This window comes from Neodiprion virginianus, chromosome 2, assembly GCF_021901495.1.
Source record: "Neodiprion virginianus isolate iyNeoVirg1 chromosome 2, iyNeoVirg1.1, whole genome shotgun sequence".
Lineage (NCBI taxonomy): Eukaryota > Metazoa > Arthropoda > Insecta > Hymenoptera > Diprionidae > Neodiprion > Neodiprion virginianus.
This window is the reverse complement of record NC_060878.1, coordinates 23,946,665-24,007,907: the sequence shown is the minus strand read 5'-3', so window position 1 is coordinate 24,007,907 and position 61,243 is coordinate 23,946,665. Positions and strand designations below refer to the sequence as shown.

At 36.3% G+C, this 61,243-nt stretch overlaps 4 protein-coding genes and 1 long non-coding RNA gene across 11 annotated transcripts; 2 read left to right on the top strand and 3 right to left on the bottom strand.

Annotated features, from left to right (window-relative positions):
* Window positions 1–989: 989 nt before the first annotated feature.
* Window positions 990–10,884, top strand: LOC124298785 (histone-lysine N-methyltransferase SMYD3). Of its 5 annotated transcripts, XM_046751269.1 has the most exons (7): window positions 4,464–4,599; window positions 4,715–4,902; window positions 5,257–5,498; window positions 6,290–6,594; window positions 8,226–8,505; window positions 9,520–9,685; window positions 9,819–10,884. In XM_046751269.1, the coding sequence occupies exons 2-7, from the start codon at window positions 4,787–4,789 to the stop codon at window positions 10,027–10,029; spliced, it is 1,320 nt and encodes a 439-aa protein (XP_046607225.1). In that variant the 5' UTR covers window positions 4,464–4,599; window positions 4,715–4,786; the 3' UTR covers window positions 10,030–10,884. The 5 variants fall into 5 exon arrangements, with proteins under 5 accessions (XP_046607223.1, XP_046607226.1, XP_046607225.1 ...); XM_046751267.1 differs by lacking the exons at window positions 4,464–4,599; window positions 4,715–4,902 and adding an exon at window positions 990–1,227; XM_046751270.1 differs by lacking the exons at window positions 4,464–4,599; window positions 4,715–4,902 and adding an exon at window positions 4,055–4,347.
* LOC124298784 (endoplasmic reticulum chaperone BiP) lies at window positions 10,439–14,517 on the bottom strand. The gene is made up of 6 exons (XM_046751266.1): window positions 14,391–14,517; window positions 13,699–13,852; window positions 13,098–13,518; window positions 12,530–12,895; window positions 11,945–12,348; window positions 10,439–11,698 (listed from the first exon to the last, which is right to left on the bottom strand). The coding sequence occupies exons 2-6, from the start codon at window positions 13,824–13,826 to the stop codon at window positions 11,038–11,040; spliced, it is 1,980 nt and encodes a 659-aa protein (XP_046607222.1). The 5' UTR covers window positions 13,827–13,852; window positions 14,391–14,517; the 3' UTR covers window positions 10,439–11,037.
* Window positions 14,518–14,638: 121 nt separating this feature from the next.
* Window positions 14,639–15,375, top strand: LOC124298787 (uncharacterized). The gene is made up of 2 exons (XR_006906882.1): window positions 14,639–15,102; window positions 15,262–15,375. It is a non-coding gene; the product is annotated as an uncharacterized LOC124298787 (long non-coding RNA).
* Window positions 15,376–15,433: 58 nt separating this feature from the next.
* LOC124298786 (probable low affinity copper uptake protein 2) lies at window positions 15,434–27,411 on the bottom strand. 3 transcript variants are annotated; one of them, XR_006906881.1, is made up of 5 exons: window positions 26,709–27,410; window positions 26,313–26,586; window positions 25,509–25,735; window positions 23,044–24,687; window positions 15,434–16,862 (listed from the first exon to the last, which is right to left on the bottom strand). XR_006906881.1 is itself a non-coding variant. In XM_046751274.1 (4 exons), the coding sequence occupies exons 2-4, from the start codon at window positions 26,576–26,578 to the stop codon at window positions 24,596–24,598; spliced, it is 585 nt and encodes a 194-aa protein (XP_046607230.1). In that variant the 5' UTR covers window positions 26,579–26,605; window positions 26,709–27,411; the 3' UTR covers window positions 22,802–24,595. The 3 variants fall into 3 exon arrangements, 2 of the variants coding, with proteins under 2 accessions (XP_046607230.1, XP_046607229.1); XM_046751274.1 differs by lacking the exon at window positions 15,434–16,862 and having other exon boundaries at window positions 22,802–24,687; window positions 26,313–26,605; window positions 26,709–27,411; XM_046751273.1 differs by lacking the exon at window positions 15,434–16,862 and having other exon boundaries at window positions 22,812–24,687.
* Window positions 19,103–20,152, bottom strand: LOC124297786 (uncharacterized). The gene is made up of 3 exons (XM_046749100.1): window positions 20,023–20,152; window positions 19,585–19,956; window positions 19,103–19,500 (listed from the first exon to the last, which is right to left on the bottom strand). Exons 1-3 carry the CDS (start codon window positions 20,150–20,152, stop codon window positions 19,103–19,105), a joined length of 900 nt encoding a protein of 299 aa, XP_046605056.1.
* Window positions 27,412–61,243: the final 33,832 nt, after the last annotated feature.

The window sequence follows — 61,243 nt, the reverse complement described above, 5'->3', positions numbered from 1 at the left end:
ATCGAACGATACGAGCGGGAATTCAAAAATTTAGTATCACGTAACCACAGTTTTGCATAATAGCAACAATGGCAATAATTGACAATAGAGATTGGTTTACTTTCCAAGTAAAAGAACCATGGCCATTTAAACGTTCAGTTGTATAAATTTTGCCTAACTTCAAAATCACTTATTATAGTGAATTTAGAATCCACCAGTATGTATATTATGGCTATGTAATCGCAACTAATAATCGGAATATGATATCAACGTAATGAATTACTGCCTGAAATTATAGCTTAGGTATAAAATTATATCAATTGTTAATATTTTATCTTGTCATTACATTATGAGTATATCAAATTTGAATGTCATTAAGTCTATTAAGCTGCATTCAAATGACTGAATACTCGCGGCAAAGATATAAGGTATAAAAGCTAGGTCGTTTGATCATTTTTTGATCATTTCATGCAATTCATCTACACCATGTAATTGCTAGATCAATACATATGCAGGTATCAAATGCTGTGTATACCAATATAAAAGTCAAGGAATATCACGTGTTCAATTGGAACATGTGTAGTTGTACATCAGTGATCAGCCGAATTATTATATAAGAAATTATACCTCCATGCTCAATCGTCATGCCCTTGAAGATTTTCCGCTGAAAGAAAATCAGGCGAGAGTAAAATTTTTCATTAGACTCATTTGATCTCATTTCCAGGGGAATGAACTACTGTGTGAAATGCTGAGAGGCTTGATTATCCGTAATACGTAACTGTTGCAGAGACGGTATATGCCTGGAAATATATGCAGCATCTATTTCTACAGGTTGAGAACCATGATAAGTCTATTTATAATACCGTGTTAAACTTGGTGTCATCTGAAAAAACCTAGTGGTTAATTTTAGGGTTGCAGTATAGAATGCTGATACACACAAGCTCATTGGATCTAGGTATCTTTATGTGTAACGTGGGACTCAATTTAAAGATTGGCCCAGCGTCGTGAGTAACGCACTCAATTCATAGTTTCAGTTTCTTTTATTACCTCGACGGCAGCAACTGGATGCTAAATCTTTGAAGTTCATCCAACAAAATATAAGTTATATGTGAGAATGAGGTTTACAAATAACGATTACAAAAATAGAGCTAATATCAGTAAAGGAACAAGTCTTCTTAGTGCTAAACCGTTTGTGTATGTCCTCAAGTCACTTTTTCGATGGAACCGATGTGACAATTGTTTCGCGAGGTGAGACAACATTAAATTTATTCTGATTTCAAGTATACCTATATAATTATCGCACAAATGGCAGCCACAAGCATGACGTCAAAACCCTATAGTTCCTAACTAGTAAAACTGCAGTGCCAACTCAATTTATTAATTACTGTTGATTATTATAATAATTGTTATTATAATAATTAACTTGCACTCCAATATATTAAAGTGCATATGATCTTTAGCAATGAAATCAAGCCAGCTATCAACATACAATTTAAATTTCCAACATTTACCGTCGCAGACGATCCACTTTTGAAACCATCCATACAGGAACATTTCGCGTTTTTATAGAAAACAAGCTGATTATGATGAAGATTATAACAAAGGTTCCGAATAGTTTAATTATTTTTTTTAATTTCAACTCTATTGCAGTTTTTTAAATGATTTTCAGTTTTAAAGCTACGAATTCAGGTTACAAATACACAAATTCCAGATATCCCTTATGCCAAACTATTCGTTATAATAGCGATTCCGAGGGCAATTGTAAAATATTTGGATCATCAAATTGAAAACATTGATCTTCCCAGTACACAAAAACGAATTGCGTTCGAATTGGAAACGAATATTCGGAATGACGAATTGAAACATTATCAGTTTCGAACATTTATTATTTCAACGATTGTGACTATTCGTTTCATTGTGTGATTCGGAATTGGACACAAGACAATTCGCATGTCCATATTTATTCGAAATCGAATAAATTTCATCGAATACAATATATTTTGCCAACTAATATTTTAGGGTCCTCATTTATTTTGAAATTTGACGTAACCTGTTGTATCATTATCAATATAACTATTTAATAAAAAATGAAAACGACAAAATCGCATCTTCGATCGATTACCACTCGTAATATCGTGTATAGTGTACACCGTTGTGAAAACGTAAGTTTCGAGAAAAACGCGTCCAAAGTTTAAGGACTAATTTCGCGAGTGAAAACTGTTTGAACTCACTCCTCAACGTGTGCATGAGTTAATATAAAAAAATCATGCAGATTGCATCTGTAGTTTTAAAAATCTTTTTCACCATTTAACACAATGACATTGACAGCAAAATTCAAGGTTTTTAAACTAAAAAGTTGAAATGAAATGTCAAGGTCCTACAAGAGTTAAAGAGGTACACGCTATAGTAAAAGACCAAAAAGTAGGTGATATTCACGAATCTTTTTATTTATTCAAAAAAATTATAATTTAAATGGTTTTTCGACGTACGTAACAAATTTGCAACTGAAATTTGGTTTGATAAAAAAAATGCAGAAGTTGCAGCAGTCCGACGATTGTCTAGAGGATTGCACCTCTTATGTTGTTCAGAAATGAAAAAACAAAAGTTCTACATAATTCAGGAAAGTCCTCTATATAGCTAGAACTAAAATCAATCAGATAACAACGCATGAAATAAAAAATGACTAAAGATAAGTACTTGAAACAATAACAATATGGTCGACTTTGCACAGACATTTCAAACTTTCGTTTGTTATAGAGAATAGAAATTCTGCATGAATTATGTTTTAATATTGCTTTAGACTACAGAAAATTTATGTACGAGTCAAATGAGATTTGAACGTTTTAATTTTGGTCAATTAGTGTAAACATCGTGAGAAAGTTTTCAAGATATGATATTGAGTTCGACAAAAGTAATTTTATGAAATATGCGTTTAAAGGTTTTTCAGGGAATAACAATTGGACGAACAACAGCTGCGAAACCAGATCAATTTTCAACCTGCACTCGCTTGTCTGCAAACCTTCATTACTCCTATATTTTGCATCTCTGCTAAAAAAATCTTTGATTTATAATCCAGTAAGATCATAGAAAAAATCGTATTTGAAAAATTTATTTTTTTATCGATCGTAACATTAGCGAATACCCGCTTAATCCCTTGAAAATCCTATATCCTCACAAAGCAAATATGATTTAATCATTAAACCGAATGTAATAATTTTATTACGTATTTAGTCGGGAAAATGTTTGAAATATTCACTGGCGTAGTTGGTTGATTGTAACAAACATTGTTAAAGACAGTCAGCCTTGGAGTTACCTGAGGGCCGCTTCTGGGAGCATCGGTGAAAGAATTTCCTAACATTATCGACGCAGTCCGGATTAGAAAAGTTCGTTGCTTTGGTTGTTCGCATGTACGGAAATTGATTTTTCTTTATAGCAGGCGTAAAGCAGGATTTTAAGCCTTTTTATTTTTTAAGAATTAAAGCCCGTTTACGCCTACGTAGGACGAAAAATATTGTTCGCACCACGGGCGTAATACTTTACATCCTAGGTACGGAAATAGCTATTATATAACGCCAGCATGTTATACACGGTCCTTCATGCGTACCGTACACAAAGTACCCTTTTTTTTGTCGGTTGAATAAGCTGCGAATGCGCATGCGTGAAGTACTGAAAAGACCACTCCGGCCGTGTTCGACAATCTCACTAATCTCCAGTGGACGGTCTCTTCTTTTTGATGAACCTTTAAAATGATAGGAGCGGACGCGCAGAACGTACTTCCTGCTGCGCGACACCGGCACATGCGCAAATTATTACGATGAAAATATAACCTCAAAACCTGGGTAAATTGGTCAAACCACGTGTCAAACACTGTCGGTATTGTTTTTACTGTCGATTTTTCTTTATACCTATAATAAAAGATGTCTCAGAAGCAAGAAGTTATGGTAAAGCACATAACTTCTTGACACATTTTACCAAGTTTTGAGGTTATATCCTCATTGTAATAATTTGCGCATGTGCCGGTCTCGCGCAGCAGGAAGTACGTTCTGCGCGTGCACTGCTATCATTTTGAAGGAATTCATAAAAAAAAGAGATCGTCGAACACGGCCCTAAGTTCTAAAAAGTTACAAGTGGTCTTTTCTGTACTGCGCGCAAGTGGTGCCGCGAACAAATCTGATATTATGCGACTCTAACCTCAATTTCGTGCTTCGCGAAAACACGCGTAACATCTCTTGTTATGTAAAGAATCGTGTGCAACAAGGAGGCAACCATTTTTTGCCTCGCGTATTTGCGATATTCATCTTCGACCCACCTACGACTTATATTGCAAACGTACGCTCGGCTCGAAAAGACCGCCTAAAGTAAGACCGAGTCGGTACGGCAGAATACTGCAATTTTGTTCCCTGTCCTTCATGAAACCTTACCTTACACCCGTATTCATAGTCCTCCCTTGAGGAACAAGGATACCTTGTTCATGAAACGTGAAATGAGAACCCGTATTCATAGTCCTTCCTTGAGGAACAAGGATTCCTTGTTCATGAAATGTGAAATGAGAACAAGGAATCCTTGTTCCTCAAGGAAGGACTATGAATACGGGTGTTACCCGTGGCAATTATTATAGAGGTCAGTGCACGTGAATCAGACACGCAGCAACACGCAGTCCGTTGCGTCCGATCGGGGTTCATTTGCACTGTATGACTGAAATTCGACTAAAATTATGAATACCGCTAGGTTGTAGGAAAGCAATTCATATTTAAGAATCAGAATTTAGGGGCGATAAGTAGAATGACATTAATTACTGATCATCAATATGAAGGGTGAACATAGTCAAATTCTGAAAGGCTCAGTAATCTCAACTGCGACACCGTTCGCGTTTGTTTTGATGTCCAAATACAGAAATGACAGATGCGACAACTGCTTGCGGAGGTATAATAACAATAGAATTGGCTCGCCAATTATTAACATGTGTACAAATTGGCAGCGATTTCTTCCCCACTTTATCTGTTTGTTTCATCTGTAATTATTCTTCTAATTCAGAGTTTTGCAGATATCACACGATACATTTCTCACTGAAATTAGCTGCATTGATAATTCTTTGACTACTTTACAGCAGGTTGAAAACGTTTAAATTTACTGTTACATTGTATCGCTTTGCATCACAACAATTTTGATACGATTGAATTTCTTATAAATGAATGTATTAACTGAAAGAACATTCTTGTGTAATTGAGAAGCTTTAATAATGAGTTGCTAATACATTCAATGGTATTCACTTTATAGCAGTAAACTACTGAAATGTTCAGCGTGTCAATGTGTATATTACTGCGATCGCCACTGTCAAAAAGAATCATGGGGCATACACAAGTTCGAGTGTACAAATTTGAAGCGAATATCACCAAGAATAATTCCTGACGCAGCTAGATTAATGGCACGAATAGTCATAAAGTTGAACAAAGGTGGAGCAGACGAGCAAGGCTTTTACACAGAGACAAGATTCAGGAAGTTCAAGGATCTTATGTCTCGTAAGTAACAAGAAAAAATGGCAAGTTTCAGAAAAACTACTTTTCGAGCTCGCATTTTGAAGGGTTCAATCTCATAATTAGATTATGGAAAACACCTTATCATTTAATTTATTTGTAGAGATTATTAAAATCAAATGGGATTCAAATATTGTAAAAAGAGACGAAAAAAACATTTAAACAATCTTGAGCAATGTAATTTACAACAATGTTTTCAGCCTCAAAATAAAACGTCATCTTTACTTTGTTAAAAAGATTATTCTGAGATAATTTGAATAACGCCAGCTAAGAAATCAATAATTTGAGAAAAATTTTGATAACCAGACATTCAAAATGAGTAACTCTGATGTTTTTGGGCTTATTTTACTCACCACAGATTTTTTCAAAATGGTGCAACAGATTTTCGTGAAAAATTATATACGCATGTTATAACTATAACGTATGGTAAAATTTCTTGATTGTCTTTCACAATCAGATAATATGTGGGAATTTGGTCAGCAAGCAGTATAGGCACAAAAACATAGGAATCAGATAAATATATACCAGCGTTTAATCAGTTTGAACGTTGTAATTGTAAAATTATCTGTTAAATTGTCGATATCTTAGCTTGTGTTTATTGAATTTTCTCGGATTCATTTTAGTGAAACAGTCAAGTTGTTGTTTCGTTTATGATCATCATCATTCTCATAAACAGTACTGCTAGAGATTTTTTAAACAGTTCCTTCTCTTTCTCTAATTTTCTATCCAGACAGTCCTGCCAAATTATCCTCAAATTCATACATCTCATTTTTCAGATTATTCCGATCTGAAACAAGATGTGAAACGAATGGAACACTTTACGTCTCTATGTGGTGTCTTATTTGAAGTCCTCGGAGAGACGCTTCTACCAAACTCAGCAGAGTTGATGGGAATATATGGTCGCCTGTGCGTCAACTCTTTCAACATATTAGACTCAGAGATGAACAGCATCGGAACTGGGGTTTACCTAGGGCCTTCCGTAATGGATCATAGTTGCAAGCCAAATGCTGTTGCTGTTTTTGAAGGGACTACAATCACCATTAGAGCCCTGGAAGATATACCTCGATTAGATTGGTCAGAGGTATGAAAATACACAAGTTTCAATACTCATTCCACCGTATTAACTCAATCATTCAGAATAATTCAATTGTTTTGCTTTCAATCAAGTTCCAGATCTAAACTGATCTGTTAACCCTTTAAGTCATACATTATTGTGCTGAGTCAACTTTTATAACAAGGTAGTATTCCATGGTTTTCGAGGTTGCTGATTACGTATCGGAAGTCAAATTTAAAAAGTTGAAGATGGTCGATCCAATACGGCGGACGAAAATTTCAAATTTGATCGAATACAGTCAAAAAACTTTATGCAGGGATTTTCGATGTGTTTGATTGGATTTGCCATACTCAATTTTGGAAATCTGATTTTCCCAAAAACCCCTGGACAGAGATTTGTCTTCGGATTCGAGCAAATTCGAAATTTTTGTCCACCATATTAGATCCACCATCTTGAATTTTTAAAATCTGATTCCAGATTCGTAATCAGCAACCCCAAAAACTTAAAATTTAAGTAAAACATGTGTACGTGTAGAGGGGTAACCTTCGCAGAAAAGAAATATTCCATCATTTCTTACATTTTTTTTCAATCAATTTACTTCTAACAATAATAATTTACATTATGTCGCAATAATTTCTCTCGAGTATTGAAAACCTATTAGTGGACTATCAGAAATAGCAAAAAACCGAAATAAAATATATTGAAAAGTTCTCTAAATATATAAAAAATGGATATAAAATAGATGGTAAGAATATTTACTATTATGACTGATAGGGTTAATCAATCTGCGCTCATAATATTATTTACACAAACTCGTATTTCCAGGCTTTTACTAAACTTGTATCATTTCCTTACAGAGTTTATTTTCTTCGTATTATGACACCATAGTTTGCCTATTTGTTGTATCGTATTAAATAGTGCTGGAATTGAGCTTGATTGCCAAGAAACATTTTCCTTCTGCAATTGTACGAAAAGCTATAAAATGCTCAATTTCTTTTACTACATACAGATAATGCTGATCGTTACTTGTTGCTGTTAGTAATTGCAGCTTGCAGTTGCTTCGCATAAAATATGGGTGCTTACATCATATAGTAGTTACTTGTTGTTTTGTCCAAAGTGTTGCTCATCCGTTTGTTTGTTTGTTCATCATTGTTGATATTTCATTATATAAACACGCAGTCCACATTATGTTGCATTTTTTGAACCATGTGCTGATTTTCCCTGTGTTTCATAATATATGCATAGTACTTTGCGCAGGTGTGTAAATTTAATGAATAAATACAACATAAATATCTAACTTGCTGTCAACAAAGCATGATTTTTGGATAACAGATAGAAATCCACTTGTTCTCAAGTATTTTCAACTCAAATTAATAATACAAATACCGAGATATTTCACTTTCAGCGATACTAACTCAATTCTGCATGCATTATTAAAGTGAGTTACAAAAGCAATCGAAGTCATATGTCATGATAAGAAGTATAATACTTTATTGCATCCTTATTTTATCCATGATTTTGCGAAATTGTGATTTTACTATAAAACATAGATAATTTTCGGCTTACAAAGCAATGTTTCAATATTACACTATATTGATTAACTAATGAAAAGTACTAAATTTAGTTTGGTTCCATCTTTCTCACCGACAATAAATCAGATCAGAATATCATACATCGACCTGCTCAATTCCACGGAAGAAAGACAAACTGAATTACAAGCTGGTTATTATTTTCGATGCAACTGTGAACGATGCACGTCACCTGAGCCGTTTGTGATGGCTGCTGCTTGTCCGAGTCCGTCATGCGATGCTCCATGCTTTCCGTCTGAGGAAAGTTGTTCAGAATGTGGAGAAAAACTACCCGAAACACTGAGCGATTTGTTTGAAGAAGTTACAGAATTTACTCTACATCATTTACAAAGCATGAAGACTGTCGCATGTATCCTTGTCGAAACACCGGAGTAATGAAATACGATGTGACATAATATCTCTTATATTGTCGACTTGTAATGGTTGGTGGGATTCACCAACTTTCGGCCGGCTTTTTAAGGTAAAAATTTTAATCTGGCTGCAGTTTCATTGCTATAACATACTGTATAAGAAGATATAAAAATCCATCCACCCTTGACAAAAAAGACGTTGCTAAATTTTTTCACATTTATGTATTGAACTTTTGTCTTCGAATTTCTAACAGTTCCTGTGGTCGGAAAAAAAATGTAACCTAATCTGTGATTTTTGTAAAAAATCTGTTATTTCCAAAGATCATATCCATTTTGATGGATCCTTTGAAACTGCCAACAAACACGTTTTTCCGTCACTTTTAGACATGTGTATGTGAACGAGTCAACCCTTTGAAGCATACATTTTTCCTTGCAGTCAAATTCTTTGAACCTTATATTTTCAGTCCACTGTATTGGATCCGCTATCTTGAATCTTATATTTTCAGTCCGTCGTATTGGATCCACTGTCTTGAATTTTTAAATTCTGACGTCAGATTCATTTTTAGCGACTCCAAAAATCCAATATTACGAAGTTCCACTTTTCTAGTCCCCATAACCTTCCCACAGTTAAATTTATTCTTTAAAAATAGGCGTTTTCAACACTTTGTTTATTTATAGCGCTCACTATATTCTCGGAATCATCATAAACCCTTTAAAACATCCACATTGACATCTTAGTAGACCAGTTATGCAAAAAAATTACAGCGATATTTCAAAAATTTAATATAAATTTTCAATAGCCAATTCAAAAAAGGTGTCTCATGTGTGAGATGCTGTACCACAAAGGGTTAAACATGAATTTCTTTTTATTTTTTTCGTTACGAAAAGTAGACATGCGGATCTTTGTTTACAATATAACGTATCCAAATTGCAGCAAAATTGAAATGTTTACCTTAAAAAACTGGCGAAACGTTAGGGTATCAGGCTGTAAGCAACTTAACTCAAATCTTCAGATCTCGATGTTAGTAAAATATGCCTAAAGAAGCAGGAAGGCGTATTACATTCCCTCAACTTGCAGCATGTACGAACGCTCGACGCTGCTTTTGAAGCGGCAGTCAATTTGGGCACTTGTTGGGAAGATGCTGAACATTATGGAACTAAACTCATACCTGGATATCTGTAAGTGCTCTGATTTCCTGTGCATGGCTCAATTTGTTATTACATCCACAATAATTAGTCATGTATCACTTATCTACTTCTTCTTCTAGCAATATCAGTTTTACTTACTGTACATTGCATTTACCATTTTCAGATTATATTATGGCGCCATGCACCCATTAACAGGATTACTCTATCTGAAATTAGGAAAGATACAATTGTATTTAGGGAAATCGAGCAGAGCAGTTGACACACTCAAAAAGGCTGCAGCAGTTTTAACTGTAACACATGGCGATCAACACTCTCTTGTTAGAGAGCAGCTCAGACCATTGACTTATCAAGCTATTTCCCAATATTCTAATTAAATAAGGCCAATTTTCACTTACAGAAATATATTTTTAGATTTTGTATAAACACTGTTCACCGAATTATCGAGATATTATACTGCCGCAGTACACGATAACGACGAGAATGAAAAATAATTGTATGAGCAAACTGTAGCAAAAATTACATTATTGAACTCTGACGATGGGTTGTAATTACCAAAGCTTAATGAAATTCTGGCAAGTTTTAGAATCACTTTTACGATGCATTTATTAGATGGACAATGGGAAAGATAAGTATGTAAATTATTAAATTTATTTAGATACGTTCTACATGTTAGGCTGGTTATAAAAATGGTGCGTTTCTAGAATCACGTGGAACCAAACTTTTTTACCATAAATTTATGGAAAATCAATAACAAGGGAGTTCGTTATAAAATTTGGACGATGATTACTTTACTGAAAAAATGTTTATTTTGTGATACTGATAGGATACATCTTGCATTCACGCACTCATACAATATTATTGTATATGCTACACATATACCACAATAACAATAAGAAACTACACTGGCATTCACGCATCAGACACGCTTTTGTCTCTTCACTCCCAGTCTCACAAATATTTTCAAATGTATTCGATTACTATATTAATGGAACATATAAAATAATCAAAATAAATTAACAACACAGTGAAGTCTTACACAGGAATTGACGTTCAACTCCTTCATAGACAATATTCCGAAAAAGGAAATATTGCTGCTTCGTGTCTCATTTTTTTTCCTTCAGGGGTATGGAGGTGGAATTATTTTACAGCAAATATGCTTCAAAGATTGATACAACGATTCGACGATTTACGTCTAGCTTCTTTCTCTTCTAAACTCGCGTTATTTTCTACTTGGCTAGCGAAAAAAAAAACTTTTTGCCATCACGAATCCAGCTGCGTATTTATGTACAGTGTACAAGTCGGTATCGTCGTATAATAATATCTGAAGTATTTGCTTAAAGGATGATTTTTTCAGTCTATAGAACGCAAAGGGCTCTCTGCAATTAAAGTTCATCCTTAAGATCATCATCTTCATCAGGGGAACCACCTGTTGGTGGAACACCACCTGCGCCTTGGTAAAGCTTGGCGATAATAGGCTGAACTATTTCCTCCAATTCCTTCTTTTGCTTCTTGTATTCTTCCGGTTCAGTGTCTTGATTGTCTTCGAGCCACTTGATCTTCTCTTCAATGGCTTCCTCCATTTTCGATTTATCAGAGTCGCTGACCTTGGCACCGAGCTTTTCCTTATCAGACAATTGATTCTTCAGCGAGTACGCGTATGATTCGAGTTCGTTTCGCGCCTCCACTCGCTCCTTCAGTTTCTTGTCATCATCGGCAAACTTCTCAGCGTCTTTGATCATCCTTTCAATGTCATCTGGTGTCAACCGATTCTGATCGTTGGTGATGACGATTTTTTCACGGTTACCAGTTCCCTTGTCCTCAGCAGATACTTGCAATATACCGTTCGCGTCGATTTCGAAAGTCACTTCAATTTGAGGGATTCCTCGTGGCGCCGGTGGGATGCCAGTCAGATCAAACTTGCCCAGCAAGTGATTGTCCTTGGTCATCGGTCTCTCACCTTCGTAAACCTGAATCGTTACTGTGTGCTGATTGTCCGATGCTGTAGAGAATATTTGCGATTTTTTCGTCGGGATTACAGTGTTTCTGTAAACGGAAAGAGAAACTTAATTAACCTTCAAATTAAGCATTTGGTAAATATCGAATAAATGTTACAAGACTTTGATGATATTTCAAAATCCATTTTTTTTGCCAGTATTAGAATCTAACGGCTAATTCTCAGAGTATTCTAATAATAATTAATTTGGAGATCATTTATTTTCGTTGATAAAAAATGTACTTTACCTATCAAAATATGTTGATGTATTACCAAATCATAATAATAATAATTACCTTGGGATAAGCTTGGTCATAACTCCTCCAACAGTTTCAATACCCATGGTCAGAGGGTTAACATCCAAAAGGACAATTGCGTCGGTGTCTTGTTCCCCAGAAAGTACACCAGCCTGTACCGCAGCTCCGTACGCTACAGCTTCATCAGGATTGATGCCCCTTGATGGCTCCTTGCCGCCAAAGAATTCTTTCACAAGTTGCTGGACCTTCGGTATCCTTGTGGATCCACCAACGAGAACAATCTCATCTACGTCTTTTTTGCTCATGTCGGCATCCTCCAAAACTTTCTGTACAGGCTTCATCGTACTGCGGAAGAGATCCATGTTCAGCTCTTCGAATTTGGCTCGTGTCAGCGTCTCAGAGAAGTCTTCACCCTCGAAGAAGGATTCAATCTCAATCCTGACCTGAAAATTTCATAAAACATGTAAATCTTGTTCTGACTTTCGTTTCGGTTTTCGGTACGAAGTTGAACTTTGATAATTCAAATCTGAATCTTGCGATCAAAAGGTTTTGCTGAACTTTTGGTGATTTTCGTGCTGCTGAATTTTTTTTTCAAGTGTTAATAGACATTTAAATCATATTTACCTGGTGACTGGCGCTTAGTGCTCTCTTCGCCTTCTCAACTTCTCTTCGGAGTTTCTGCACGGCTCTGTTATCTTTGCGGATGTCTTTGCCCTTCTTCTTCTTGTAGAGTTTGATGAAGTGGTCCATAACTCTCTGGTCAAAGTCTTCACCTCCCAAATGGGTGTCACCGTTTGTAGACACAACTTCGAACACACCGTTGTCAATAGTCAAGAGACTGACGTCAAAAGTACCACCACCCAGATCGAATACTAAGACATTCTTCTCTCCATCCTTCTTGTCAAGACCGTAAGCAATTGCAGCAGCCGTTGGCTCGTTTATGATTCTCATAACATTCAGACCAGAAATAGTTCCAGCATCTTTGGTTGCCTGTTTTACAGAAAATTTATAATATATTTTCAAGACCTACCAATATTCAAGCAAATTTTGATGCCGAAAAGAGACATAGTGCTGGGAATCTTTGGGTAATTATCGAACATAGTAAACAATGATGGTAAAAACTAGGAATATTCAGTGAGTTGATGCACTCTTGCACAAAAGGTATTGAACATCTTACTGTCAATTATCTTACCTGTCTTTGAGCGTCATTGAAGTACGCAGGTACAGTGACTACAGCATGTGTGACTTTCTTGCCCAAGTAGGCCTCTGCAGTTTCCTTCATTTTATTAAGAACCATGGCAGATATTTCCTCAGGTGCGAATACCTTGTCTCCCTGACTAGTGGAAACTTTGATATGGGGTTTACTGTTTTTCTCAATAACAGTGAACGGGAAGAACTTGACATCCTGCTGAACAGTGCTGTCTGACCATTCTCGACCAATCAAACGCTTTGCGTCAAATACTGTGTTTTCAGGATTTGTCGTCAGCTGGTTCTTGGCTGCGTCACCGATCAGTCTTTCACCATCCGGCGTGAACGCAACATAAGACGGTGTGATACGGTTTCCTTGATCGTTGGCGATAATTTCCACACGACCATTCTTGTAAACGCCGACACTGTATAAAAAAATGTCCAAATTAGTAAAACGAAAATGTTTTTTCAAACCCCAGTCAGCCGGAAATATTAAATTCAGTACTTCAGTCTCAAGAGGTTTGTGGAATAGGGAATTTCAAATGCAGGTTTATCAAGACTGGAAATAGATGGTTAATAATTCAATTTTTATTTGTAATTATTACCATGAATATGTTGTTCCCAAATCAATTCCTATCACCGTTCCAATGTCCTCTTTGTCTTTTTTCTCATCTTTGGCACTTGCCAAGGCTGCGACCAGCCCTAACAGTAAAAGGGCAACTGCTCCCTTCATTTTCACGTATCCAAATATATATTCACCTGAAAAATTGTTGAAAAAATTTGCAGTCAGATACTGATTTAAGCAAATCTGGTCGAAGCTGCCGGACAATTCGGGTACAACTGCAATAGTAGTGTAAAAAAAATTGCTAACATTGTTCAAGTGTCTGCTAAAATCGCAGTTTGCGTTGACAGAAGTTCTATAACTATGAATTTACGATACAATTGACTTTCACAGATGCAATGAAAACACGAAGACTACGAGTTGTAAAATTTCTAGCAGCAGCTGTACCCGGCTATCTCAATAATGCCGGAAAGCCGCGAATTCGGCATGCGTGGAGTTGTCGGTAAAGGCTGCGAAATAATTATTGAACGAGTGACCGATCAACCCTTATTGCTTCGACTGATACTGTAATCGTTAATCCAAAATTATACGGATAGTGGACGGATATGGCTCCTCTTAACGACGTGGCTCGCCGGATAGAAGACTGTTTTATTCCGAAATTAGTTCATTCGAGGAGTGAGAAATATAATATGCACGGTATATCGATTGGCAGTTATTAAACCGATTAATAATTACCAGTAAAATTTCTATTTTGATCCCAGTTCGTTGAGAAGATCACACGAGTTGACACAATTCTATACTGAAACACCTTCCTTCACTTGGGACGTCTGTTAAATGACTGACTAGCGAGCGCATTCATCGCCGGAGATATTAACGGGAAAATTTCGTCGTGTCTTCCTTTGATTGGTCCGAATCTCCACGTTATAGAAGAAACTCGCGCTTTGATTGGACCGCGTCTCTATAGTTGGCCTCCGTTTATTGGCCCACGTCGCGACTCTCGCTTGTTCTAGAAGTTTCGGGGACGAACAAGATTGGACGTGCCTCTCGTAGACTCCGAATGACACACATCAGTGATGAATGCGTTGAGTATATCTCACTGCCCTCGTGTCGAGAATTTTATCGAGCTACGGATTTATATTTTGATGTAATTGCGATAATGACTCTATTACATTTATTTTTTCGTAGTATTAGCGTAAATATCTGATGAATTCTCGCGATACCCGACGACAACGGTTTCGTCAATTGAGAATCCCTCTCCGCAATCTCGATTTTCCGAAGACAGTACGATCTGAATTATGGTCTTCAGTATAATAGAAGCGAAGGGCGAAAAATGAGAGATGCTCCATTTTCAGAAATATCTCAGTTTCTTTACGACTGAATTAAACTCAGGTTCCGTCCTGATAGATCCCTGAACGGACGTTCCTGGCGACGTAGCATGTATAATTGCGTACGTATATACAACGTGGAATATTTAAAAATAACGGGAAGATGAAACGGGATGATGCAAATAACAGCACATCTATTTCACGATATCGTGTCTGGAAAAGAAAAATTACGTCGGACGCGAGTTTAGTTGTAAAAGAACTGAATTCTCTTTCTTTCGCAGATATCGGCAAATTGTTGTTCAGTTGTAACACGACACGGCGCGACGGGCAAAACCCGGCAATGACCTAGAACACCAAAATTGTAAATAGCTCATTTGACAGGTCTTTCATAATTCCCAAAAAAAGCACCTTCGATGCAAAGACCTTTCGCCAAGTACATTAAAAATCTGTTCATTACACACAAAAATATCTTCTTTAATCAAAAATATATGCATATAATCATCTCGTACAAAAAAAGATTCAAATTACATACTACTGCTAAGTACATGTCTGTTAATTCACAATAAAAGCATGACGACTGCTGTCAGTGGTATCAGACTGGCGATAAACTTATCCAACTACAAATAATAATTAAGTATGAATAAAAAATAAAATAACTCGTACATTGATGAAAATCCAATTCGCAATTCACCAATCCTATTTAGAGTAGTGTAATAATTATGACTAGTTTGTTGTATATTTTTTACTTAGTTCTGAACCTATGACTATGAAACACAGTGACCTCACTTTTTTTCATTATATTATACGAGTTAAATCAGTGTCCAAAAAATGAAATTAGCACTACGACCAGTTATATTGTTTATATTGTATCCAAACAGTTCTTTTCTTGAAACTTATAAATTATATATTTCTGCTGGGATTCATATTACTGGCTTCTCTTGTTCGAAGCTTTATGTGTCTTATATCCCGGAAGGTCAGTTACAATTGGCAAGATATACTTTGCTAGTTCAAATTTACTCATCTGACTATGTTCGATACACTGAGCACTCAGTGCTACATATATCGCATCATATATTTGAAACTTCGATCAATCATGTTTATTTGCAGAGTATCAGGCTACCCAAGTTTCCATAATTATTCAGACATTTATCATATAATCCCTATAGCAACACCGAATTGAGTTTTTGTTTAAAATTCATCAATTGGAACTCCAAGTAAATCTCGTTTCTGAATCAGGCACTAAAAATAAAATAAAAGGTGAACAAATGTCAAATTGCTCAAGTCTTGATCGTTGAAAGTTACACAACATCAATAGTAAAAAATTACCTTCAGTATTGTGAAGTTTTACTTCAGAGTGACCAACATTTAATTACATGGAAATCAACACACACGAAACTTTGCTGTTAAATTGGTATCACTATAATTTTGTGGAAAGACTAGACTTCAAATTCTGAATGTGCAAAGTGTCAAATCTTTCTAAAGCGGTATTATAAAACTACTTTTGATGCACTTTAAAGTTATACAAAGAAATCTATGAACAGATTTTACGGTGATGGTCAAAGGGGCCACTCGCTTTAAAATCATCAACGATTCAGAATTAATTCCCTCATGATGTCCAATATTAAAAATTAGTTTGAATTTCAATATTCTTCAAGTGGTTCCTAAAAGTTTGGAGATGTTTGGTATATTACTAATTTCAAAGTGATTGTCAATATTAAATTACATCTTGAATCCCAGTGATTTCCAGTGATTTTTAATTAATTTCTCAAGTGAATGGTTCCTCGATGCTGGTGTTTGATCCTGCGTTCGGTCGGTCATATTTAATAACTAGCTATCCATGCGCATGTCACACCAATTTTGCTTCAGTTGGAGCTTTTAATTTCTAAAATATAGAAAGAATGTTTTAATGTTGATGTTACAGAAGAATAGGTTACGTAAAACAGTCCAGAAAATGCTTGAGAAAATTATTAATGGCTCGTAAGACTCACCACAAGATTACACAGCTACTTCAGATATTGTTTACAGCAAAGAAGGAAGAAAGTTTTTAACCAAAATCTACGACAGTTTCAATTTTAAGAATTTTGAACAACTGGTAAGGAGTGGATGCACATATGTATATTGTTAATGCCTTTCATTGCGATGGGATAGAAGCTACAAAAATATTCTTATACACTGTCTTTAAGCATGGTCAACCTACGTTTCAACTCTAAATAATCGCTATATGAGTTGTTTCGATACCGTTAAAAAATGTACTTGCAAATATATTCGCTTTCTCTACTCTATTCCTTCCTTAAGTCTTACAGGTGTAAAAATATAAAAGTAAAACACAATAAAAAAATAATATGAAACTAGTGTGATAATGACAATTGGTGTATTGCACCTGGAAGCTGCCGTCCATGATTTTATAATAGCGTTTTTGGTGTATTACCCAATGATATATGTGCCTGTCTTGTGTATTATCTAATAGATAAGTAAATAGGTATAAAATGCTGACGACTGATGTTGATCAATCGTAGAAAATTATTTAAAACAAAACATGTTTGGGTGTTTGACATTGATTTTAGTGAACTTGCTGTTAAATAGCAGATTTAATTGCTGACGTATTATACAGTGCATTATAATTATACAAAATCCTTGTAGGAACATGTGGTATATGTACAAATGATACTTACCCTGGTAAAAATGATTTCTCTGATTTTCTACGAATTTTCAGAGAAATAGGAACATTTCGAATAATTCTATGCAAAAAATTGTAATACGCATAGTTTCTCATAAAAAATGGTCAATTTTCATGAAAATTTGTATTTTTTCAGTAAGAAATTTATAAGACACTACAACTTTCAAAGAAAACTAACAATTTTTCATGAAAATCCGTACACATTCACAATTTTGTACGGAATAACACGAAATATTCCAATTTCTGTAAAAATTCTTAGTAGTAAAAATTTTCACCAGGGTATCTGTATGAAAATACAAAATTTCTATTTTCCGCGCTTTTGTTTGTATAATAACCGAAGTTTCATAGTTCTTGTCGATTTTTTAACGTAAGTAAATAATCGTCATAGTGACCACCTGTTATGATGTTCATAGCATGTAGACAGTGTACATATAAGTATAAGATTATCTCCATTGTATAAAATAATGTAAGATTACCTACATTGTGTAAAATAAATAACTTGTTTAAGTGCCTATACACCTCACGATAAGTGTTTATTATAACGATTATTTATTTACTCACGACAGATTTAAAAAAAAACGATCAAGTACCGTCAAAATTCGTATACTATGCATGCAGAAGCGCGGACAGCTTGCCGCTCATATCACTTGCACAGCGAGAGAAAGGGAGAGAGAGCGAAAGAGACAGAGAGAGATTGATTCATGTTTATTAACTTTCTCAGCTATTTGTTTTACATAATGTTACATATTATTGCACTTATTTAATTTCACTTACAATGAATGCTTTTAACATACTCTTGTATTGAACTAATTTTACACAGCCTGTAAACTCTTCTGGCAGTGCGTTATACATTTTCACTCCTTCGCAAAACATACTCTATTGAGCACTTTCCGTTTTCCTGAATTGGATTACAATATTTTTAGCCTGACGTGTTACCCGACCCGCTCTCGATTTTACAACTTGTAATTTACTTGCCAATTCTTTTGGTAACAATTTGTTTACAGCCTTGAACGTAACTATAAACACATTATAAAACTGAACCGCTTGCAATATATCGTCCACCTTCGTATACCGATTGCATCGCAGTATTACTCGCATTGCTCTATTCTGCACTGTCTGCAGTTTATTTAACACAGTTTCACTCATACCCACTAGCAGTGTTACACAAAACTCAAAGTCCGGCAAAGTAATTTTTTTCCCTATATTTTTCAACATATACTCACAATGGTCTTTAAATCGCAGCTTATCGTCTATCATAACACCTAGTATTTTATTACCTCCACTCGCTCTAACTCTGTTTCGTCCATGCATTTCAGTACAATATTTCCTTTCAATTCTTTCCTTACATTCCTTACTATCATACAGTAGTTCGTCTTTTCCGCATTCATTTTTAGTTTGTTCCTATTCATCCATCTTTCAACTATGCCTAATGCCCGATTCATCTTTCATTCCACCCCCGCACTACTGTCTCCAGTAACATACATTAGTGTATCATCAGCAACAATTTTTATTTCTATTTCATTGTCTTCGGGACATATGTCAACTATATCTTTTATATATGTAACGAACAGCAGAGACCCTAATACGGATCCTTGTGCAACACCGTATTTCGTTATGATAATCTCGGAAAATTCTTCATTAAACCAAATTTGTTGTGTCCTGTTGTTTAAGTACGATCTATACCATTCTAACACTTTACCTCTAACTCCATATTGCCGCATTTTTTCTATTAACAATTCTCTATCTACACTCTCAAATGCTCGTTTTAAATCCATGAAGATTACTCCTACTATTTTCCCTTTGCTAATGTTTAATTTCCATTCGTCTATGACAGTTTGAATCACTGTTTCACACGAAAATCGTTACCTAAAACCCGACTAATCCACTGTTATAACGTTATTTGATGCTAAATATTTTTCTTCTCAACTCTTTACAACCAGCTCTAGAACCTTTTCGTACAATGGTAATATATTAATTAGCCGGAAATCCTTTGCGTTTTTGGCCTTCTCTATCTTTCGGATCGGTATGATCGTGAACTTTTTCCAATTATTAGGACAACAGCCCACCCTTAAGGATTCGTTGATGACACCAACAAACTCCTTTCCAATTGCACTGAACTCCAGCTTCAATATTTCGCTTGATATACCTTCTTCAAAACCTTTCTTCCTCTGGAGTCCATTGACTATTTTCTCGAGTTCCCCTATTCCGATATTTTCAAACTTTTCGATTTTTCTTTCGTTTTCCACACCAGCACCCACCAAGATTCTTCTTCTACCTGGACTTGCAGATACATCCCCATCTATTGAATTAACTATGTTGTTAATACTTTCCACGTACAACATGTTAAATTAGTCCGCCATCTTACCCTCCTTCATATCATCTAATATTCCAAATTTCATATCTTCAATGTGTCTCGGTTTAGCCGGTCCCCTGCTAATAAGTTCTTTTAAAGTTTTCCACATTTTATTTGGATCATTCTTATTACAGTCTATCATGATCTCTTAACATTCATTTTTCTTTTTCCTTGTTAATTTAACTATTTCATTTCTTTCTAGTTTAAACTGTTCCCAGTCATCCTTCCGTTCCCTCATGCATTGCTTTTTCTGTATGCATTGTCCCTTTTTCTCGCCGCCCTTCTTATCTTATCTGAGTAACATTTTTTATCCTCTCATACGCTTGGAACCTTAACTACCTTTATTGGTACTACTATGTCCAGAGTACGTACTACACTATCGATAAACAGCTTTACCTTCCAGTTGATATATCCATTTGTCCATTGCTGCACGGAATTTTTCAGCACTGTTGTAAACTCTTGCATGTCAATTTTACCGTAGTTCCTGGTCTTGTATTCTCGCTGTTTACTCACTACTCTACACGGTCTGTTATTTTTGGTTTGTGTACCACCTGTAGTTGCACGCTTGTATTTGCGAATACAAGATTTAGAACTGTTCGGCTGTCCTGCATTATTCTTGTTGGCTCGTTGACATACTGTTTCATCCCTAGGCTTAACATTTCTGATATTAATTGTTTTTTATAGAACGAGTTTCCCTTGACGCCTATATTATAACCTCCTATCACTAAACAATCTCCCTTTATTGTTAACTCTTCAGTTACATCTTCTATGTATCTTATAAATTCTGCATCTGACGCACTTGGTGAATGGTACACCACTATTATAACTTCTTTATATAACTTGTCATCGACCTCATTATTAATTCATGGTTAATACCGTCTCTTACATATACCATGGCCCCTCCTGTATTGTTATTCCCTGCATCGCAAATAATTACACTATAACCCGACATATATATTTCACTGTCTCCTATTTCAGCAGTCACCCACGTCTCTGATAACTCTATCAATGCAGGTTTCATTTTGTCAACCACCTGATGTCATATCTCCTTGTTAGGTGCTAAGAGGCTTTGCGCATTTGTGTACCATATCGTCTCTTCCTTCTGTAGTTGCTATTCTATCCATCCCACACTCGTCTTTTTCTCTTGCATCGCTCTTTTGTATGTTGGACATTCCCGATCGATTGTACTTTTAATTTTGAAACGTACAGTTTACACATTTACTCTTATTCGTTGTATACTCTCTTGCGTTGTGTTTTCCTGCACATCTGTAGCAAGTTTTTTCCCTGGTGCCATTCTTCGCTAAATGATAATAGCCCCAGCATTTAAAGCATCGCTTTACACTGATGTGATTGTAAACCGGACATTTTATCCATCCCACGGTGAGCATACTTTTCTGCGATAGCATCTCATCGGTTACTTCATCTACTTCTAGTATTATTGATCTCTTGCCGGTTCCTCTTCTGTTACGCTCCTGTTTCCTTCCCTTCTTTTACAATTCTTCCTATCTTTTTACAATTTTCATCTCTCTTCCTTTGGTTTCCTCTATCCCATTCCTCATTTTTATTGTGTCAACTAGTTCTTCGTCGTTTAGTTTAAACTCTTCTTCTTCCACATTTACTGTCTTTATCTTCGGTTCCAGTTGCACTGACTCAGTAACTTTGAAATCCTCACCCATTTTGTCCTGTACTGCAGCCTTCAGTGTTTCAATTTGTTCTCCTGATTCACAGCCCAGGATCACCGTTCCTTTACTGCCTTTCTTTAGTAACTTATTCCCACCGCCATACTCTTTATATCCACCTTCTCCTTTATCACTTTTTTTGTTTCTTCGCTCTCCTGTTACACTTTGGGTTTGATGATAATCACCTTTTCTTTTTTCTTTTCTTTCACTGCTTCACTGTAGGTTACTCGTACCATCTTCCTGTATCATTCTCTTCATTTCTTCTATTAGTACAGGCGAATAAGGCATGTAATCGACTGACTCCTATTCTTTTACTCCTTCTACAATTTTTCCGGAGATATTGCGATATAAAAGAAAAAAAAAATATTGATCAAAATAAAAAACTAATTGAATATTCCGATAGCTGAGAAAAAAATAATTAGTTTAAATAAAAAAAAAATTCTACGATAATTTTTACCGGAGATAGTCATTTAAGTTGGCACGCTGCTGGGATGCGACGCCTCGCGTTTGCCTCGATTCACTAATTAATTTTGATAAAAATAGAGCTCAAATCAGAATGAAGAAATTCATGGTTGACCCTTGAGGTATGGACGAGATATAGTATTTTTTCAAATCTTAATATTAATAACATTGATAATAAATTGGAAATAAGTAAAACAAGTGTAACTCCGGTTCTAATAAAGATGAAGAGGTTTTCTTTTTTTTTTCAATTTTTCGTCTCAAAAACAGAAATAACAATATTAAAAAATGTTTTTCGTAAGTCAATAATTTCAGCAATAATCCTATTTGTTAAGTAAGAAAAATTTTCTTTTTTCAATCGCATTAGTAATCTCCATATCTGTAAGTACTGCGAGAAATTTTTTTTGACACTGTAACCCCATTATGTTGGATTCTATTGGTACCCAAAGTTTTTTCGAAAATCGCTATTTGTTGCCATAATGTACGAGATAATCGAATAATTTTTGGAACTGGTTTTTGAAGCACTAATTTCACACGCGACATGTGAGTTTCGAAGGTTTAAATTTATAATTACGGAAACTGGATTGAAATTTAAAAAAAAAAATGGCCGGTTTTTTACATTTTGCGGCTAAACTAAAAATTATTTTTTAAATCAAAAAATTTTTTTCTTATACACGAGGTTAAGATCTACTACTCTTATATCAAACATTTTTTCCTCACGCCAATGGAAAAAAAATTAAAAATAAAAATTCGATTTTTTTTTTCAACATTTCTTTAAACAATCAGCTGCTAAATTGATATGGCGGAAAAATCAAGGGCTCATTGGTTGAGGTCAAATCTACCTACGAAAAAATTGGAGAAACTGTTCTCGAAAAGAATAGGAGTCAATGCTTACTCGGCTGGATTATATCTGTTGCTGCAGCCCTCCCATTTCCACACCAATTATCTATTGGATCATATTCCTAACTTCATTCTTGCAAGCGATTTCGGCCTTCATTGCTTTCACTGTTTTTATCAGCTAGTCTATTTTTGTGTCAACCACTACCGATGGACTGTTACTTCTTATTCCTCCCGTCGGTCCAGTCGATGCTAAACGATCTCTGCTATCACCTGCTAACTGCGTTACTGCCTTCGGACGTTCATCATCTGCATTAAACGTATCGAATGGACCCTTGCACTGTACTAGCTCACGATTCCTATCCAGTATCTTATGCTCATTCACATACCCTGGGTGGTAAAAAAGTTTCGGATCACTCTTGCATTGTACTACCTGGCTTTTAATTGCTTTTTTGCAAGCAGAGCATTGGTATTCGTCGCAGTCGCCCGTCTTGATCATATTTGCTGTTGTGACTGGCAGGTTACTGACTCGTACATCGATACATACCAACCAAGCACTATATGACACTCAGGTGAATTATCATAAATCTTTGATTCTAATACTACATATTTTCAAAAATTTAGTTGATATTATTGCAGCCTTGAGCATAGATTCAGTATGTAGAAAAAAGTGTAAACAAACACATTAGGATTAATTCAGTACCCTGATGCCAGAACAATCTTATATCAATTATTTTAATGTTTTTTTCGCTTCACATATCATATTTATATCAATGCTGGATGTCGAATTTATACTTGAAAAGTTTTACAATCCAAGGATATCTTTAGTGTGTAACTTATGTCAATTTATTTGGCTGAGGCAACACTACCAAATCTAAGTTACTGTATCATATTTTCTGGTCTCGATATTATACTTTTCTAATATTCTGCAATATCATGTTTTTTAATTGCAAGCAGTAATAACTTACGGTTTGATTTATTATCACAGCCATTGAATCAAGTTTACGTGATTGTTGCGTGATAGGCACCATAGCGGAATATGTATTCTGAGATTAAAATTGAAAATGTCGTATTTACAATTGCAGAGAACTTCGTTCTTAAAAAAGGATTACCTAACTTCTACCGTTGCCAATGTATTTGTTATTACGAAAAGCCGTCTATGCATTAACTGCAGAAAAAGATGAGTTTCTTAATGCTGATTAGTTGACACTCGAAATTACTTTTCTACCGTGCCTATAATCTGATGTTGGTCACCAAATTCATTCAATTTTAGTTTATCAAGTAACAACTAATCGTTTTCAAATGAATAGACTTTTTATTAATATAATATATTTCTATGAGTGAAATTTCAAAAATATTTCGAAAGTAGGTAGATGTAAAATTGCTCACCCAGCACTTTTTTCAACTCACAATCAGTACAATAGCTCATTGATCTAAGAATTAAAGCTGAAATACCAAAATGTTTTAAAAAATTGTCTGAACTGTGAAAAATCGTCACTTAAACAGACGTCATTCCTCAAGTCTTACTTAGAATTAAATTATTACATAAAGCTAGTATCGATCATCTCGTACTGCCTATTTTGTCTTGATTCTCATTTACTAAATCTCCATCACGTGTGCACTTGTGCGCTAGCTTCTGATGCCAGCTGCTCTCCGATTACAGACACACTTGATTGACGTCTTTCGGTATTTGTTATTGCATCTGAAACGGTAATAAAAAACAATTTTTCTTAAGCATATACTGGACACACGAACATGCGAGTACAAACTACAAGTATTTCGCAAATAGAATTGATGGATGTTGGCGAGCCAAAAATCCATACTTTTTACTAATTTCATTACAAGATAGTTGAACATTGAGTATTCATCGAATTACCATATTCAAAACAATATTCATAGGTTAATTAAACAAGAGCTTAAATACTGATGCTTCATTTCAAATCGCTTCAAAATGGTTCAAAATCTATTAGATTCGTTTTATTTCACTCCATAATAACTAATTTTATTCTCAAGATTATTTTCTACAATTCTATTAAGAAGTTTTCTTATTCATGCTTGTACGGTTACAAGTATTTATATTTACAACAGTGCACCGATATTGATTGAGCTCAACGAATGGTTATATTGGATTAGCTATTAAAAAAAATGTATTGTTGTGAATTTGTATAAAATCGTCTTCTGAATAAAATGGCCATCGTAAAATAAGATTGAGTGAATCCAGTCGATTTTTTATTGTTACGAAAACATTTGGCGTGAAGCATCGATATATAAGTTTTTGTTTATTATTTCAGTATTTTGCATTTTTGTATTGTTAAAGAAATCATCGTAGCTTATGAATATATTAATTTTATAAATCTTAAATGTACGATTAATTCGTAGGAATATTAATAAAAAGTAATGATTTTCTGGCTCAACGACCTACTGATAAATTGATCAGGATTAGATTACTGCAAGTGATTTGTTTGGACTCAAATCGATGTAAGGATAAATTGGAAAGATATTATCTAGTATCTTTTTAACTACCTGAGCACTCCAAATCACATTGCATATTCTTGTGCTGGTCGTCAAAGTGATGCATATTGAGTTGGTGAAGTGACGGTCCAAATATCCAATACCCGAAACCTCCTCCAAGGATTAATGCGATACTGAGATAACCGTTATAAGACATCACAGCCAGCATAAGCAGATACCCCAGAGTTGTGTGTGCAGACCAATGAAATACTTCTAAAAACCATCTCGGCCAGCTGCCACTGTAAAGGAATAGTTAATGTGCTACATATCTTCAATTTCTTGTCATTGTGCGTTCTTTATAGGGTAACGTGGCTGCAAAAGATATTGGATCATTTCATTGTACTTCTTTCGATTTTAGGATATGTGTAATAGAATCGAATAAAACTGTAATTATACAAATATTAGCGAAACAAGAATTTTTTTAAATTACTCAGAGGATTTAGTTTAAAAAAATCAATCGCTCAAAGATTGTGAGTTTTCAAAGAAACTACTTGACTAAATTTGGTATTTGGTCTGAAAATAAGGGTCTTAAATTACGATTTGCCACAAAAGTTTTCAAACTTCATTACCACCTTTGGTTACAAGGTCGAGTATAAAATTAATCAGCGCTTTACAACTTTTCTTTGGATTTTCAAACTTTAATGTATCATGTTTTGTTATTGGAATATATGATCAAATGGTCAAAAATACTGAAACTTCATGCGGAGTTGAAACTTTCTTGTAGTATTTTTCTAAAAAAAATGAAAACAGCAATAACAATATTTTTAAGTGACACAATCATCTTAATGGTCCTGATCCTTACAGTTAGAAGTTTACCAATTTGTGGAGGCAGCATGGGTGAAGGATGCGGAAGAAAATCTTGACAACAGGGAGGAGTTTTCATTGGAATGAGGCTGATTGTCTGACATCGAAGCAACGGTGCCGAGTCTCAGTTTAACTTGCAGTACTTTCATGCCCTCAAAGAGAATGGCCAGGCTTGTCAATCCTATGCAAGTCATGACCAAAGCCCAAGTTGAACTTACGATGTAACTTGGAAAAAGAAACGACCCTAAGTCCGTTCCGAACCAAAAACACATATGCATCGGAAAGCCTGGCACAAAGGAGAACAGCTGTAGTCAAATAATTAATGTTTATAGTGATGGAAATGCGGGCAGATAACTTTTGTAATAGACCTTTGGTAAAATATAAATTGTATGTCCAGGTTATACTTACCGTTGTATTTCTTTTCTCTCTTGTTCTTCAGATCCCGCTGTCGAAATTGTTCGACATTCGAACTGTGCATCAAGACTGATAAGCACTTGTGTTTACACACTCATGTGCTGGCATGATGTTAATCATTGATATTATTAGTCTACGTTGATCACCTAGCCTTACCCAAAGGCAGGCTTTGCTCTCTTTGCATGTGTAGACTTGGACTTGGAGTTTAGTTTGGACACTTGGTATTGCAAGCGGCTGACTAGTGATAATAAGTCATCATTCATGCAACATGTAATGTGATGGTGAAGTTTTCACAGCTGAACAAGCTTGAAAATACGTTTGTTCAACAATTTATGTGCTACAATTGTCATAGAATAGGTGTTTTAGCATTAACAATTTTGATTCTTGCATGACAATTGTAATATATGCATAGAAAGACTTGACTTGAGTCAAAGCTAGAAATACTCGAATAATAATGATCATGATTGTAGGTTTTCGCATTGAACGGAGCAATGAAATAGAATTTGGTTTTATCATTCGACAATTTAAATGCGTAGAATAGTGCATTCCATGCCAATTCGACATGGATCTGACCACTCCGTGGTCTGACCCTTGACCTCTGGACCAACGGGGTGACAATGGTGACACCGCCGATCTCTAGATAGTGGACTAATCATAATATCACTGGATAGTGGACGGATACCGTTCCTACGTCTTACAGCGTGGAACCAGAGACTAGTAGAGAGCATGATGTAAGGAAACAAGGTGAAACCATGCGCATACGCTTTTGTTGAACCAATCAGATAATATATCCAAGGTGACGTCATGTAGGCTTGATATTTTGTCCTTCGGTGTTTATGTTATTATTGTTGCAACTTTTGACTGCGCAAACTGGCATTTTCAGGAAACAGAATATACGGAAATAATTAAGTAATCTCAAGTAACCTAATTACGTGATATTACGTGATTTCTGTGACGTCATCTTGGATATGTGCAGACTGAGCGAAAATCGGTCTTTAGTTCTGGCACACCTCGTATATTTACATCATGGTAGAGAGATTGCCAATGCAGGTGCTCGAGGGGGTCTCCGCTGGCCGAGGTAGTGGGGGTAGTTCGCGTGCACATTGGCTTGGCCGATACGTCAGATTCTGGAAGAACACAGACTCGATTGTATTTTGCTGATGATGAATGAGTCTGTAACTGAACATTTAATTGTGATAAGCATATATTTATATCACGGTCTCCTCAATTGGGCCTGTTGCGAAAAAGTATGCTCGTCAATAGGTGCATAACTGCGTCAGAGACTATTCTTTCATTCCAGCACGTATACGCATCCTTCGAATGATATTATATCTAATTGAACTGAATCTACGTAAAAAGTAATTAATTGGCTGTTAAGCCTTCAGGAGATGAAGATGCATTGGACCGCCAAAATTATTGTATATAGTCCGTAGCAGCGGGCGTTGCACTCGTGGCTGGTGAGCTAACGATTCTCGGATAGAAACGACAACTTTTTTTTTTTTAGACGAGCATACTTTTCCGCAACAGGCCCAATTGAGGAGACCGTGATATAAATATATGCTTATCACAATTAAATGTTCGGTTACAGACTCATTCATCATCAGCAAAATACAATCGAGTCTCTGAATAAACGTGAACTCTCGCATTTGTTGATTTCTTCAACGAACGCGGAAGGCGCGGTTTCCAAACAAAAAGGTTCACCCGATAGATACGCTCGAGGCACGCGCACGCCGCCGCTCAGTCAGCTCTGCAGTCACTCTGCATTACCCAGGTAGCTGATGTACACGCAGCTGCAGCAGCGATCTTCCAAAATCTGACGTATCGGCCAAGCCAATGTGAACTACCCCCACCACGTCCAAATCCCCCTGCATCTTGGTTTACCCGCAGGGCGAGCATTGGCAATCTCTCTACTAGTCTCTGCTAAAATCATGTTACGAGATCTTCGGACTACAAAGAGCTATAATATTGGGTATGTTCCGATATACACTGTTCCGATATACAATGTTTCAGACTGCAATAAACACAATTTCTTCAAATTTTCCATTTTGGCTTTAACGGTCGGTATTTTTAAATGACAATATTCAATAATAATAATTATCAATAGTGGAAGCTGTTAAATTTCTGAACGCTGTTGATCACGTGATCAAAGCACTGAGAGCACCTTACCTCGAAACCACCAGTGTTCACAGTAGAAAAATGGCGACAATTTATGACGTCATATATTTCCCTAGGATACTGCGACTGTATACTGTCAGTCTATAACGGAACGAATTTCTCCCCAGTAAGAGCACTGAACAGTGCTCGTAGTGTATATCGGAACATACCCATTATTATACATTATTATATATTATTATATTAACACCATTATATCTAATTATTATATTACACTCAGCAATGCCATATGCGCATTCGGAGCTGAGAGCTATACTATAAGCAACTTACGCTATACCATATAGCATGGAGAATAATGGACCGTAAAACCATAGATACGTATAAAATACTAGCAGCCTATCCCGGCTTCGCACGGGCATATAATAATATAATAAAAGAAAATACACAATGTTTACAGTGAGTTTCTAAAAAAATAACCTTTACGGAAAACAAAAAACTAAGATATTAATTTTTGAATATATTTTCTTCAACTTTTTTTGTATTTACATTAGTTTTTTATATTTTGTTTGTTTTTGTTCTATTTTTTTAAATATTATTTTTCACTTTTTTTTTTTTCTGGTCATTTTACAATATTTTTTTTATTTATTCTTAGACTAATTGTTCAAAGGTCATAACCGCAATACAAAAGCCATTTAATTTATTGAGTATAAGGATCAATACCTAGGTACGAATAAAGAGCCTTTTCTAGCGGTGGTATTTTAATAAATTTTTTTTAATAAAAGGACGCTTATTGTGACATAACTATAAAAGATAGAGACATGCTGTCGCGACATTTTTTATAGATAGTGATGTGTCCTGAAAAATTGTAATACATCATTTTGTTCTATCATTAACAGTTTTCGCAGCGCACGCGATTGAAGGAAGTTTTTTGTTTATTTTTTTACAACTTGGGTTAGATTATTCAAGTTTTAGTAAGCATCCCTAATTTTTTTGAAAATGAAACATAGCCTATGTCACTCGGGAATAGTGTAGCTTGCCAACGATGAAAGAATTTTTTAAATCGGTCCACTAGTTTCGGAGCCTATTCATTTCAAACAAACAAACAAACAAACAAAAAATCAAATCTTTCCTCTTTATAATATTAACATAGAAAACCATAGATGAATATAGAACTGATATAATGCGTTGACTGAAGACTATAAAGACAGTTACCCTTATGGGCTTTGGTGTGACCAAGGAGTGACCAGTGACAACCGAAATTCGTCCCGCGCTTGCGCCCTCTGCGGTGTTCCAGCGGCATAGTTGGGAACTTACTGCAGAGCATCAGAGGGTTACCGATCACGACATGATGTTGGCTGCAATAACCTTCCGAGTAACACAGTCGTCGTAATGGTAAGCCCAAGTCAATATTTAGCTTGTGCGTACTTACCGACTTATAACGTTACCGAATCGTCAGCGATTCAAGAAATTCATAATGAGAACCAATTTCTTCCAAAATTCGTAGCAAAACCGTGATTTAATTAAAGTTCAGGTACCCGGGCAAAGTATGTATACATTGATGATAAATAATGATAAATCAGGTGTCATAATGATGCAGAGACCAAAAAGTATATATGTATATGCGGTCCATGTACAATATTAATATACTTATATGATCCATACGTGATGCATACTATAAATTTTATAATTTTCCAGGAGACAAACTAGATTATCTACAATAATACGTTTATAATAGGAAATTAGAACAATCATTCATTTCGAAATGGGACTCTTTTCGACACGCACTCGATCTATTCCACAACATTAATATTCGTAATTATTCCAACAACTTTTCTTTTGCTCTCTCGATCTTGACTTTTCGTAGGCATAGAATCGAAAAACTGTTTCAGCTAGTCACAATTGCAGTATCTCCGTTGCGTAGAGAAGCAATCTTGTCTTTCGAAAAGTGTTCGTACGGAAAAAAATTCAGAGTAACTGTAACATATCACGGATGCGCTGATTTTGATGGAGATGTAATGGGATGCTTCGTATATGAGACAGTATTGAACGCAGTGTCCTGATTTAGAGGCCTAGAAAGGTGATTGTCGGCGATTTTTTTTTTTTGATAGTGAGAGAAAGAACGAAGGTTTTTAAAACTTCTAGTGTGTTTTAACACACATTTGAAAGGTATGAGAAAAAATTTTTATCATCCAACTGTCGTAAAATGACAGCATCATTAGCTGACCCGTTAACTGAAGAATATATCTTTAGTCAACGGCTGACCATTGAAGGGCCTCGCTGCTTGAGTTTGGATTGGTAGGAAAGATAGAGTGCATATTTCTTGTCTGAAATATAGGAACTAAAATTATTTTTAATTCCCACATCATTTTATTATCGATGTACCAAAACAACCCAACAAACCGTGATATCATATTAATTGTCAAGCTCGAACGTACAAAGTAACGATTTTTAAAAAGAAAATTCTGAACGAAAATGAATGTGATTTAACAGTTTTTTCTGAGTTTTTTAGTTCATCGTTGATAAAAATATATGTCGATTAAAAGTAATTTTAGTTTTTACACTTCAGACAAGAATTACGCACTCCATCTTTTCTGCCAATTCGAGATTCCATCGGCGCGCTTCAATGGTCAGCTAATAACTTCGCCGTTTGCGACAATTGATAATAAAAATTTTTTCTAGTACTGTCTAAATGTGAGTTAAATTACACACGAAATTTTGAGAACCTACGTTGGTTGTCTTCCGATCCAAAAAAAAACCGACAATCACCATTTTGTATTTGATTGAGTAAAAAAAAAAATATATGTCTACTTCTCCCGATCGTTCATACGGCACCATTTAAAGAACCCGGTTTCTACTTTGACCCGACGTGAATGATTTTTTTCTGCATTATCTGATTTTATTATTGACCTTCCGTCGTTGTTACTCAAATATTCAGCTACATAATTATTGATTGCTTTCAGTTTTTAAGCATTTTTATACGATAATAGTACAGAATAAATCATTACAATCCACTATTTTCATGTAAACCAATAATAAAAAGCGGATTTGGGCTGACTGTGAGCCAGCCTTTGAATTTCCCGTTATTTCTGCTCGACACTAGTATGTTTCGATACAAGAGGCTAAACGAGCGTTTTGCGCACTGCGAGTCTGACGGCAGCACGAAGCCGAGGCAGAGCCTCGGCTTCATGCGGCCTTCAGACGAGTAGTGCGCAAGAAGCGAGTTTGGCCTGGCGTATCGAACACTGTTTTTCTGCACGCTTGTATGGAAGTCCGGTTTGTGTAGTGTTTGAGGGCAACAAAAGGAGGGCAGGCAATAATTTGTGATCAGCGACCCAAAGAACATGAACTTTTCAAATTTCATCAAACTCCGAATGTTTTAATTTTTTTCGAGCATATTTACTACGTGAAATCTTTATTTTGCAAATGTGACTTCAGATATGTGATCAGCGACCCCAAACACCTTCGGATACCAATTTTCATGCAAATCCGTTCATCCGTTGCGAAGATAACACCATTTTTATTTTATTTTTGTGAATTTGGTTTTTTAAATTATTCAAAAACTACTAAACCAATCACAGCCAAAATTTAATCAGGTCTAAGTCTGAAAGAGGTGTGTCGATTAAGACCAAGTTCATCAAAATCTAACTACTCGTTCTCGAGATATCGTCGGACAAAAAATTGATCACGCACGTACAAACATACATATATACACACACACAGACGTCCGTTTGAAAATGATTGGAGGTGATTTTCCGGACCTCAAAACGTGGAGTGAGAACTCAACTTTTCATTTTCGGGGTGATTACAATAACTTCCTATTTTCTCTGAAATCAGAGAAACGGGAAGTTAAAAAGCTATGTTACCATTTGTGCACGGTGAGTATAACATTTTTATAATATTTAATGGCAATTGTAATTATATTATATCTAAAAATTTTTAAACTTGTCATGTTTTCAATAAAATATTTTATTTCATTTTTCGCGCAAGCCTAAATTCAGTAGCTATCAATGCGCTAATACAATTTCTATGATTTTTTATAATTTTCTCATAATCTTCTTGGGAAAATGTACCAAAATAAAAATGATATTAATCCTTAAACTGTAATTCTTGATTTGTCCTAATTTTTACTGAAAATACTTATTAGTATTCGAGATATACCCGTCAATGTAACTTGTTAAACGTCTCTTGGACAATCAACTTTTTTGAAAATATGTTAAATACGTATTTTCTTCACGTTGAATCCATTGCAGTTGTTTACATTTACGTAACTCTCTCAGTGGTGCTGGAAATAGAACTCGCCCAAATTTTTTGCCGTTTTGGGAAACAAAAACGGTCAGAGTATAAATTTTTTTTGTATTATAAGAGTAGAAGAAAAAAGCTTTCAAATGACACTTGTAAATAATTGTTTTTATTTTTGTTTTTGCCTATCTTCTGGTTAATGTGGGAGGTGAAAAACATATATCAATAAGGGGATATAAATAATATAAATAAAGGGATGGTGAAGAATTTGAATCTCTTGTCAACATAAAAGAAAAAATATGAAAACAATGGACAGGTTTACAAAAAAAAATTATGACTAGTACGATAATAAATATGATATTGACTATAAATGAAAAAAATTAAATATAAATAAAATATAAACGAAATATAAATAACATATAAATAAAACGTGAATGAAAAAGAAATAAAATATAAATAAAATGTAGATCAAATATTACTAAAATATAGATCAAATATTACTAAAATATAAATAAGATATAAAAACTTTCTAAATCCTGTCCATCGTCAAAATAATCAAATTTAGACATTCATTCAAACATTCACAAATAAATTAAAATAAAATACGCCGGAATTAACACACACTGGGATATAAAATTGTCTATGATGGTAATCGAAAAAGTTGATAAGTCATAAGTATGTTAAAAATCACTCATCCCTTTGCTTTAGACTTGGCAGTAGCTCCTTCGTGTGATTGTTTAGATGATGTTAAGACTTTTTCGATGTGGTTCAAGTTTACGGCTTTTTGAAAGTTTCCCTCCTGCTGACCTAGCGATGCACTAAAGTTTTAAAATTGGTTTTTCGGTCGATTTCGTGACTTCTTTTAGGCTTTATCGTTGTGATCAAATCACAGGTTGTTATAATGACGGAGATTAATTAGCAATACCGAGGTGTTAATTCACTTTTGAATGCGTTAATAATTGACTACGTACACTCTATAGGGAATATTAGACTGTTTGCCTTGGCGTCTTCCCGTAGCCTCTCTTAACCCTGAAACGGTAACGTTGGGTCACTCGTGCCTCGGCAAAAGTAACTCTTATTGGTGGCTCGAGGAGGGGGGAAGGGAGCCCGGCCGACCTGTGCTGGAAAAAATTGTATTGTAGTAGGCTTCTAGATCCCCAAGCGCCGACGCCGCAATCCTTTACCAGCCTTCGTGAGGATCAGACATATTTTCGAAAAGGCTCGAGTGACCCGACGTTACCGTACATGAGTGCGAAAAGTGTAAGGTAAGAAATTTGGTTGCAAAGAGAATCACGAAGTTCTTGAATCAAATAAAATGGAGAAAAGGAAACGGTGTGCTTATTGCAAACCGTCACAGGATAAAAAGACTTTTTTTGTCCTGCACCAAGTGTCGCAAGCCTGTCTGCGAAGACTACAGATACGATATATGCATCGATTGCGTCTAATTTTAGGCCAATCTCTTATATTTTTCTACTTAATTTTTTTTTTTCACAACAATTCATGTCAAAATCATAAAATTGAAAATAAATGTTAATTTCATTAATAAATTGATTGAAAAATATGAAAATGTCTACTTTAGTGAAAATTTTGTATATTTACGCATTTTTCAAAACCGATTTTTCATGCTCAAAACTTAAGCATTCCATTCATTCGTACGGCCATTCAATTTTTTCTTTTTTGTTGAAGTACAACTCTTAAACTTTCATTTCCCGCTTGGATCATCAAAAAATATTAATTTTATCAAAAATTATGGCTATTTGAAAAAAAAGAAGCATTTGACAAATTTTAATTTCTTTATTTAATTATACAGAATTAGAATAAAAAAAAAAAATCGGCAATATGGTGAATTATTTTTATTCTAGGATAGTTAATAAGTCACCATGAATTTTTTCAGATTTTTTAAAGCATTTTTTTTAAGCATCGGACATGAGTGACCCGACGTTACCGTTTGAGGGTAGTCAAAATGACGTTACCTACGAAGGGTTAAATGCTCAGCCGTTTCTCCCGCCTGACGCCTGAGTCGAGATGGCTGTGCTAGGCAAAATTTCGCGGGCACTTTTGAAATTATAATATCGTCACACACCAACAGAGTCGATTTATCTTTCCATGCAATACTTTGAGAGCTGATCGTAGTTTTGACAGTTTCACATCGTTATGACGTAATCACTTGCAATATCGGACTCCGGTTTCCGGCAACTTTTTTAGAACACAAATACATCATTTTTCACAAATTTGCAAAAATATGCAACACTTATTTTAAAAGTTATAGCGAAACGAAAAAAGAACAGAGAGAAATGTATAAATTTAGATTTTTACGTTTAAAATAAATTATATTTTGAAGTACATAATCTTATGTAAAATTTTCCGCCCAACATATTTTGTTGAGAACTTTTATGAAGCTGACCCTAGCAGCTAAAGTTAGCAGCCAAACATCTTAAATGTTTTGGAAGTATAAAAATGCAATCCAGATTTATCCTCATAATTCTATAATTGTATTTCGCGCCTCTTCCTCTAGATCATCGTGTAGTACCCTACTTCATGGCAGTATAACCACATATTTGAAGCCAACTATAAACTTTTTCGTCCAAACTGTTGGCTGTGTTGTCATGGAAACTCATTCTTCTTCTTTGTATCAGGAAAACCACAATTACTTTTTATTAAATCGCGTAAAAAGGTTAAGATAATGAACGGAAGACGACGCAGAAGTTCGTCTTTTGACGATACAGACGAGGAAAACCGTCTCGAGAAACGCCTCAAGCGTTTGGAAGATTTGATTATTCGTCAAGGAGAAAAAAAAACGCCGAAAAAGGAAACGTCGTAAGTATGACATGTCGGGTCGGTTATTTTTACGCTGTTACAGGATCCATCAGAAGAAAATGGGTCTTCTTTTTCCCTTGGCATACGGATTTATAATAAAAGACTGATGATCACTTGTTCAGGGTCTAACCTGTTCAAGAGAGTTATTACTCTGATCCAAAAAGTCTCTCGAAGCCACTCGTGTAGGCTCTACCCTACGCGAAAGAATTATTCTCGGGCAAAATCACTCGAGACCACTCCTCGTGAACAGGCTCTAGCCTGCGCAAGATAGTTCCACTTGGAAAAATTTTACTCGAGGTACGTTATTGTTTTTGCTCAGGACACCGTCGCAGCTCTAAATCCTCGCAGAGTTCTCGAGCCAGAAGCGAGGTTATGTCACCACAGAGGACACGTGGGCAAATTTCTCAATTTGAGGCTCCGCAGACGTCTAGCGCATCCAATGGGTCTGGAAACTTTCAGTTTCGGCAAACCGCTGTTTTGGCTGATGCACAAGGGGATCAATCAATCCCACATATAATGACTACGCAGGGCACCAGTGTAGCTTGTGGATCTGGGGCATTGGCTCTAAAGGACATTGACACATCTAATCTAGGACAACAGCACAGTCGAGAAGATGCTCAGAAGTCTGGTGTTCCTGCAATAAATGGAGAAAGTTGTTCGCGAGCCGCGCAGCAGATTTCCGATCAAAATTCGCAACAGATCGAGCATATGATTTCTAGCGATACCCCCCTCGACCCAAAAATTCTGGAAATCATGGGAAAACGTTTCATCGAGGAACGAATACTCGCTGGGGTCATTCCTAAGGATTTGATTATTCGCTGGGAAGAGATTTTAACGAACGGACTGCCATCGGATGATAGGGTGGTTCTTGTAAAGAAATATTCACGTCCGTCTAACGGCGCGATCATTGATCCTCCAAGGGTAAACCCCGAAGTTCAAGCTTCAATATTGGAGTCAGTCGTTAAAAGAGACGAACGGATTATCGCAAAGTAGACAAAAATTACCGCCTGTCTTGCGGCCGTTGGAAAAGCTTTCTCTCATATTGTTGAGAGCAGAGACGAAAAATTAACGACTCTAGAACTTTTGAGCGATGTCGGTCGATTGTTGGCGGACCTGCAACATGACGAATCAATTATTAGCAAGAGTTTGATTCTGGCTAACTTAAATGCGTCCTTCAAAGACATTTTAAATGCCGCCGTACCTGATGAGTGGTTATTTGGGAAACAACGTGACGAAAGATTGAAGTCAGTAAAAGCTCTGGAGAGTTCTCGGAAAGAATTGAAGCCAGCTCCGAAGATTCAAGTGAAACTAGCAAAAAACTCCAAGTCCCGCATCGTCGACCGCTAGGCAACCAGAAACAATATCCATCGACGTTGGGCGGGAGGAAACAACCGAGGAATCAGGAATATACGACATATCGTCGAGTCAATCAGAAGCTCGAGACGAAGGGACAGGATCGAAATTATCATCAGAAGCGATATTAGAACCTGTAAGTTTTGTTGCGGGGAGACTTGAATTTTTGACACACAATTGGAAAGAGATCACCTCTAACCCCGTAATTTTGTCCTGGTTAAGGGGCTACAAGATACCCTTTGAATCTCCGCCATATCAAGTTGGTTTCTCTAACAATGCTTGCAGATCTCATAAAGAGAAATTGGAGATGGATAATTTAATCCGGAAGCTTCTTGAAATAGACGCTGTCGTACCGTGCGAGACGATTAAGGGTCAGTTTCTTTCGAGTATTTTTCTGGTACCAAAACCAAACAGTAGCTCCAGATTTATTTTAAATCTTAAGAAATTGAACGAGTCCGTCGCGACCGAACATTTCAAATTAGAGGACCGGAAAACAGTAATCAATCTCCTGAGCGAACATTGTTTCATGGCAACAATAGATTTGAAAGACGCGTATTATACAGTCTCCATCGCAGAGTCAGATAGAAAGTTTATGAGATTTCAGTACGACCAGCAACTCTACAAGTTCACTTGCTTACCGTTCGCCTCTCTACAGCCCCTTACGTTTTTACAAAAATATTAAAACCAGTATCAGCTAGGTTAAGAAGTCAAGGCCATCTTTCGGTAGTTTACCTGGATGATTTGTTGCTTATAGGACGGAACTTACGGAATGCGAGGAGAATGTTCGCGATACTCTTTCGTTGCTTCAGAAATTAGGGTTTATAATTGTCACGTGCGGAGCGGTCTCGCACGCGACGACTTAATCCTCTAGGTTTCTGCAGAGGTTTATTTTTATTTTTTTGGTGGGTTGGCAGGTGATCGTCTTCTACAGGACGATCCTTGTGAAATGGATTGGAAGATTTCAATATTATTGTACTAGAATCTTTATGATGGAAAACCAAATGTTTAATGAAAAAGATAGGAAGAGAAATGGGAGACGGGAAGCTTACAGGAATATGCTTAACCTAATGTTTACTCTCTCTCTCTCTCTCGCACTTACTCCTCGGTGGTTCAGCTCTGAATTCGCAGAACGGCTCACACTTTTACACTCACATTCAATTAAGACTACACAACTTGATTAAGTTCGTGGCACAGCTTTCTACTCTTAAAATCTAACTTCGAAGGCTAACGTCGCGACGCGAGACGCTTGGAACACCGCGTGTAGAATTAGAGGATTTCTCTCTCTATTCGTCGGTGACTCTAAGACTGATAACTCTATACTCGACAGCTTGGGAGGAGCCTGTTTCCGTTGACGTTGGTTTGATCCTGTCTCTAACAGGACTGACTTCGCTCGCTCCTCCGACACCCCTTGGAGCGTCGGGCAGCGAGCGAGGTTTTTGCTGAATTTACAGTTTTGAAACAAAGGCTCGCCTCGCGACGTTCATTCCTGAAGCGCGTAATCCCGCGCTCGCCTCATCCCGGTGTTGATTACACCCGGGATCTGGCGGGCGCGGAGACGCTGATGTTACTGACGGTCAACTACGCCGTTGCGCTTTAGTCGTACCACGAACTGTTTTGTAAAATGAATAATTATAAATTTACTAATGAATTTAAAGCTATGCTTCCTCGTCTCTAAAGTGATATTAATAATTATTGACATGGTTATGATGATATATTCGGGTGTGAATATGCGGCGTTCGTGACATAATCAACAAGAAAAAATGTAATTTAGTTCCGTCAAAAAGGTGTAAATACCTGGATTTCTGGTTTGATTCGGTGAAGATGTCTGTTGAACTTACACATGAGAAAAGAGACAGAATTAAAAAATTAATTGCCAAGTATCGTTCAATCAAACGTTGTAAAATCAGAGATTTTGCCGAATTTGTGGGAACAGTAGTTGCGTACTGTCCAGCTGTCAGATACGGATTCGGCCATATAAAAATTGCGAAAGAGCTCGATACCTCGCACTAAAGGAAAATAATGGTTGCTATGACAAATTTATGAACTTTTCGGTAAACCTTTAACCCGAATTAATCTGGTGGGATGCAGTTATATCGTCGGCAGAGAATTCGATTAGAACTCCAAGGTATTGTCGTGAAATCTTCACAGATACTTCATTATCAGGATGGGGAGTTTCCTGCAAGACCAAACGATCTCATGGGTTTTGGACCATAGAGGAAAGAAAGAAACATATTAATGTACTAGAGTTGACAACGGCTCTATTTGGGTTAAAGTGTTTCGCTAGCAACCTTCGTGACTGTGACGTGTTATTGCGAATCGATAATACAACAGCCATTTCCTACATTAATAGAATGGGCGGAGTCCATTTTGAAGAACTAAATAGGTTGGCTAGAGCGATATGGGACTATTGTGAAGAGAGAAATATTTGGATTTTTGCGTCGTTTATTAGCACAAAAGAAATTACTGAAGCGGATTTTGAATCGCGCAGATTGGAGACGGAAACTGAATATGCGCTGTCAAATGTAGCATTCAGCAAAATTGTGCGTTCTTTCGGGGCCCCCGACGTTGACCTTTTTGCTACTCGTATTAATACAAAGTGCAAAAAGTATGTGTCGTGGATTCGCGATCCGGGTAGCATAGCCATGGGTGCGTTTACTATTTCTTGGAACAATTTCCTTTTTTATGCCTTCCCGCCATTCGTAGTTATTCCACGAGTTTTACGAAAAATAAGAGACGAAAATTCGCCGGGTACTCTTGTAGTTCCTTAGTGACGAGCTCAAGCCTGGTATGCACTATTTCAAGCTCTCCTTATTACCGATCCGATTATTTTCAAACCAAATAGGGGACTATTGACTTATTCAAACAAGGAACCTCATTCTCTCTGGAGAAACAATACCCTGGTTGCCGGAATTTTATCCGGAAGTCCTTCGAAATCAACAAGGTTCCGAGAGAATGTATCGAGCTAATGATTGCTTCGCTTCGTGAATCATCACTCAAGCAGTATGATACCGCATTGAAGAAGTGGTGGAATTTTTGCATCAAAATGGAATCAAGTCCGTTCAATGGTGCAATTGAGAATGTACTGTTACTACTCACTAAGAAGTATGAAAAAGGAGCTTCTTACGGTTCGTTAAATTGTTTGCGTTCTGCAATATCGCTAGTCGTTGGTCCAAAAATGAGTGAAGATCATAAGATCAAAAGGCTTTTCAAGGGAGTGTTTGAATCACGCCCTTCTCGGCCGAAATATGATCATACGTGGGTCCCAAAGCTCGTCCTGGACCATGCGGCTACTCTAATACCGAACGAAGATATTTCCATAAAAACGCTGTCAATGTAGCTCGTGACTTTACTTGCTCTTATAACCGGACAACGTATGCAAACAGTCTCACTGATCAAGTTACCAATTATCGCAAGACTAGAAGGTTCTATTCAGATTAAAATATCGGACAAGATCAAGACGTCACGAGTCAACAGGAGACAACCTTTATTAAGCATACCGATTTATAAAAGCAATATAAGTATTTGCGCAGCCACAACATTAGAAGCATATATAAAACGAACTAAAGATCTTCGCAAAAATATACAGTCACTTTGTATCGCTATTAAAAGGCCACACAAGGCCGTGACTTCTTAAACTTTAAGCCACTGGGTGAAAAATATGCTATCTCAGAGCGGTGTTGACACTCAGATTTTTTCAGCCCATAGCACGCGTCATGCTTCGACATCAGCTCCAAAAAACAAGGGTGTTAACATAGATAACATAAGGAAGGCTGCAGGATGGAGTGCTCACTCTCAAACATTTGCAAAGTTTTATGAATTGCTTGTTGATATCGATAAAATGCCTTTGCTATGGCCATATTAGATAATTGAGTTTCTCCCTAATGTTTCAAGTTTACAGCCTGTATGATTATGATTACTGATGTAATAAGAAATCAATATATTGGATGAGCCAAAAAGTAGCGATGATTGTTGTCGAAATGATCTTTAAACATCTATACGATGATCTTGAGGAAGAGGCGCGAAATACAATTAAATGATTGAACGAACTTACCTGTAAGTGAAGTTCTACCATAATTGAATGTAGCGCCTCTTCGGAAGAGATCAGTCCCACCCATAAAAGAACCCATCTCTATACTAGATACAATGTATGCATGAATATTACGTGTGTGCTGCGTCGTTGATCATCGCCCAATTTCTCTCTCGCACCGGTCGCGCGGATAACAATCTCGTGCCTCTCTGTCTCTCATCCCATTAATTATAGCAAATAAACAAACTACCTATGAGTGAAAAAGTAATTTAACAAGGACAAATTCGTATCAAATTATTTTATCACAAAACTTGTCCTCTAAATACAGTATAAAATAAATTGAACTGTCGATTAGTGCTACAGGTATTTAGCAATCATGTTTCTGCAGCGCTATCAGCTGCTGCAACGAATAATTGCATCAACACCAATACGGCCATGCATACTGCTCAATTTCTCACACTGCTGAACGATTGTTTTGATAATTTGAATAGCCGGTGTCCAGATGACGTTAATCCTAATCGATGCGCATTGTCCGACCAAAGACCGTATATTCGCGAGAATTTATCGATCATGTTCGACAAATCTGCAAACTGGCGCACACTGACAGACAAGGGCGAAAAAGTCCCTCCATGTTTCAATGGTTTTCGACAGACCATTAATGTAATCCTAACGTTGTTCAAAGATTTACAACTCGAAGGAGTAAAATTTTTAATGACATCGCGATTAAATTAAGATCCCGTTGAAAATATGTTTTCCATGATTCGTTGTCACGGTGGAACTTATAATTAAAACCCCACCGCAAAACAATTCCGCCTGAATTACCAAACGCTCATCATGCTGAATTTAATGAAGCCCGTCAAATCTGCAAACTGCTTAGACGACGAGGACGAGGCACTCCTGTCCAATAATGTCCAAGTGCCCTTGCAGACTGGTTCGATAGAAAATAACTCGGTAGGAGCTAAGGCGTTTCTCTACTGGGGCGAATTGAATGAACAGATCGACGAGAAACCACTCTTCGATGTAGAAAGAATCGTCGTCGAAGCAAGCGCGTCACATACCATCGACGAAACATGAATGTCAGGCGCAATCGAATACGTTGCGGGTTATATCGCAAAAAAATCCGTACAAAGAACTGGATGTCAACTTTGCGAGGAAGTACTGCTCGACTCCAATCCAGTACTAGGTCAGCCAAGATAAATACTTACATATTTTCGGGCGTACGAAACGAAAGAGAAAAACGATTTCGGAAACTTGCGCGTAGCAACAACGGAATTTTCGTTTGTGTTCAACTTGATAAACGCGGTTTTTGATGTCGGTTATCCGGAAATCAGTGGCGAATATGATATCGAAGATAAGCTCTTCCCTTACATGAATGCCGCTGTGAACCAAAAAAGGTGCAGTGGATGGTTTGAACACGAAACATGCGGTCTTCATCGACGACAGCTTGTTCACAACTTTATCCGCATTAAAATCAATAAAGACGTAAAGTGGCTAGGAGAAAAGTACAGAGATCAAATTAGTAATTCACGTTCAGAGAAACCTACTCAAAAGTTGAGAAACCTATGCAGCGTGTAGAGAATTTTTGTAACTATAGACTAAATTTACTAAGTCGTGGTTTCGCATCTCCTCACGGAGATGATCGAGCTGATCGACCAAGTAGCGGTTTCGCGTCTCTTTACGGAGATGATCGAGCTGATCGACATTTTTCGGTCGCGGTTTCGCGTCTTGGTTGGCTTGCCTCGGATCTGACCCCGAATTATTGCTATTTTTGCCGTATCTATCACCGTTCTCGAGATATTCGCGAGTTGAGATTCGAAAATTAGAATAAAATTAAAGTTAAAAAAAAATATCCAGGGAAGTCCTTATAATGGACTAACTACCTGCCGATTTAATTTCACCTTTAGGAAACCTAACAAATTTCGTTAGTTTTGCCGTATCAATCACCGTTCGCGAGATATTCGCGATTTAAAATTGGAATTAGCCACATTGATAGGAGATATTAATTATAATAGAAAATATAAATCCCCCCCACCTGATTCCGAATTTCGGCTATTTTTGTTGATCGACCAAGTCGCGTCACTTTACGGAGATGATCGAGGTGATCGACATTTTTAGGTCGCGGTTTCACGCCTCCTTACGGGGATAATCGAGCTGATCGAACTATGAGGGGCATTGTCAGTTGGCCTCCTCGTGGCGTCCCCTGGAAATGCTCGCGAGCAAACGAGTAGCTAATAACTGACAACGCAAGTACGTCGTCAATATACAAAACAGTAATCACAATTGTAAGTTTCGAGTCACAATCTATTGCATGATCTTTTATATCATACAATTCAGACGAATAAGGAACTAATAATAAGTATACAAATACAGGATATCTGAAACTAACGACTGATATCACCTAGAGATGGATTTTTCGGATTCTTTATAATCAATTTCTCATCAATTATCTGCGATACCTCGGTCAAGAAAAAAAAAACAGATGGAAGGTTTTGCAGATTGAGGTAGAAAAAGAATTTCACGAAGTGAAGAGGAGACATTGGTAGAACGTTAATGAGTTACATTGAATATGTTAAAATTACAAGACACTTGTTAGAAATTCATGTAACTGCTTAGTAATGGTCCAAGAAAGATGCATCGTTGATGAGTTATTTGACGGCACCGGGTTCCGGTGGTGGGCTGATTGTCCGTTTTGGAAAAATATACATATATAGGTCCGTTTAATTCCAAGGGATACTCTTCCTGCGAATCACCTTCCAACAATGCCTGTACTGGTCTTTGGAATTGGTGGCGAGATTGCCAACTTATGTGTAAAACGTTCAGTTATTGATGCATCATTTGTTTCGTGTTTTACGAATTTATCCTCTTAAAGTCCGATCTTCCGTTCTGTCGAAAGTGATATGATTTTATGTGTTTAATGTGACAAAACATTTCTGTGTGATTTTCAATTGAGTCTAAAATCAAATAATAATATTATAAAATGCGAGTTATCATATTGGTTGCCTTTCTTTTTATGTATGTGAATGTACTGAGTTTTTGAAATAAGTGTTCAACGATAGATTCGGTTAAGAAATTTATGAATCAAGCGGGTATACAAATTTGCCTTAAAAGTTTTTAAATAATTTTCTAAAATATAGATTCAAAAGGTCAAGCGGGGGAGAAAGATGTTGAAATTGCCAAACTCTAAATTGCCAAACGTATGTGCACTTTGTTGACCTTAATTAAGAAATTAAATTTATCAAAAAGAAAAATGTATTTACGTGGAATTCACTCTGAAAAAAACTAGAGAAATCCGAAGGTACCTATAACGATTCCACATGCGTTACACACTATCAAAGCATGAGTTTTAGTGACAATGAGTTAAATTCACCCAAGAATAAAATTGTCATTTGAAAAAGTGCAATATGCTAGTATTTGACCAGTGAAAATAAGTTTACTAATGCTCGTTTCCACACCACCGCAAGCGGTAGAGCTCCCGGCGCGTTTTTTTTTACGTGGTATCCCCAGTAGGCCTACTCCACGGAGAATACTTGAAAGATCGATTTTACGTTCTTCGCAAAAATTATCGTTAATTTTTCGGTATAGTCAATGAAACTCAGTTACTTGGAACAGATGAAAGTATAATGAGTCACATATGGTAATACGGACAAAAATATTATTGGCTTGGATGAGGAAAAAAAGACAAATTAATTGGTTGAAACAGACAGAAAGTTTAATCAGCTTATACAGACAAAACGTTCGATTAGAGGGTAGTGTTTCACGGTGATTTTCGAGTCTCTTTGTCATTTTCCTCGGAAGCTCTGGTCTGATCAAATGATTTTTTGATCAAAAATATACATTTTCATAAACATATCAAACACTTACGCCAATTTTCAGCTCCAAGACGTTGAATGCTGTCGTATCGGGGTGGGTTGCTTGTATTTCCCTCACGGAGAAAAACCCTTGACTTGGATGTAAACTCGTACCCTCAACTTTTTTCTTACGGGGATTTAGCATTATCTATGAGTTGAGGGTACGAATTTACACCAAAATTGAGGGTTTTTTCCGTGAGGGTTGGGAGTGAGTTTCGATTCGCTTTGTCATTTATCTCAGAAATTCAGCTCTGATCGAACGATTTTCTAATGAGAAATATATATTATTATGAGTATCTCAAACACTTACCCCAATTTCCAGCGCCAATACGTTGAGTGCTGTCGTGTCGTGGTGAGATGCTGGTGTTTTACAGTGAGTTTCCAGTCTTTTTTTCTCGACAGCTGTGGCCTGATCGAATAATGTTTTAATCATATAGTTTTTTTTTTAACGTTGCGTGGTTTCGCCTCAGGGTGAAATGCTGGTGTTTTACAGTGAGTTTCGAGTCTTCTTTTTTCTCAACAGCTTCGGCCTGATCGTCCATTCTTTTGATCAGATATATTTTTTTTAACTGTTACTAGCACTGCACGCGCCTGCTGCGCGCGCCACATTTCACGGCGGAGCTGTCTTAGCGATTATCGATACAGTTTCAGTCACAGATTCTTTTTGGCATTTTTCTTTACCGGTTAATTCGCTTACATTTCTGACAGTTTTCAGCTCACTTCGAACTCAGTTTTGACAAGTGCTTTGTAAAATAGTGACTGACTGGGATTCCGCTGGCGGCGCATCGATCTCAATTTTCTGCAGAGACTATATAATTAACTTTAATTCAATTTCCTTTCATTTCTATGAAATAAAATTAATTGAGACGATTTTGTCTTTATCGAGTATACCCGATACCCATCTCATTCAATTCAAGTATATTTTTTTGTAAACATGGTTCCTTATTTTATTCTCATTCTCACCTACATGATCGTTATGTACGAAAATTGTCAACGAGTTCCCCGAACGTACCCTAGATCAAGCGACGAATAGTTGACCATGATTGAAAACATCTCTTCGAAGATCAATTCCAAGTTTCTCAAAAGTTTGTCCTTGAGCCTTATTAACGGTCATTGCGAACGCCAGTTTTATTGGAAATTGCTTTAATCGTTCAAGTATTCCGGTTCGCCAATGTTGTCATCGCCACAGTTTTCGATACTATTCACACTTGTATAGATTTTTTCGATTGATTTGTTTTAGTAATTTGATAACTTCTTTGTTGAATTCTTCAACATCCGCATTTCTTGCAGGAAGTATAGCGCACTCTGCTGCTTGTTCATAGCATTGGTTTTTCATTTAATTACCATAAATTCTTTCAACTATGTTTACGTCGTCATTGATTACACAATCTGCTGGAAATTGTATATAATCATTCGTATCGTTTCACATTCCATTTCCTAGGTTTAAGAGAAATGTTGAGAATTCTATTTCTTGCGGTAAAACACGCATATTTTTTGTCAAGGAAAATATCTGAAAGTGTGCCCACAGTGAAGTAAATTTCACCGGCAAGTTAATGGTTTCACTGCGCGCACCACGTAGTTTCCGGAAGCTGTTGTCTAAAATCTCCACCTACGAGGATAATTTTTCCCTCAAAGGGCACATCTTTTTCCATGATGTCATGCAATAATCTATCCATGATCTCCACAGCATATCGCGGTGCCATTGGCGCTTCCTCCCAGATAAAAATATCTACCTTATTCAGAAATTCGCTATCTCTAGACAGCAGCGTACGCGCGTTTTCGTCCGCGTGATTGTCCTAAGCGTCGTGCATAATCTTCGGAAATGTCATCTTTCAATTCATCCCACAAATCTTGTGGATGTGCCGGATGACAATGAATTAAAAGACGAACAAAAAATCTTCGCAGTCTGTGTTTACAAAAACGTTTCGGGGGAATCCAGCGAGAATACCTGCTCCTCATACGGTATGAATGCAATGTTGATCTCTTTAAGTGTCTTTATAAATTTAGCAACCATCGACTGAGACAATTCTTTAAACATGGGCGCTCTTGTACATTGTCCTTGTCGGATTGTTGAAGTCCTCCATTAGTTTTTGAACAGATGGTTTGCACGGGGTGATCAGATAGATGGCCTCCAGACTATGCCGACTAGGCAGGTTCTCTTCTTGCTGATGTCCTCGACCAATGAATGTTATTCCCTGCGCGCTGACGTCGTGCGTTTTGCAGTACGCCGACACCATCCATGAGGATGTCAGCTGATCGACAACCAGTATTTCCCATTCTATGCCATCTGCTGTTTTCTTTTTCTGTTTGATGACTTCATTCATAATCTTTTGACCGACTTCTGCCTTGAGCGCCATTTTGACATAGTTGTGGCATCATCCACGTAGTAGCCTCATCCATCGTTCGTCTCCACTCTTCGTCATCCTCTATCAAACCTAATGCCAAGCAAGTTTCAACATATGTTTGTCTCACCTCACCGTTTACAGTTTTCAAGTTATTAAAACTTGTAGCGCCTTTTACGGATAATAATAATAATCTTAAATGAAATATTTCAACTTGCGTCGGACTAATGGAATACATTCTTTCGACACAGTTGAAATGCGATTTTCGTGGTTCCCATCGGTGTACGATTTGATTATTGATTTTATATTTTTGAAACGTATAATGGCATGGAATTTCGGTGTAATAATATTGCCTAGCTGTTTCATCTCTTAGGTTCAAGGCGAAGTAATCGATTAACATGTTGGTTCTTTACACAACCGACCTCAATAGTTCTTCGTGATCAGTAGTTGAATTATTTTGATTCGAAAACGTAATATTTTGTTCATTTGTCAAATGTACCGGCAAACGTATAACCGCGTGACTTTTGTTCTGTAAACATTTTCCGAAAATTCGTCAAACAGCTTCTACCGGCTCCGCGTATCGAGCCTCTATAAAATCTTGTATTTCGTCATGATCGGTAGTAGATATCCGGTCTATCCGCTGATTGTTGTCCGTTTAGTAGATTTTCCTCGATTTCTTTTCATTTTGGACCGCACGTCATGGTTATGAATAAATCCGGTTTTCCATACCGGTGCACAACTGCCATCTAATTTTGATACATTTGTATCATGTTTCGAGGTGGACTGCTGAATGTCGATGGTAGAATGAGCATTTTTCCAACTCTTGCATTTTCATTATGGGCTCTTCCTTCCAAATGATTTATCAATCCTTGATAAGATTCTGATCACAATAGGTTTACACATTATTCCAATAATCATCATAATTCAAATATTCATCGTCAGTAGCCCTGTTGCAATTCAAGGCAACAGAAACTGGCGTTATATTATATTGGTTTTCTGTCGCATCGGTTATTTGAGTAATATTGTTCATCAATATCGACAGCATATCGGACATACGTACGAATTTTATGAAGCAGGCAGTCCCCAAAGCAGACATTTTACCGTTAGAATCCCTCGAATGAGAATCGAATATCCAAAAGTGGCCTTCGTATTGACCGATTGCTATTGAAATTCCATTGCACGTTAAAATTCCTGTTTTCGATATATTGAAAAAGTAAGACAATCCATTTTTTATATTTGGACAGCCAATTTCACTGTTATCAGTGTATAAATGGCCGTAAATTACTTCTCCGTATATGAAATGACAGCTTGTAGATAATACTGTGAAATTATTTTGTAAATCATCAACCATCAAATAATTTCGGTACATTTCATTTTCGTGCACAGGTCTACGGCTAGCCATGCTTTCAATGTACAACTGATCACCGTAAGTCAATATCAAATCGATAATGTCAGAATCCCACAAGCTGACACTGTGAATAAGCGACATAGCTACCGATACTGCCGCATTGGCGGTACATTGTTTCCCCCGGCTAAATGAGGAAAATCTGTCATCATTTTGGTGAAATGTACCTCGGATAAGAGTTTGCGTTGGAATTGATTGGCGTGTTTCTATTAAATGAACGGTCTCATTTCTACAATCGCGTTGATTCATTGCCTTTCTTTTTTCGTCAATAAATTGAAATTCAATCTTCTCTTCGAGAGTTCTATACATTTTTCTTCGTCCCATTTCATATAATTGTATATTATTCTTATACTTTTTTTGTGGTTACAAGATGAGTAAACGCTTACTTTGGTAATAAAGAATTGTTACTAAACACTTATAACTTGAATATTTATACACACAATGACGTGACGTGTCGAGAAGATCCGACGTTCTATTCCCGATGAACGTAATGTCTTTGGTCTATATTGGTCACAATATATTATTGTAATTTTTTGACTATATGTTTTTCTTGGTCACAATATAAGGGTCATTTTACTTATTATACGTCAGTGTTTATGATTATTTGCATCATTTTCATCGTTTTTTGAATAATTTTTTTGAATTTCTCCGAAATAAATTTGCTACAGTCACACAACAAATTAATGTATTTACTGCCGAATCCAGCCACAACAATGAAGAAAGAAAATCGTCAAATGCGTCCTCTTCCTGCTCGTGATCAAAGTCCTTGATTTATTGTTTGATACATGATCTGAGAAATAAATTATAAACATTGTTAGAAGTTAGAAGAAGTCGATACAATAAAAAAATGTCTGTGTGTAAATTGCGCAATTGATAATAACTTATTTGTCACACGATCAATTTATAAAATTCGGTACGATGATATAACACGTTATTGTAATTGAGCGTCAAATCGTATTTTTTCACGGCAGCCAATACTCAACCTGTGAATAACAGTACTTTCATTGAATTAAGAAGCTGACGATGAAAAGAAAAGGAAATAGCAAAGATTTCTTTCATTCAATTTCCGAGTATGTTAGTTGTGTTATCCGAATTATTCCCGTTAAAACAACTACAATTTCTATATTACTTCACTACTTATACCTTTATCGCTGCAATTCAATGGTGTTGATATATTTTCAATAATATGTATATGTTTAAAAGTGGAGAAAAACATCAATTCCATTACAAAACTCCCAAATATTTAATTAAAAAAAGTGTTACTTCCGTTTTGAGCACTCGATGTGCAGTTCGGAAAGTATTGCAGAACTGCTTCATATAAGTGCTTGCACAGTTCTGAATAATTGATAATTCTTCAGTTCGGCTCGATGAAAGATCGAAAAAATTATTGGCACAAGTCAAATAATCAAATACCTTCTGATAACCTTATCAAATGATACGTCATTAGAATTGGGAGAAGAAGAGCAGAATATGAATGATTATCTAATGTGAATGTCTCGGTGAATGTACAACTTCAGATTAATGCAATGGACGTCGTGCGACCTGCGCCGCGGATTTGCAAAAACATTGATGGGCAACTTCATACATCCTTAAATATACGGTAAACTTTTATGTGGAGATTGAATATTATTTATTGAATTCTATACGAACGAATGTATTGTACGGCAATTTTCGCAGATGGAACGAGCGACATTTGAATTTGCCCACTGATAAAAGAACCAAAGTATAATAAATACAACAACAAACAACACAATACATTTGTTTATGCAACAATATACAACTGTACAACGGTACATTTTAATTTTTAGAATGGGATTTCAAAAAAGAGTATCAGCTGAACAGTGAAATGGTATCCGGTTCAATCGAACACAATTTAGGTCAAAAATGTATGCAAATGATCTTTTTCAATAGCTATCTCGAATTGTCGGCTCTATGACATGAGATGCGGGTGTTTTAGAGAGATTTTCGAGTCACATCGAACTTTATCTTGATAGTTGCAGTCCAGACGAACGTAGTCCCGGTCAGAAATATATAGTCCAGTTGGAACAGACATGAGACCTATCCTTTGAGGGTACCAACTCGCGATTTTTTTTTGCAGGTTTTTTTAACCTACAGGAACACGCCCTCAAGTTTTTGACCACGAGATAGTTGAATTTTAGCAATTAAAAATCATTAAAAATTAAAAAATCGATTTTTCTTAGTTATCTTTTTTGAAATGCGTGTAGTCGAAAAATATTTCTTACAAAAGTTGTGCGTTGTAATGTTTTCTATAAGATAGGTTCTGTGAAAACATGACCTAACATTGTTAGTTAAGCAGTTAATTGCAATTGAAAATTGTTATTCTCATTTTGGTTTTTGCAACCGTTATCGGTCATTTATCAACATATCTTATCAAAACTCATTCATCACGTAGAGGGAACCCTCCTCAAGAGACACGTACAAGTTTTATTGATCTATGTTATATAGTTAAGCAACAATCTGCGATTTACGAAAATCCGGAGTTTTCAAATTCCCATCTCCCAGGATGGCTCACAGAGTGCAAAAAAATCAAAGAGCTTCGTTTCGCCATGTACATTCTCGGTAAAAAAAATAATTTCATTTTCGTTAAAAAAAAAAGACCGTTATTTATATGGTTTCAAATTTTTGCTTATAAACAAATAGAAATAACACCTCATAATATCTGAGTATTTGAAATATTCAGTAAGTTTCTGACGCGTTCTTTTGAGACGCGAAATTAGAGGGATAAAAATGTGCAATATCTTAATTACAACCAGAGATATCGATGTTTAAGTGTTTTTGTAATTTACCATTGTTGTAACGATGATTTGAGCAAAATTCAAGTTCGTGAGCCTTCTCTACACTTTCGGACATGAGATTCAATATAATATCAACCCTCTAGAGCGTTTGTCTCATTGCGGGTAAAAATCAATTCCGATCGCCCGCGCGCGGATCAGCGAGCCCAGTCGACTTCGTTAACAAATTGAATAACTTCCTTAAAAACGGTTCTAGGGAGTTGGTTTTTATTTAAAATCTGCTTATTTTTTTCTCGTGAACACGATAATACCCTTGAAAATCAATTTTTCTCAACACTTACCCCAATAATTATTGTGTTTCCTCGGTTTGAATACGTGATGCCTGTATAAATAATTTTTCTATAAATGGGGAAGATTGTAAGAATTTAATTACGTTTTTTACATAGTTTCCTTCGTGACAATAACTTTATCATGTATTTAAAATCAAAAATTCTGAGTAACAATGACTTTTTTCTAATGATCAAAAAAGATACCTCAAAAAAATAGATTTTTTAATTATTAATGATTCTTAATTGCTAAAATGCAACTATCTCGTGGTCGAAAACGTAAGCGCGTGTTCCTGTAGGTTCAAAAAACTTGCAAAAAAAAAATTACGAGTTGGTACCCTCAAAGAATAGAAGTCACTTCAAATTGCGGCTGTTCCAACTGAACTAATATTTCAACATTCATTTCGTACATCGACTACGAACGTTTGGCTCTAGGATGTAAGGTACTAACGTTTTGGAGTGACTATCGAGTTGCTCCGACCTAACTTTTCATATTCCCGATTGAGTCGATCATAGTTCCGATCAGCGAAACTTTCAACTATTCAATCGATTCAGTCAACTTCAATATTCGGCTCGCGGACTCCAGATGTTGCTCTCCTGGAGTGAGATGGCGGCGTACGGACCAAGGTTTCGAGATTTGCAGGTACTCGACATGATAGCTTGGTCTTTTCAGAAACGGTTGGAGAACTGGTATTGAATCGCGCTACGTCAGCGAAGTGAAAAGTTTTGTAATTTTTTCACCCTTTCGACCTGCAGGACTATTGTTACCATGCTCGTTGGCCTTAGAATCCATTATATATATGTCAGATATACAAAGATAAATAAAGAGTATTACACAGTTTATTTAATTGAAAACCGCAGAGACACGGAAAAACACAACTTTATTCAAATCGTTTTGAAAATCATTCTAAAAGAAGTAACTAAGTTAAACGAGAACAAAAAAAATCCAACCAAAACAAGTTCCATCAACGTCATACAACCGGTGATCAAAATGTAACAATGACACAATATGGTGATGCGACATATATTGTATATATGTTGAATGATGGTAAAATTGTCATAATCAGTCTAGATTCTACGACACGTCACGAGAAGTCAGCATCTCGTATAATTGGAATTTTGTTTTCAATAACAACTCATCATATTTGTAAATCATGTTTGATTATATGGAATTCTTCTGATATCTCTAATTTGCAGGTCCGGCGATCGAATTTTATTGAGATGCTGTAAGACGCTACGCGAAGTAGGCATTTCGTTTTTCACAAATGCTTTTCTTGGCACAAATTCAAAGAAACTTACTGGGAGTTTTTAATCCAACAGTCGACCAAATCCGCCCCTTGCTATCGCCGCCATCTTGAGTTTTATGAAAAATGGTTTTTCTTGAATAACTCGGCCATTTTCAATTTTAACAAAAAATGGTGAAGACAAAAGTTGTAGAAAATTCAATTTTCTACAACTTTGGTTCCTGGGTATTTTTTCAAAAAATGGATATTTTTCGAATTAAATCTGAAAATAGCGGCGAAGTAAAACTATTGTATTTATGTTGTGTTTATTTTTGACTTTAGGGCATAAAAGTCGGATTTGGCCGCCATTTTGAATTTAGACTGCCAGTCATCCTCCCCATCAATTCAATTAATGAAGAGCGACAAAGGAATTATTGCAAGGCTCCAATTACATAGTGACTGGGCTAAGTCCGCAATTCGGAAAGAATACACGTGGTGATAATAGATATTAACGAAAAGAAGGATTAGCTCGATGCCTCGCGTAATAAATCACTTAGCACAATTGCCTTATGAATGCTATGGTCATTTACTTTTGGGACTGATTCCAAGAACTCCAAGTTTCATTGTTGTCCAATTCTTATATCGGGTTTTCGGATATTTTGTCACCGTATCTATCCAGTAAATGAATCGAATATATATCCACAATGAACTGAAATTCTAGGTACGCAACTTCTGTATGAGATTTGGCAAGATGAAATTGCGAAATTCGATCCCGTGATCAATCAAAACGCACCGTGTTCAGGGTATATTGATAAATGAATTCATATTCGTGACCAGGGAGCATATTATGAAGAATTGAATTCGTTTGTGAAGGTCAACGATGTATATTCGATGTAGTGATAGCTTTTTGAAAATCGAGCAAAATATAACAAAGTACCGATTAGGCTTGAATAAAATGGATCGAATCTTGGTCGACACCGGTGTTTGTGTAACATTTTGCACAACAGTTATCTCCTCCACGAAGGCTCTGCTTCTCGATACTTTGAATATTGACTTGAAACCGCTCACCGACGCAATAATAGAGGCGGAGAAATGGTGAATTACGCAAAGTGGCCACCTCCCCTTTTTTGAAAGCTGTTGATTACGGGCAAAGAAAATCGATAGTAGTTTAACCTTCTCACTCACAATAATGATGTGTAAAACGAATACTAGTGGATCGTACAAATAATCTTGGATTGAAATTAAAAGGTTATTCCTTATGCTTCAGACGCTCACGATCAGATATCAATTTCAGTCGCGAACACTTTAATTCCGAATAAACTTATAACGTTGATGGTCGATGAATTTACACTCACTCAAGTTCACTCGGAACTTTTTTGGTACAATCTAATTGATAAGGTGTCATGCTATACAATGTGGCTGGTTTAACTGGTTGAAAGAGTTAACCTGGCTGATTGGATCTCGGTTAACTGATCAAGCCGGTTGATTTGGTTAACCGGGTTGATCGGTTAATCTGGTGAAAAATTATAATTTACTTTATCAGCTAATGCTCGATAAATTTCCCCATTTAAATTAAACGAATCAACTGTGAATAATTGTTTACTGCTAAAAAAAAAAATTGCTTACTTTAAATTCACGTTTAGCCATACATCAAACTCAACCGGGTTATCAGGTATACTTGTATCTGATAATTCGAAATTCACGTACACCTTGCTTATAATTTTTCCAGGTTTTGAATAAATTACGTTGTTAGTTGAATCGTGATCTCGTTCACACGCATTGAGAAAATACAAGCGATTCGGGAAAACATGTTTTAGCTGACACGTAATTCAGACGCTCACATGAATCACCGAAACTTTTATACCAGGATTGACATAGCACTTTTTATAAAAATGCACGCCAATGTTTGAAGAGACGTGCGAAGTAAAGAGTGAAAAAATGTCAACTTAGTTGCATAGGACGCAAGTTTCTTTTTTGGAAAGAACAAAAATGCGATGAGCGCAAAATATTGAATTTTGTATGAGTGGTGCATCACAGCAAACCAGAGAAAAATATTTTGAAAAATAAACAATACGTGCGAGAGAATTAGATTTATCGGTAATATTTTCCAGGTTTGTTAAGCACGCGTTGCAGTCGAGAAAATTAGCTGTGTACTTTGCAGGAAATATTTTTCTGCGTAAAATAAGCCATCGTCAAGCGAAACCGAATGAATCTGTTAGATTTTAAACATTTTGAAACGATTTCAAATAGAGCATTAAAATATGAACTTTTGTAGTTCGGTACTTTTCGTTTTCACGTTTTCAAAGATATATGCGCACAGCTTGTCAATCCAACTATCTAAGAAATACTTAATGTACAATAATCTCGAAATAGTTGTAGTAGTTGATTTGTTTTTACTTCAATTCGCCGTTCTTGTTCCTACGGATGTGCATAAATTTATTGGACCAATTCTTATTACAGCCGATAATATTCACGATACGTTAAGAACCTTGCTTAACAGTCAAAGGATTATAGTTATTATATATATTATAGCAAGTACACGTCATTAGAAGTCCGCCGCATCGACTGCAAACAGTTTCTGTAGGTCAAATTGTCCCTTTTCCTATTTCATTTTAATTGCACGAGCTGCTGAGTCTTACAATTAATCAATGAGTTTTTCTAAACACCGAGTATCGAGAATTCCATTTCTTTATTCAAAACATTTAGAATTGAATCGTTTTTTGCAATCTCTGGATCTATGAATTTTTCGTAACACCGGAGATTTGAAATTTCAATTCTTCCCTCTACTGTTGAATCAAATCGGTTTTTTTTCAACCTTTACTGTACCTTTGAGGTGCGATTCACCCCAACTATTCTTCGGTAAAAGGTTATTGACTTTCTTTCAATACGCGGAAAATAATTCCATGAAATTAAAAAAAAAAAACGAAATATGCTAATTTGCTGTAAACACCTCAAAATAATTCAATACGATACACACGGGGCGGATTCCATCTCAGCATTAAAATTGTTTCTACATCAATAGCTGCTCCATAGAAAATTGATGATGTTTTTTGAACCTTTCAACAACAGGAATCACAAAACGCATTGTCAATTTCCTGTGGAGCAGCACATGAAAAAGTATTAATGTAGAATCAGTTGCAGTGCTGCGGTGACAGCCACCCCGTATGTATCGTATTAGGTAAATTATTTCGAGGTGTGTACAACAAAGATTATTTTTCTCTTCACGTTTTCTTTTTTTTTTTCACGAACTACGGAATCCAAGGCTTTCGTTAGCAACTATACATTAAATTTATCCATTCTCGATATTTGTTCTAAATTTTACCACTTAATCACCAAAATCAATATCAAAGACTCGGGCTATTACGACAAACGTTTGTACAATAACGCGTCTTTATCGGAAGTCATATCATTTGCCCGATGAAAATACCTATCAACGTATATGAATTCAATTGAATTTATCCCAGATTAAGAAGCATGAAAATTACTTGTTGTAGCAACATTCAGGTATAAAAACGAAAATAATATTTAGTATTTCGACTGTCACTTACATTTAATCGATGCGCAAATACCAGGTCTTGTTGATTTCGTGCACGATGAGCTCGGTATTTCACTGTATTGGCGTCACTTACTTGAATTGTCAAAAGTAGAATTCGCGCACTAATTCACACTATGAGCACAAATATACGTCCAACGAAAATGTAATCACGAGTAAAACTGAAATTAACTTTGTACAATGACATACTCAAATAATCATTCCTGATGTCAAGTTGAACAAAAGAAAATAACTCACTGATACTTAATATCGTCACTAAAAAGCAATCGAACGAAGGGCGCAATTTGCTTGTCTTCAACACCGTCTAATTCGAACCACGAATGGTTAACGAATGAATTTGCCAACCTCTTCAAACATAATGTGAACTGCAGGCCAAGACCAAAATTCGCGGGGTGGGAGCAATACCTGAGTGAGCCAGGCAGAGAGGGGGAAAGGCCCAAAGACAAGGCGCGTCATTGGTGAGGCCCAATGCCGGTTGAACTAATAGGAAGCGGACTAAACGTTCGCTGACAGGTCCCCTACCCGGACTGATTCCCTTGATTGCACCGGTCTGAAGTGAGAAATTATTTCTCTTGTACTTGGTGACTTAACGCTCGTTTCAAACTGAAGTGGGCGTTAGTATCCTACCACGCTTGGCCCAGGGGAAGGAACAAAACGGAAAAATAATGTAGTTCGAAACATTTTCTCTTTCTTGAGCCCTTTTCTCTTTGATTTGTTCTTCTCCATTCCGAGGAATTTGCACCAATAAGAAAAGGGCACAAGAAAGAGAAAATGTTTCGAGCTATATTATTTGTCCGTTTTGTTCCGTCCTCCTGGGCCAAGCGTGGTAGGACAGTAACGCCCATTTCAGTTCTTCCCAAGGGTGCAGAGTGCAGGTGACAATTCCTTCTTTGTTTTTTCGATATAAAATATTCTACTTATTGTTGCAGCTACTCTGAAAATATACCGTTTATTGGATGATTTTGTTGCGTCGAACATGCGCGGCGGAACCTGCATCCTCGGGAATATCGCAAAACATTTTCTGGCAATTGTCTATTTTACAAAAATATTTGTTTCTGAAGGTAAAGATCCTCACTGGCGCAATTCCGCACGGAAGCTCACTTAGGCTAAGGCTCATTCTATCAAGTTCTATAAAATCATTCTATCTTAGAGCAAAATGAAGAAAAATAGATAAACGTCTGAGCGGTTTTAGACACAATGAAGAGAAAAATCGTAGGAGCTTTTAGATGCATAATACAATAGTGAATGATGTATCAATCTAGTCATATCAGCATTTAGGGCAGAAGGTGTCTAAGATGTGACACACACGTGATTATTATAGGTCAAGTGATACTAAACGGAGAAAAATTATTGTTTGTAAACAACGTTTTATTATGCAGCCAGGAGAATGCTATTTAAAAATTTCGAAAAATCTACGATTTCAATTATTCAGCTGATAAAAATCATGGATTTTCTTAATTGTTTAATAGCACGCTCCTGGCTACGAAAGCAAACCTCTTCGACGAACATTGATTTATCTGTGTTTAGTATTACATAATCTATAAAAATCACATGCACGAATCTCAAGAACAAAATTCGTGTAGACTGGTGCTATTTATTTTCAATAAAATTAAATAAAATTAAGTCGACATAATGCGTCAGAGAAATAATCCCATCATTATTCAAAATCGTCAATATTTTCATCAAAAACCCAGAAGGGTAGTCAGTCTTGCTTTTTTTTGAACAAAAAATATTCTGTCTCGGAATCGATTTGAATAAACCATTCTAGACTAATTGGACCACCAGGAATGCAGAAAAGACATCTGAAAAACGTAGGACCAACAGTATAAACTGAAACGAAAACTTTTCTCGTAACGTTGATTACAAAGTGGCTATGGTCTTTCTTCAAGAATTACACGCTTCTTCTCAAACACAGTATTGTCGTTACTGCAACTTTTCTGTACTGTAATTTGTTTTTTAACAAACCTTCAGAGCGAATAACAAATACGTATTTTTACTCAGGTTTGACGAAGTTGGTTATCCTTTTGCGTTGAAGGCCAAGAAAATTCACAAACAAATATAAAACCAGACGGAAATGGATTTTAGAAGAAACGTTTACCGTCGTAGATTACTTTTTAAAGACAACGATTGAAGATTCGAAAGTAATTCACAAGCGTTCGTTATCCTATAAATCAAATCAAAATTTATCTTCTCTAATTTTAATATTTGCAATGAACTGCACGGTTTCTCAAATTATGAGAGTGAGAATCTGAAATACCACAATCGTGACGGCTGGTGGAAGAAATCCGAAAACTTTATAAAATGTATACCCGATGCAATTAAAATAGAAAAACAATCAAGTCAATTTAAACCTCTGTTTATTTCAGCTGCAAGGCATCGCAGGTAGGGAATACACAAAGGGTACCATAAAATACCTCGAATCCGGAGTTAATTGGGACGGAAAGCTACGAGAATTTGCCATTTTATTACACCTATGGGACTTTCCGCCTCATTGTCATTGACCCTCTTAGTGTAGTGATCATAAAAGTACAATCAATGCAACTTCACAGAAATTGTAAAAGCGAAGAGATTAACCATTTCTCTTTAATATTTTCCATGGTGCATGACGCACAATAAGACTTACAATTAGTCATGGCCTGCGTCTGATTGCTTCTAACCCTTAGGGTGAAAGCGATTTCGGTGCAACAGCCAGCGTCGTCAAAGTGAAGTAGGTTTATGGCATTGGTACGAAAATGAGAAAATTTATTTTCAATAATAATATATATTTATCGATAATAATTAGATGCAACCTCAGGTGCTTTCTGGTTTAGGTATTCAACGATGCCGACATCGTGGAAAAAGTCATATCAATCAATTTGTCGAGAAAGATTTCATTTGGTAAAATAAACCAAAGTAGAGTATAATCGAGAATCTATTAAATGTTTCGTCATTTCCAAATTATTTGATACGAGGCATCGGTTCTGTTAATAATTCCGGTATTTTCTGTTTGTATTTATGAAATGATCTTTGCACCTGATAAATCTGATAATTTAACAAAGGGTTTTACGTATACTTATAACTTTATATGAATCTCACTCACAATTGACGAGTTCACAGCATCGCTTGAAACAATTAAGAATAACTTGTAAGGCAACATCTTAAATTTTGCTAAATCTTTTTCCAGGAGTATATGGCTCTCTGACTATCAGGGACGTCTTTGAACGGCATTGAACCGTCCGTCAGGTGCAATGTATTTGTCGACTTCGTGACTACCAAGACTGACAATGAGCAAGACTGCGTGTTTGTAAACATCAATTCTCAGCTGGTGTAAAGATGGATTAATAAGTTAACTTGATGTCTCATTATTGGATTGTATACGAGTGTAGGTATACGGGTGTTTAATTCTTCTAACTTACCTGCACTGAGAAAAGAGTCTTGTTATAGTGAGCAGGATTTGTTTACTGTTAACAAATCGTATATTTGAATATGGCGAAATAAATATTTAGTTATGGATAACAAATCGTGCATTTGTATTGTAACGTGGCGTTTTAGAGCCGCCCGTCACAAGGCCACAAGACTGGAGGAAACCTCCGGAAAAGGCGTCCCCGGGGGGGGTACTCCAACCGAACTCGATATAAAATAGGCAATAACTAGGTACTTGCACTTCGGCGCAAGCAAACAGGGTACACGGACGATGACGATCCCGAGCACCGAGGGACCGATGACTACCGTTTCCAGTTCTCGATGACTTCGTCTACCAACGCGACGGTCTGATAAGACTTGTAACGAAATTCTTTTTAACTTAAGATAAAACGGCCATTGTGTAATCGTTAATTTTAATAGATAAATGCGAGGGTTGAAAGATGGTTACCCTACGGCGCAGTTACTGACCTGAATAATTAGTTATTGAGAGATAATTGGAGAGAACGATAGGATTGTTGGGCGCCAGACGCAGATGCGTCAGAAAATAGATAATTAGAAGAGAAGATATAGATAATTAGAAGGGAAGGTATAGCTAAAGACAAGATCAGGTTCTACCACGGTTTTGCACAGCTTGCTCCAATTGATTGGTCGGGGTTGAATCCAATAGATAAAATAAAAGACAGGTGAAGCAGAAATAGTCCAGTCAAATTACGAAATAAATAAACATAAAATACCCTAGCTTGGGGATTGTGAAGGATCGATAGGGGGGTGTATTCTGAGCATAAATTCCAATTCAAGGTGTTCTCCGAAGGTCAGCTCAAGGTCATTTCGATGAAAACGCGTTTAATTCGATATCTCGAGAACGGTTAGTGTTAGGCAAAAAATTGTAGAGACCTTTTCTCTTCTAAATTAAATCCACTAACTTTTTTATCTGAAACTTTTTTTTTATCATCAATAATTTTCAATTTATTACTTCCGAAAGGCAAAAATTTTACTTTTTTTTCTGCCTGTTTTGCTCAGTAATTTGCACTAATTGCCAAGAGAACTATTGTTCTAATATCGCTAATGTTGTCGACGATAATATTTGTGACGCAATGGACGAGGACGACGTATGCCCCGATACCGTCAG

What these genes read in the sequence shown, in the direction of transcription:
- LOC124298785 (XM_046751267.1), top strand. Translation starts at nt 1,094, where the DNA reads ATGAGGTTTACAAATAACGATTACAAAAATAGAGCTAATATCAGTAAA. An exon ending in AAGCATGAAGACTGTCGCAT is followed by an intron (nt 8,506 to 9,519) that starts GTATCCTTGTCG and finishes TCAAATCTTCAG; the next exon opens with ATCTCGATGTTAGTAAAATA. An exon ending in AAACTCATACCTGGATATCT is followed by an intron (nt 9,686 to 9,818) that starts GTAAGTGCTCTG and finishes TACCATTTTCAG; the next exon opens with ATTATATTATGGCGCCATGC.
- LOC124298784 (XM_046751266.1), bottom strand. Translation starts at nt 13,826, where the DNA reads ATGAAGGGAGCAGTTGCCCTTTTACTGTTAGGGCTGGTCGCAGCCTTG. An exon ending in TTGGGAACAACATATTCATG is followed by an intron (nt 13,519 to 13,698) that starts GTAATAATTACA and finishes TTTTTTATACAG; the next exon opens with TGTCGGCGTTTACAAGAATG. An exon ending in CACTAAGCGCCAGTCACCAG is followed by an intron (nt 12,349 to 12,529) that starts GTAAATATGATT and finishes TGAAATTTTCAG; the next exon opens with GTCAGGATTGAGATTGAATC.
- LOC124297786 (XM_046749100.1), bottom strand. Translation starts at nt 20,152, where the DNA reads ATGATAGACTGTAATAAGAATGATCCAAATAAAATGTGGAAAACTTTA. An exon ending in ATTAGATGATATGAAGGAGG is followed by an intron (nt 19,957 to 20,022) that starts GTAAGATGGCGG and finishes TTAATTCAATAG; the next exon opens with ATGGGGATGTATCTGCAAGT. An exon ending in TCTAGAGCTGGTTGTAAAGA is followed by an intron (nt 19,501 to 19,584) that starts GTTGAGAAGAAA and finishes CGTGTGAAACAG; the next exon opens with TGATTCAAACTGTCATAGAC.
- LOC124298786 (XM_046751273.1), bottom strand. Translation starts at nt 26,778, where the DNA reads ATGCACAGTTCGAATGTCGAACAATTTCGACAGCGGGATCTGAAGAAC. An exon ending in GAGAGAAAAGAAATACAACG is followed by an intron (nt 26,587 to 26,708) that starts GTAAGTATAACC and finishes CCTTTGTGCCAG; the next exon opens with GCTTTCCGATGCATATGTGT. An exon ending in ATGTGATTTGGAGTGCTCAG is followed by an intron (nt 24,688 to 25,508) that starts GTAGTTAAAAAG and finishes TTACCGTTTCAG; the next exon opens with ATGCAATAACAAATACCGAA.